The 71026-nt window shown below is 50.4% G+C and overlaps 1 protein-coding gene across 4 annotated transcripts; it reads right to left on the bottom strand.

The window, feature by feature from the left end:
• Positions 1 to 30561: 30561 nt before the first annotated feature.
• THBS2 (thrombospondin 2) lies at positions 30562 to 59078 on the bottom strand. 4 transcript variants are annotated; one of them, XM_061207648.1, is made up of 22 exons: positions 58878 to 59073; positions 56131 to 56199; positions 54174 to 54730; positions 52914 to 52998; positions 50146 to 50342; positions 48398 to 48538; positions 47709 to 47805; positions 46154 to 46321; positions 45731 to 45907; positions 44798 to 44971; positions 44185 to 44312; positions 43950 to 44102; positions 43312 to 43530; positions 40799 to 40906; positions 39863 to 40022; positions 38290 to 38408; positions 37430 to 37664; positions 35891 to 36118; positions 35142 to 35413; positions 34502 to 34599; positions 33233 to 33372; positions 30562 to 32323 (listed from the first exon to the last, which is right to left on the bottom strand). In XM_061207648.1, the coding sequence occupies exons 2-22, from the start codon at positions 56174 to 56176 to the stop codon at positions 32316 to 32318; spliced, it is 3510 nt and encodes a 1169-aa protein (XP_061063631.1). In that variant the 5' UTR covers positions 56177 to 56199; positions 58878 to 59073; the 3' UTR covers positions 30562 to 32315. The 4 variants fall into 4 exon arrangements, with proteins under 4 accessions (XP_061063631.1, XP_061063632.1, XP_061063633.1 ...); XM_061207649.1 differs by having other exon boundaries at positions 46154 to 46318; XM_061207650.1 differs by lacking the exon at positions 45731 to 45907.
• Between the last annotated feature and the right edge of the window lie 11948 nt (positions 59079 to 71026).

Raw genomic sequence — 71026 nt, 5'->3', positions numbered from 1 at the left:
TCTATCTATCTCTCATCTATCTATCATCTATCATCTATCTATCTATCTATCATCTATCTATCTATCATCTATTATCTATCTATCTATCAATCTATCATCTATCTATCTATCATCTATCTATCATCTATCTATCTATCTATCATCTATTATCTATCTATCTATCTATCTATCTATCTATCTATCATCTATCTACGTATCTGAAATAACTTCAGGAGCACGCACAGGAGGCAGCCTCAGCAGGAAGCAGCGTAGTCAGGAAGGTTTAGGAAGGCAGTGGGACAGGATAGGCCTTGAGTCACATGTACACGTAGACCATGCAAAGCAACCCCGTGCATCTGAACGAGGTGCAGTGCCCCCACCACGGATGATGCATCCAGTTGGCTTCTTGGTGGCCTGGCAGGTCGCCTGGCTGGTTAAAGACAACACAGCCCTACTTCCTCCCTGTGGTCTGATCCCTCCCCCATGAAAGAGGGTCTATATTCTAAAATGGACTAAGGAAGGGGCGTGGATTTGCTAGAGTGATTGACTGAAGCAGCTGTGCTTTTGGAGGCCAGGAACTAACGCTGCACGGAGACAAGGCCTAGGACACAAGAGGAGACTCAAGCTGGGTCATCAGGGCCCCAACCCCTTTCCTGCCTCGAGGCCCTGTGCTCTGAGGCAGAGCTGCAGGCCCTGACGCCCCTGGGCCACCCGGAGGAGATGGGAGACCTGCCCGCCCCACCCACCCCCTCCTGCAAATGCACCTGCCAATCACTGTCCGGTCCCAAAGGGCAGCTCTAGGGAAAGGACGTGTAGGGCAGGTGGGATGCGAGGCCCAGTGAGGCCCTCCGCCAGCACCTCGCCTGGCACTGCCTCAGCCAAAGCCCATCAGGACAGCACTGAGCCCCACACCACGCCCACTGGGTACCCAGTGAAAAGCCAAGCCGATGTGGCTACTGGAAATGCACCCACACCCGCTGATCTTCCCTGCTGGTCCCGTCTGTGTGGTCTAAAGAGCGCTGTGTGCCGAAACGCCCCACCTGGACTCCTGACACCATTTACCTGACTTCTCATGGGTCTCCCAGCTGTAACTACTCCACATCACATCACATGGGTCACATCGACTATCTCTGTAGCTCTGCAGAAATTGTATGAATCTAGGCCACGAGGAAAGTTTTAAAGGTTAACTCGTGCAGGATATGTTCATAAAATAAAGCTGAAGTCCACCTTCCACTTGTGGGGCTCCCATGGGTCCTCCAAAGCTGCTGCTGGTCTCCCCCACTCTCCCCACGGGAGCAGGAAACGTCTGCTGTGATGGGGCTGTGACTGGCTGAACCAGGCTTGACTCTGGACAGTTCAGGAGCCTGGGCAAGACGGCGGAGTCCTGGGGGTATGAGGAAAAGGGGAAGATGTCGGGATAGTGACGAAATCCACCCACAGGTCAGGAGGCGTTTTATAGACAGCACAGCGGTGAAGCGTGTTTCCTGAGGGTTCACCACTTGCAGGCTTCATGTGAACCTGTTCACACAGGTTTTCTCGGGTCCCACAGTCACTCTGCCTTGCTCAGTGATGAACTGAACTCAGGAGGTGGGGAACTTACCCAAGACCCCACATTCGGCCGGAGCTCGAGTCCCCCCAGGAGGCCCTCTCTGGGGCCAAAGGGGAGTCACCGGGCTTTGTCTCTGCACCTGACGGGGTCCCGTGAGGATCCAGCGCAGACAGGACTCGACTTCTCGGCGCCTTGGCTCCTGGGACTTAGTGAAAGTCAGGGCCAAGTGCGCAGAGCATCTGTGAGGACAAGACCAAGTGCTATGTGAAGTAGCCGGTATGGAGCAGAGCGGAGAAGGCCCGGCAGGCCTGGTGGTGCAGGGGATGCGCACACAGGCAAGCTCGGGGAACAGGAGACCCCAGCACTGGGGAGCCGGGCCCTCTGAAATGAGTTCGTCACTGGGCAGCAGTCCAGGCCCCAAATTAAACCCAGGAATAGCTTCACATGCCAGGAAAGGATGTGCTCTTGGGGATGTCGAGATGGATCCCTGAGTCTGTGTGAATTAGGCTTCAGCGTCAGCGAGTAGGACAGATGTTCCAACAGGGCCACGCCCGGGGAGCCAGAGAGAAAGGGCCCCATCCAGGGAGCCAGGCCCAGCCTGAGGGTCCAGCCTCCACACCCAGAACCGGCCAGTGGACTCCATGGGGGCCAGGCTGCGACTGCCAGCAGCTTGAGAGTGTGGCCCACTTACCAGTGGGGTCAGGCTCACGTCTCTCCCACTAAAGTGGCTTCCTTGGTGCTCATAAAATCCAATCTTGGCGCCAGCATCCAGCTGGCCTGCCGTACCCTCCCGGAGCAGGGCCTCCAGCCCTCCAATTTGGTCCCCAGAAACCGTTTCTCTATTTTTAGGTCATGGCAAACCTGATGGCTTTTACTGTTCTCTTTCTCAGCTGTCTTCTTTGTCTTTCCAAGCACAGGGAATACGGGCTCATTTTTATTACTTTCCAGTCACAACACAAGCATTTCCTCCTCTGGTTCAAAAGCTGATAAAATGCTCTTTCATCATGGATGGTTTTATCTCGGTCCCAGCAGAGTGTGGCTGGACACCCAGCCCCACGGAGACCTGGGAGGGCCTGAGGGTGGAGCCACTGTTCCCGGACGTCCCTAAATACACCCTTAAGTCACTCTCACTACCTCCACAAAAATTTGAACAAACTAGAAATCATAAGGTGGTAAATAATGATATGGTATCACAGGCAAATGGGAAATTGAAAGTTTAAGCAAAAAACAAGTCCAGAGGAACAGCCCACACCGAGACGGAGAGCCCGCAGGGAAATTGCTGTGTGCATGGCGGGGGCGGTCAGGGCGCGGCTGGCGGACTCGGGCAGGAGGAAACTCTGCTTATCTGAGGAATATTTTAAAGCAGTGTATTAATAGGAATTTTTAAATGATTTATCAAAGTCTGAGAAAGAAAACGTGGGAACCGGGAAGACTAATTTGTATTAAAGTGATTATGATTAGCCAGAGGAGAGTCTGACATCCGTGGAAAGTAAAGGACACGTGAGCACATTTCTGTGCACTGTTTGCAGTGTCTTCAATCCGCCAGGACGTGGTTGCAATCAGTCTTCCATAGTTTGAGTGAGTAAAGAATTCTGAAGAACAAAGGAGAGAGGGGTGTGTGCCGTGCTCCCAGGAAGTCCCTCTGGAGCCCTTTCCCAGGACGTTGGCCCAGAAAAGCGCACTTTTACTTTGCATGGTATCCTGTCTCCACCACGTGCTTGACAATCTCTACTACATGTGTAGAGGGGGCTTGGAGAAGAAGAGGTAACTGTGTCCTTGAACAATACTTTCCAAATTTAACGTCCTGAATCAGGCTGCCGCAGTGGGCGGGGCCCTGCTGAGGTTCATCCCGCCTGAGGGGCCTCGAAATGCTCCTGGTTGGTGGCTCAGGCCTGGAGGGGCTAGGCTGCAGGTTCAGCATCGAGGGAAGAACGTGGTGGGCGCTGGTCTCCCCAAGAGGTGAGGAGTGGGTGGCAGCAGGGAGCAGGGCCCAAGCCGTCACCTGCCCGCTGGGGCTGGGAGTGAGGTCGGGAGAGCGGCTGTGTAAGGGTGCCGTAAGGTTCAAGGGACTAGTTTTCCTTTAAGTTTTGCTCCGTGTGGACTATGGATGGAAGAATTCTGGAAACGTCTACTGCCAAGAGCCATTTGGAAAAGGAGGACCATGACGCTGATTATGTGACTGAACATCAGATTGTGAGCCTTTCGAGCTGTCTGCTGGGGTTCCGGGCACCCGCTGGGGTTCCGGGCACCCACCGGGGCCGCCGGAGAGCGCCGAGGGCGTGTCCCCCATCCTGAAGTCAGCGCAGGGCCAGGGGGACGTGGCAGCCTTGCCACCAGTCCAGCCACACCAAAGTGGAGAGAGAGGTCGGTTTTATGTTGCAAAATGAGTTAAGAATAGGCAAATCCCCAGCAATTTTGTCTGGCCAAATTATACTTTTAGACGCATGCCTATAACTTTATATTTTAAACGCTCAAATTATTTTGTAATCTCCCGAAAATACATCATGTTGTTGTTTGTTTTCAAAACCTCACTGTAACCTTCATAATATTTAAAAACCTTTTCCTCCCTTTGGATAAAGAAATATTATCCGGGTAAGATCAGCACTGAATCATTTTCATGTACCTCCTCGGGAAGCGGTTTTGAGGGGAGGGTTTAACCGTCGTCGCCCTCAGGAGCGGGGCCCGGCTGCCACGGCACACAGGGCTGCAGGCCTCGGAGGCACGCGGCCTATTCCTTTCTTCTGAATGCGCTGGTGTCGTTGATGCTGTGAGAAGGGAAAATGGCTTTGGTGCTTCTCCCCAGGGCGTGCGGGCACATCATGCAGAGAGCTCCCAGCAGCCCGTGTCCCCGTCCTAGGTCGTCTCATGGTCACCGTGGCTGGTCTGTCCCGCATTCTCTGGCAGGTGCCCTGGGCTGTGCCCGAGGGGTGGGACCCAGCGCTGCCTCCCCTCCCACCCCCCCCGGTGGTCCTGGCCGTCCCCTCTCCTCCCCGTTGTCCCTCGACGATGCCAAACACCGGCAGGACCTCAGCCCCAGCCACTCCCAGACCGCTGTCCTCATCGCGGGCATATCTACTGAAAGCCCTAGACTCTCTCTCACCTCCGGATCAGCACGACGTTTCCATTCTTCCCCGGAAGGTGTGTTTCCACTGTGTTTCCTCATCGCCGTTGTCGGAGAGAGAAGGGATAAGAGATACGTACGTTTTATAAACAATATTTAAAAATGCTCTGGGGCGGGAGGGCTCTAAACTGAGTGTTTGACATGGATAACCCCACTTCATCCTCCCAACCGGCCCACCGAGCCGACATGTTTGAAGATCTTTTTTTTTTTTCTTTTAACATCTTTATTGGAGTATAATTGCTTTACAATGGTGTGTTAGTTTCTGCTTTATAACAAAGTGAATCAGTTATACATATACATATGTTCCCATATCTCTTCCCTCTTGCATCTCCCTCCCACCCTCCCTATCCCACCCCTCTAGGTGGTCACAGAGCACCGAGCTGATCTCCCTGTGCTATGCGGCTGCTTCCCACTAGCTAGCTATTTTACATTTGGTGGTGTATATATGTCCATGCCACTCTCTCACTTTGTCACAGCTTACCCTTCCCACTCCCCACATCCTCAAGTCCATTCTCTAGTAGGTCTGTGTCTTTATTCCCATCTTGCCACTAGGTTCTTCATGACTTTTTTTTTTCTCCTTAGATTCCATATATATGTGTTAGCATACGGTATTTGTTTTTCTCTTTCTGACTTACTTCATTCTGTATGACAGACTGAAGATCTTTTAAAGAAGAGCAAAGCGTGGGCCGCCTAGAGCCTCGGTGAAGGTTAAAGCGTCTAGCCCGTGGGACTGTGCCGGCTTGGTCAGTGCCCTGGATGTTGGCCCACTGTCACTTGTATTTCTTCAGGGTCAGGACGCTCCCTAAGGCTACACGGTGGTCAGTGGCCCAGTCAGGCCAGGAGGCTCAGCCCCACCTCATGCTGGAGCCCAGAGCAGAAAGCTCTAGATTTCTGTCTCTGAGTTCCTTGTTCTTTTTTTTGTTTGTTTTCCTCAAAACTTTGGGATTTGTTAACAATGGATAATAAAAATAGCTCATTTGTTTCCTTTTTGTGGGAATATCTAGATCCTCCCGTCTTTGGAATTGGTGTCGTGCAGTGGTTAGGACCACCCGTCCTGAGGTCAGGAGACCCGAGGTCAGGAGACCCGAGGTCAGATTCAGTCTCTGCTGGTTCATCTCATCACCTGCTTCGGACACAGTTTATTCATCTGTAAAACTGATGTAACGGCAGCTCTGGGCAGTTTGAATAATATAACTGTTGCAGAGCACTTACACAGAGCCGGGTACCCAGGAGGCTCTGCATAAAGGTTGCCTACACGTATTTGTTTTAAATTCTGAACTTTGTAAGCGATCACCGTCTGTGTACTGTTTCAGACGCCCTATGAGACACTGCTTTGACCAGTATTTAGTGATGCTGCCCTAACAATTCTCTTTTTCTCCATCAGTTAAGAATGACTATGTAAATTATCCAAGCTTCTGCTGCGCCATCCCCGACCACTCTTTCCAGTGATGAAAGTGCCCGGGGTCTGGCTTCCTCCCCCGCCTGCGCAGCCCCCAACTCCACAGCCCACGCCTTCCCCACCATCAACTGCTGCTCTGCTGCGGGGGACTTCCCTTGGGGGGGTGGCTGCCCAAACTCTCCCTGTTTATCATCCCAACAGAGGTTCCAGCTAAGAGAAGAAGTGGGAAGCAAACAAATACTCTGAGCTCAGAAAATGTTTCCGAAGTAAGGAATCGAGACTACTGAGCAAAATTCACTCTGTGTTACAGAAAACAAAATTTGGTCTCTATCAAGACGTGTACTGATGAGGCTATTGAATTTCAAGGAGTAAGAAAGGACATTTCAGGTATCCGTCCATGTCCTTAGAAGAAATCGATAACCAGGCTGGCCTCTGGGGTCTGTGTAGCAACTCTAATGCCAGAAGAGCAATGCTGGCAAAATTTTGAAGAAGAAAAGGTATGAATCTGAAGTTTTGTTCCAACCGGGTTTTTCCTCCAGCACAAAGGCAGGTGCAGTTTCCTACACTCACCATCAGCGGATGACAGTACCCACGTCTAAGCTGGATTCAGAGCGGCCAGACGCATGCAGCCCTCCTCCTGCCTGCACACACCCCTGCCCGCCCTCCTGGCCACCCCAGGGCCGGGGCTCTTCCCGCTCCGCTGCACCCCTGCCAGGACCCCAACCCCTCCCCCCTCCTCGGGGCTGCCCCAGTTTTCCTCTTCCTTGTCCCACATTCCTAAGATGGCTATTGATGGGGCAGTGAGTGGATGGTGAGAATTTGGAAAAGCTTCTAAATTTAGGTAGAAGAGAAAAAGAATTGAAGTAAAAAAACAAGCCACTTTGAAAGCCCACGGCAGATGGTCAGTCACTGTTACAGAAATGAATGAACAAACAAATGGATGAATAAAGAATGGAAAGTGTAAGTAAGTCTCCTCATTCGTGGACACACAATATGCATTTTTTAAATATCATCTTTTCTGCTTCTAATTAGTTTTGCATAGTTTAATGACTATCACATTGCATTACATACGATAGATACTTTCTGGGCGTGGTCTTCATAAAGAGCAAAAGAGAACGCTAAGGCCAATAAATCAGCGTATGTTTGAGAGAAAGTTCAGAACTGAAACCTCAGCCTTTGGAGTCCTCGTCAGCCAGTGGGAAGGGTCAGAACTCTTACCGTAAGAGCCTTGGAGAGCGTGGCCCGGCTTCACGGCTGGCTCCCTGCCTACAGGCTTTCGTTCCGGGCCTGAGACTGAAGGGCTCTTCCCTTACTTATCGGACCCTCCTCCTCCCTGCCCACGAGGAAGATGAGCCATGAGCATAGACAGAATGACGTAACAAGAGCGGCCTCAGGAGTTAAGATCATGTGAGCAGCGTTCGGAGACATGGGCTCCATGTAATTTAGTTAATGCGGGAAGGAAGACCTAAGCATCTGAGAATCTTTAAAAATAATATTTTCGCCAAAAGATTTATCTCACAGAAGATAATTTACAACCCAGCCCAAAGCAGCAAATGCTTGCTCATTCTAGAAAGAATGTGTCCTGTGGAGACGGGTTAGCAGCATAGTTTTAATGCATGTTCATCTCACAGACCCTCTGTGTCCTCTGTTCAGAGCTGAGCTCAGGACGACATGCAGCCTCGTGGGAGAAACACTCAGGCCTGGTGAACAAAGGACGTTTTGCATCACATTCTAGGCGTTTTCTGAGCAATTCCATGTACAGATGGAGATTCTCTCTAATTGACAGTGTTCTTGACAATTCACGGACTGCTCCTGATGAATTACACCAGGAAACCTCCACCAAGAGGGAGGGGGAGCTATGAACAAACAACAGGACGGCGACACAGGACAAGTCAAGTGTACCTGCCAGTGTGAACGTGAAACGCCTTATCCTGAATCGTTGGCATCATTGCGACTGACACAGTAATGCTGCTGACGGTAAATGCCACACTCATTCACCAATCCGCTCGGGTTGCAAACATCTCTGCATCACCGACCGTACGGCGGGCTCTTTGCTGGATGTGACAGAGCACAGGTGTGCCCTGGCCCACTCCCCGAGCATCTCTGCAGGGTGACTGTTTGAAGTTCTCTTCAGTTAAGCCAGGGCCCTGACATAATCTGGGAATCAGTGATTATGGTAGACTTTTGGCTCCTAAACTAGAATAAATCCATACAATCTTCCCTACATTGGCAGTTAAAGTTTAGTCTTAAAATAGAGCTCTTTCAGTAACTGACAGGAAATATAGACTCTGGGTTCCTGCCTCACAAATGGGAAGATGTGAATGAAGTCTCCTTACTTTTGAGAGAAACTGGGTCACCTTGTAACCTCGAGCTGTCACAGGACTGGGCTGCACACCTACCGCTGTGATGTCAGGAGAGCCGGATGCCCACCTGCCAGGTGGGACGCCTGGGGGGGTGTGGTCCCTGCAAAGTGAAAGAGGACGTGGCTTCCCCTTGTTTTGCTTCCTGTCACAGTGAGAGGCTCCAAGCCGTGCATGTGCACGTCTGATCTGACCTCATGGGAACCTGGAGTCCAGACACCACATCTCTTGTTCTCTAGAAGCCGTGGAGCTGAGACCTGCCCACTACAGGCTCCGGGGAGCCAGGGGTCTGAGGGCTTAGCTCCCGACCCCGTCACCACCAGGGAGGAGGCCTGTGTGGGCCGGGTGTGGGGAAAGGGGAGTCCTTTGCCGGGTGTCGGTCATCAGGGCTCTCAGGGCAAACAAACAAAACCTGGGTTCTAATACTTCAGACCCCTGAGTGCTCTTGGAGCCCCTTGATCACCAGTCAGACAAAACCAGGGCCGTCTATCTGTTGGGGCCAAAAACATTTTAAATCTAGTGTTTGCTGTGATCTTAGTGGCTGTTTTTTCTCTGTGGAAACAGTGCGACAGTATTTTGAATTTATTTGAAAGGGGATGGTAGTGATTAGTAGTGATTTTTAACACGTTTGCAAAATAGGAAATGTTGCACCTATTTGCAGCAAGTCAGGAGAAATGAGAGCAGTGCAGTGCGTGTCCTGGGGTCTCCCCACCTGGCCTTTCAGGGTTTGGGAGTTTTCATTCGGGATTGTTCCACCAGGTATAAATAGCCTGGTGCTGACTGATCCCTCATCCAAAATGTGGATATTTCAGAGAGACGCTGTTGGTGATGACGTACAGAAAGATTTCTTCTTGCATGTGGTCGTGAACACGATGCCAAAGGCATTTTTATTAGATTAATCTCAGAGTCTGCAAGCCTGTGGGCTGACGTCTCATGCTGCGTGGCTTCAGTTAGATATTGGGTGGAAAAGGCTGAGAAGGAGGAAACAGATTAGAAGCAGGAGCCCCAAGGGTCCTGGGTCCGCCGCTCATGTAGGCAGGGAGCGGGTGAGCCCTGAACCATCTCAAGCATCCCTGTGGGATCATGAAATAGACTTACTTGATAAAATTAACAAAGCTGCATCACAGAGTTTTGATGAGGTGAAGTAACATACGTGAGAGTAGTTAAATTTATTCCCATGTGGCTCATGACTAGGGATCTTGTCAACACTCCTGATACTGGTCCCTGGTACCGACATCGAGGACACGATACTCCCGCCCATGGCACATACACATAGGAACTGCTTCCTGCTGGCACCGAAACCAAACTGGGCAGGATAAAGACATCGCTTGGGAAGCAGACATTTTAGCGAGAGCTGATCTTTCTTCCCCTTTTCACAAGGAAATTCAGTGTGATGACAACTGCCCTCACGGTCGTGAGCAGATAAGGAAGGAGAGAACATCTTCACAGACGTGGCAGCATTGACCTTACTTGTCATCCCGTGAGAATAAAATTCACAAGTAGTAAATGTAATGTGAAGCTGCAGCCACACACGTCCCACAGAAAAAGCACATCATAGACCTGAGAGAATCCCTCTTGGGAAATGCTGTTGATGACATTTTCCTTCACTTAAACCAAACTTTCAGTTTCTTCTAATGCTGAACCACTTAAATGGAGCTGGCAATGAGTAAAGTCTAGAATTTGTGACCCCCTATGTTTATTATCTTTCACCTTACCCTCCGCACTCCTGCCAGGCACATGCATGTATATTCCGGAAGCTCTTCCTTGGTTGGAGTGAAGGCAATTTGTTAAAAGTGAAGCCTGCCTTTGATCCCACTGTGATGCCTTCACCACGTTTCTGGAGCACTGCCTGGGCAGCAAGCTTCTTGCTGGCCTTCATGAATATCATCTTATGCATCCATCTATGGATTAATTTTATGCATATATCTCATGTATTAATTTTATTTTCCCAGGAAAATTTACAGAGACTCACAGCAAACTTTTGAAAGAAAGATTCATAGTGAATCACAGAAAAGTTGAAATGTCACATGGATTCTGTTTTCCATTCTTCCTTCTTGCAAGCTGTAAAATGTGATTCCTCCTTGGGAAATACCACCTAAAATGCAAATATTCCTTGGTAACCGGGTGGGATCATCTGTCAGTGTGGCCCAGATTCTTCCTGTGGATACAAGCTCTTAATGTTATTCTGAAGACTTTCCCTAAGTGGTTTTCAAGCTCCCAGAATTAATCGTTCGGGGATATCATTCAACAGAAACAGCTTCTAACGAAGGATCAGGGTAGCGAGCGTGTGCCAACAACAGCAGCTTGCAAATTAGATCTTTCCAACTGTCTTCAGGGACACGAGAGATGGAAAACCCGGCCCTAACAGACTGCTCCTCAATCACCTGGCCAGCTCGTCTTCTTTCCCTCTCTCCCTTTGTCAAGTGTAAGGGTGAAATGCAGCATTAGCAAAGGCCACCAGTTCTGCGTGAGGACCAGCCCCAGCTCACGTCCCCCCGCTGCCCCGATGTCCCACCGCGGAGTTTCTATGACACCTCTCGAGAGCTGCTCAGACAGACGTCCCAGCCCTTTGTCTTTCCGGTAACTTAGAGAAACTCAGCCCTCTCCTCGCTATTATTTTTCCTTCTCCCAAACTTGCTGACTAGCCCATCTCTGACGGCCTGCCCTGCTGGGTGGTGGCGGTACGCCATGGGGGGCCCGTCCCCCCTGTGGGAGGAGCACAGTCCCGTGGGTACCCAGGGAGCCCCGGGAGGCCCCGGTGCAGACCCAGGCAGACAGGACTCCACCTCCGGCCCCATGGTCGTCCCGGTGCAGCTCCCGTTCACCCCGCCGTGGACCTGGAGATGGTCCCCCACACTGGGAGGACGAGGTGCAGGGGGGCAGGAGGGCGTAGGCTCAGGGTTGGGGTGATCAGACCGGCTTCCAGAGTCAGTGACCAGGCCTCAGGCCCTGGGTCCCATGTGGGTCAGGCCAGTTCTTCCCTGGGTGGAGGTGGTGATGTTGCACTCGGGATCTAAGTACCAGGTTCTGCCTCCCTAGCTGGGCCCCCATCGGGGCGTCCTGGGGGCCCCTGGAGGGAGACAGGGCGGGATGGGGAAGGGGCCCCCTTCCTCCCCGGTTGTTCCTGGCATCTGCCCTCCCCTGAGCAGGTCCCCCCGAGTTCTGCACCCCGACCGTGGTGGTTTCTTCTGTAGAGCTGCTCTCATCACACCTTCTGGGGTGGGGGGCACCAAGCCAAGCCCCCAGCCCAGAGGAAGGCGCCCCGGGCCCGTCCTTCCTCTGCACGGACTGCACTCCAGCTCCTCGGCTTCCTCGTCCGGCTCTGGAGCCCTTCCTCCTGCCCTAGTGACCACAAGCTCCCCTTCTCCTCTTTCTGTCACCACTTAAATCTTGACCCTACCTGGTCACTCAGTGCTGAGTTCCCGCTGTTCCATAACCGCAGCCCTTTCTGTCCCTCCGCTGGACCCTCACTGCCTCGCAGCTGACGATCGGGTTTCCTCTGGGCTTCAGATACCTCACTTTGTTTCTGGATGTGGGTATGTGAGCGGGAGCCCTCGGTGCTGCGGCCACTTTGCAATAATAGTGGAAATCAACTCAAAGTGAGGGGATGCCCTGCTGCCACACAGGGACCAATCGGGACATCGATGAGCTGGAAGCCCTCCTCCCTTCAAGGACCAGATTGATACCTCCCCAGCGTCATGGGGCCTGTGTGAGTCAGATGCTCTTTGACCTGCACTGGAAAATGTCCCCAGCGCTGTCATCTGGCATCTGTGCTGTGTCCTCCATGCGCCGCGGCCCTTGCCTTCCTCCCTCTGAGCTCTGACACCACCCACAGCCTGGACCATATGACAGCACTGCTTCGTGGCCGGGGTGTGCTGCTTCCTGTGTTTATCTTTGGCTGCCCAGCTGGGCGCTAAGCTCATTAGAATAAGGACTGGGCTTTCTCTTCTCGTGAGCCAGTAAAATCTGCCATAAAACTAAAATTATGTTTGGTACCTGCCAAATGATGACAGATCAAATGAGCATCTTCCATTTGCTATGGGTGCAGTGAGTGATTTTTTTGTTTTTTGGCATTTTTATATATCGTTGTATAATCAGAAGAGGTATTTGATAGCTGCTACCAGAAAGCCTCTCAGGGAGAAAGCTGTGCTTAGGAAGACAGATTCCTTTACAAGCAGCTCCAGGACGAAGGTGATTCCAGGGCAGGAGCTGGTGGAACAAGGAGGAAGGGAGGTGAGCTGCTCAGAACTGAAGTAAAGGACCAGGATGCAGATCAAAGGAGAAGGGGGGCCTGAGGACCACGGCAGAGGCCGCATGACTCTGGGGAACGAGCGCCTCGGCGTTGACCGAGAGCTGCCTGATGTACCACAGTAACGCCCTCTCGTCCCCAGATCTCCTGTGTGCTCCGCTACTCACACAGGTCTCTGTGTGGTTTGCTTGTTTGCTTGTTTCTGTGTGTCTGTATGACCACTGACTCTTATGCAGGGGGTCGGGAGCTGGGTTGGGGAGGATGTGGAAATTGTGGAAACAGCACAATTCCTTATCTGTATCATCATTCATAGAACACGGCAAGGTGGGGAGCTTCACCTGAGACAAACGCTATGTCAGACCAGGAGGGACGGCGGGGAGGCTGGGTGGTGAGAAGCTGCACGTACAGGGCCAGCCAGTGGGGCGGAATGACAGCCCCTGCCATAGACAAACGATATATCGTCTACATACCTATGTATGCATCCATCTACCCATCATCTACCTATGAGAGAGGATGCCATCTTCTGAAGGTAAACAAAGGCGTTTGCCTCAGTCCACTCAGGCTGTGTAACAGAACACCCCACACTGGGCGGCTTATAAACAACAGACACTTATTTCTCCCAGTTCTGGAGGCTGGACCTCCAAGATCGAGGTGCCGGCAGATTCAGTGTCTGGTCAGGACCCCATTCCTGGCATCTTCTTGCTGGGTCCTCACATAGAGGAAAGAGCGAAGGGGCCTCTGGGGCTCTTTTATAAGGACACTAATCCCATTCACTAGGGCTGCACCTCATCACCCCAGTGACCCCACCTACAAATACCCTTACGTTGGGGGGTACGGCTTCAACATGTGAATTGGGGGGGGACACAGACATTTAGTCTGTCACAGAATTGACAACAAAGATGCCAGAGCTCCAGAGCCATCGGTCATAAAAAGGACACTCAGCACCCTGGAAATGGTCTCCTTCTTACACCCACATGCTTGCACATGAAGAGCTACTGTTCGTTACAGCAACGGGTATTTAGCAACTGCTCATTTTGCTCCAGACGCTGCATCAGGCACTACATATGCAGGCAGACTCCCCTCGGCTGAGCTTCCCAGATCTCGCAATATTTACAAATTGGAGTTTTGTGACAACCCTGCATCGAGCAAGTCTGTCGGAGCCATTTCTCCCAACAGCATTTGCTCACTTCGTGTCTCTGTCTTACATTCTGGGAATTCTCACAATATTTCGAACTTGTTCATTATTATCATATTTCTTATGGTCATCTGTGATCAGTGATCTTTGATGTTACTATTGCAAAAAGATTACCACTCGCTGTTGACTCATGACGGTTAGATTGTTTTTGGCAATAAAGTATTTTTTAATGAAGATATGTCCATTGTTTTATAGACATAGTGTTATTGCACACTTAATAACCACAATATAGTGTACACATAACTTTTATATGTGACGTTCGCCTTGTTGCCATGGTCTGGAACTAAATCCTTCAGTATCTGCAAGGTCTGTCTGTATAACAGGGAAAAAATAAGTAATTTCTTAAAGAATTATTGAACTGAAATATTAACTCAACGTTGTGAGGGCAAATAAAATATGGACGACCTTGAGAACACGTAGCAGGAGCTAACCTTGTACAGGGAGCAAGGCCTCTGTGCTGGTTGGGTGTGGAGGACGGCAGGGGAGACTGTCCCAGCAACGCCAACAGGAGGAAGGCCCAGCCTGGGCCTCGGCTTCCCGACATCCTCACAGACCCGAGGGCAAGAGCTGCCCAGCAGAGGGAGCTCAGGGAGCAGGGCTCCAGGAGGAGGTGTCTGGACCTGCTTGGGATGAGGGGCCCGCGTGGTCAGTCGGCCGGGAGCAAGGCGAGGGGCAGGTGGGGGGCACAGCTGGAAGGGGCAGAAGGGGCACCGGAGGTCCCGTGAAGGCTTGGACTGAGCTGAGACAGTAGAAGTCACACCAGGGTCTTAGGCAAGTAAGAAACCTAGAGTTCTGTCTGCTTTCAGGTAGAGAAGGAGGGAAGACAGGAGACCAGGGCAGGGCTGCGGACGTGGGCAGGGAATCTGGCGTGTTTGCTGGGAAGCAGAGTGGACCAGAGCTGGAGGTGGGCGGGTGGCGCTGGCCGGGCCTCGGTCCCCCAGGCTGGGAACGGCCGCCGGTGAGGAGGTCTGCAGGCCAGGCCAGCTCCACCTGCGGTGTCCTTGATCCCCAAGGAAAAGCACCTTTTGAGCATTTTCCTTAGAAAAGTGATGTCACACGGAGTCCGGAAGTGGCACATTTCATAATAAACCTTGACTTATAAGCGAGAGGGTTGGATGATTAGATGTAAGTCATTCCCTCACACTCAATGCTTTTATGTTAAAACTATTTACAGGCGGAGAAGGAAAGAACCTGACCTTCACTGAGCACCTGCTCATGGGGTCCTTCACTGAGGTTGTAACACGTGTCGTTCAGCTGCACTGAAGGAAGGCCGACGGTGCCCAGTGTTTCTGGCCCTTGGAAATGTTGCATAAACACACACCCCCACAGTTAAAGTGATGGAAAATCCTGCCACCTCCTGGCACGATGATCCTTCTTCCATTCTAGATGATCAGAAACAGATATCGATGGCATTTTGCACATTTAGCCTCCCAGGAAGTCTCATATGTGTGCTTTAGCACAGTTCATACAGAAAGGCAGACACTGTCTTCAGCGCTGAGGACAACGACACGTTAACAGTGAGACATGAGCAGCCAGGCCTGGCGTGCGGAGCGGAAGCGGGCCGCCCTGAGCTGCGTGCCGGTGCCGCCCCCGAGGTGCAGCAGGAACACCGTGGCAGTGGCTGAGAGTGAGGGACCGCCATCTCTGTGGCTTGTCGGCTCCCTCTGTTTTATTGCTCTGGGTTCAGAGCTGTCTCACTCAGCGGAGTGCCCGTTACACGACCCACCGCGGTGGGGTCGGCCGTGCTGGCGTCCCGGAGCTGGGGTTCACGGCAGGGTGTCTGTGCTAATTAGACAGCGCCTGGCCTTCCATGAGTAGGGCTGCTCTGTGTTCAACCCACCTTTGTGCCTCCCAAATGTGGGACTCGAATACGGTGACAGCCTCTTCAGACCCTTTCAAGTCCCGGCTTTAAACTCAGACATCTTTGCTATTGGATATAAACTATATGGAATTTGACAATCTGTCACTTCCTTTATCCGACACGTGTCTGCGTCATAACGTTATTGATGGCGTAGCTCTAAGCATAGTTGACTCAAAGATTTGACTCAAAGATTTCACTCTGCGTAACCAGATTTCGCCCAGGCACTTGCTGGAGAAAATCCAGCTCAAGAGTCCAAGGCAGAGACAGGCTGAGCATGGCTGGGCACTGGGCATTGCCCCAAAATTGCCCGGGCCTACTCCAGTCCATGGCAGGTTCTTAGAGAAGCTTCCCGCACAAGCACAGAAGGACGGGCCTCTGCACCCCAGGCCCTGAGCTTCGGCCACAGCTCGGTGGGCCAGGAGGCCCGGAGCCTCGGTCCCCAGCAGACACAGGAGGTGAGCTCACGTGCTCCCCTGGCCCCTCCTCCCCCTGCTGGGCTCTCGGGGAAGTATCTGACTTCTTAACCAAAAGGCAAGTGTTCATTATATGCAAGTTTGCGTTTCAACATCAACAATTTCCGTCATGCACCTAATAATCTGAATCAAAAACCAAGAGAAGTTTGATCTTTCCTCTTGCTTTATGGGAAACAGCACGTGTGTATGGTGCCAGCCTGCTAGAGCCTCTCCTAAGAAGGATGCGTCTGTGTTGGGAATTGGAAGTTAAGCTGCTCACTGCATTCTGTTCATGGCAGGTGGGGCCCCCGAGGACCTGACTGCCCCCAGGTCCCCCTCCCAGGACTCTTGCGGTCCAACAGGTCCTGGAATCCAATGGCACATGTATCTTTACAACCAAATCTGTCTTCTTATGGTGGCTGGAGCGGTTTCACTCCTGACATCTGTACCTGCATAAATGTGTGAGGTATGGTCCCTGTTCCTGATGAATTTCTGTCTTGTGAAGGACAGAATCGCAGACAGATACTTTCAGTGCAACACAGTAAATATTTCATTGCATTTGTTGAGGAAAAAGCCTTGAAATTATAAGACAAGTTTTGCCCAATACTGTTATAATCTGTTTTAGTAATAGACTTTTTTTCAGTCTGTCAGTAAAGAAGTAAGTGATATGGATGGACAAATTATATACATAATTTTTCTACCAATAATATCTGGGATTCTTAGTGCTTTATCATTATAGCAATAAGAAAATATGACACAAATGGAAATATATAGCAATATGCATATTATTTTTGCACAAATATTGCAATTCACCAAGTCTTTCCTACATTCCTTTATCTGTGTCTGTCATGTTGTATAATTTAGCTGTATAAGAAACTGCAGAGGACGTGGGAAAGGGATGCTTTAATTTACCAAAATCCCATACTGATTTTACACAGCAAGTCCACGCAAAAATCATCCAGCCCCCAGGTGAGTTCTGCTTTGGGGTGTGCCATGGGTTCTTGCTCAGGTTAGAAAAGCATTAGAGTGGGGGCAGTGAGATGAATTGGGAGATTGGGACTGACATATATACACTAATACATATAAAACAGATAACTAATGAGAAAAAAAATAAAAAGGTACGCCTCAAAAAAAAAAAAGAAAAACATTAGGAACAAAAGAAGCTGTTAGGCTTATGGGTTCTCACTTTCTACAGCTAGAATATATAAATCCCTTTCCACATATTAGCTAACAATTCTGCCTCTCTCAGAAATGCAAGATTTATTTCTTATTTCTCATGTGGTTTGTGCCTTTTAAAATGTGAAGTCACCTCAGTCTATTTTGAGATGGTCACCTGTCTGAAAGGGGCACACCGTAACTTCAATGATGGTTCTGTGATTTCCGCGTTGGGAGGGCGTCTCCAAGGTGCCTGTGAAGGCGTGTGTGCATGTGTGTGTGTGTGTGTGTGTGTGCACGTGTGTGCGTGTGTGTGTGTGTATGTGTGTTTGCAGGGGTGAGGAGACGATTCACATGGGTAAACGTTGCTCTCATATCCATAAGGTATGTTACCTACAGATATTTCATAAAGACACTGTCCTTTATTCCAAAGCATATATTCGAAGGAAAAACAAAATGTAATTGTCTCAAATGACTTGTAAAAACGTCTATAAATAGTATTAAACCTGTAGTTCTCTGAAAGAAAGCACAGCATGTTTGGAATTAAAGTAGACAAAACTTTTGCTTCCATAAGTTTAGTTTATTTTCAGGAAAACAGTGATGATTACAGTTTAATATAATATAAAGAGAATATGAGCATATTTAGGCAATGTAATGTTTATGAAAAATAGACAATATGTTTGAGGAGAAGTGTTGACAGTTAAAACATGAAGAAATAAGGACTCAAGATTTGGGGGTTTTGCTTAATACTTGGCTTATTTTATGTCATGTACTTAGGTTTGTCTATTTTTCATGGAAAGGCTTTCCTCTGGTGTTTCTGCTGTGGCAGGAGGATTTTCGGGCTTGGGGCTCTGGTGCAGCGGGAAAGTCACCCGGTCCTTCTTCAACCCATCTTCCCTCAGCTGTAAGAGGAGGGGAATCACCCCACCCCCCATCACCCAGGTGCACAGCTTACACACAAAGCCCCAATGCAGCTGGGGTCCTGGCAGGGGTCTCCAGGTGCCATGCACAGCCCTGGGCTCCTGGGGGGTTGTTGAAGAGAAGGGTCCCCAGGCCTGGGAGCACAGAGGCCACCCCAAATCATAGGCCAGGTCTTCAGACAATGGAAGGCCACTCAGGGCAGGGCTCAGGTCTCCACCAGAAACTGGAAGGGAGATAGTAACCTATGCGTCCGCCACTGGGGAAACCCTGTGGTTACCTCGACTGGACACAGGGCTGGGCTCAGTGGGAGACCCTGCCTCCCCAGGACCAGGGGTACTGACTAGACACAGGCTGTGCAATGAACACCCAGTGAGCCAGTTTGGGGAGGTCAGGCCCTGCATCTGGGTAGGATGGACCTGCAGGCTTGTTGTGGGGATGGAGTCATCTAATGTGAAATGCCTGGTGAACTACAAAGCGTGTCTATTTCTAAGGCGAAATCGATTGACTCCTTTACTTTCTGTGCATGAGTGTCCAAATTATTACCGAAGAGGGTGAAAATGTGCTCTGGTTCTCACGGACCCACACAGGTGCCCGACGTGACTGCCGTTAACAACACCTGCAGGACGCGTCCGTGTGCCCGAGCCCTCCCAGGCGACGGCTCCTGCCCTGTCCTGATAGCTGTCAGTCACGAATCCTGAAGTTACCTCTGCTCTACCTGTGCCCTCCTCTCTCCCCTGGTCCTAAGAGTGTGAGATCCGTGAGGGCCGGGCCTCTGCCAGCATCATCACGACCACATCCCACACACCTAAGTGGGTCTGAAACATACAGGATTCCAGAAAACATTGCTGAATGGTGAGTGAATGAATCTTTCCAAGACCGCAAGTGATCATTCCTCCTCTCGGATTCCCTAGTTCCTAATGCTGGAACCACTCCCCACCCCTGTGCTCCCACACACAGGGAGCGTCCCCTCCGACAAGCTGAGCATCTGCGCCCCCTGGAGTGCAGAGGGGCACAGCTCTGGGGGGTTCAGCAATCCTCGGCCCGCCGGGTCTCATCACGCCCTGGATTTGCGCAGCCCTGGCCGCAGGCATGAATGTCTCCCCAGCCCGTCCTGCCGGGCCAGCGCTCCCTGCCACATCATTAGCCTCACAAAAGGCCCCTGACTGGGGTGCTTGTGGGGACTGTGGCGGCCGGAGGCCATCAGCCCCAGGATCCGGGTTCTTCTTACTTGAATCATCATAATTGCACTTTTCTGGGAAGCTTGGAATCTTGATGTCTGACAAAATTCATGTTATTTATTGAAGGTGAATGTTGCAACTCGCCATTTCATAATAAAGTAAAAGCTGGATATATTCTCACTAGCCATTAAGGGAACCACAAATTATTTGCTGATTTGTTTTCATAGAAATATTTTTTAAGTCATGTTTTGGCAAGCAGTGTAGTAGCTCTTTCTGGGTTTTGAGCTTTTCTTGAACAAGAATTCTGGACTTTTGGTAGTGCATATATGTCCATACCACTCTCTCACTTTGTCACAGCTTACCCTTCCCCCTCCCCATATCCTCAAGTCTATTCTCTAGTAGGTCTGTGTCTTTATTCCCGTCTTACCACTAGGTTCTTCATGACCTTTTTTTTTTCCCCCTTAGATTCCATATATATGTGTTAGCATACTGCATTTGTTTTTCTTTTTCTGACTTACTTCACTCTGTATGACAGACACTAACTCCATCCACCTCACTACAAATAACTCCATTTCGTTTCTTTTTATGGCTGAGTAATATTCCATTGTATATATGTGCCACATCTTCTTTATCCATTCATCCGATGATGGGCACTTAGGTTGCTTCCATGTCCTACCAAACGTAAAATAGATAGCTAGTGGGAAGCAGCCGCATAGCACAGGGAGATCAGCTCGGTGCTCTGTGACCACCTAGAGGGGTGGGATAGGGAGGGTGGGAGGGAGGGAGATGCAAGAGGGAAGAGATATCGGAACATATGTATATGTATAACTGATTCACTTTGTTATAAAGCAGAAATTAACACACCATTGTAAAGCAATTATACTCCAATAAAGATGTAAAAAAATAATAATAATAATTCTGGACTTAAAATGTTGAAGACTACTTCCATTTAAAAACTAAGATAACCTACAAAACACTGTGAGAAGATGAACACTGTATAACTTAGTGTCATTAAAAGATGCAGATTCTCAGTTTATTAAGGTGCAAGGGAAACACAAACAAAATAAGCTCAAAATAATGGTTGCAAGAACGGAAGTGGGTCTTGAAAACAAAACACAGACAAGACTGAGAACCGTCCAATCCCGGCAGCAGGTGGGGTCCTGGGAACCCTGATGTGGCCCCGACAACGGTCCCTGAGTGTGGAGTTTGGGGCTCAGGGAAGGGAGACAGGAAGCAATGGGCCACCAGCACGGCTCAGGGCCCATCAGACACTCAGAGGGTCTCTGCAAGCCCACAGGGGTCTTCCCGTTTCTCAGACGAGAAACTGAATGGTTTAGTCAGAGCCACATGGCTCGGAGATGACACACCTAGAATTTGTGCCTGAAACCTCTGCTTCTTATTACAAAACAATGTCTGCCTTTTACAAACGTTAACTTCTGTTCATGCATGCAAGTTATTTTTTAAGTAAAAGATTATAAAATAATAGCCCAAGAGTCACAGGGTCAAAGTCAGAGACCCTGGGTCCCTCACATACTTGCTTTGTGATCTTACACAGCTACTTACCACCCCCTTTTAGGGTTTTCGTTTGCAGAAAAGGGCAATTCCACCCTCCTGGACCAGCTCATTCGTTATCAGAACTAAGTGAGAAAATAAGGTATCAAAATGTCTACTTTTTCTTTTTACAAATGAATCATGTTTCAAATGTTATTTTTCTCCATCTGGAATGTATTTTGACGGCACTTTCTGTTTCATCATTTTACTGCTGAGCAGGATGAGCAGCATGGAGCGGGGTTGGGGGACGAGAAGCACAGAAGCTACAGAGACCCCAACCCACTTGACCCCTGACCCTCTGCCTGACGACCCTGATCCACGCCTGACGATCCCAGATGATCCCTGGGGTCTGACTCCTTATCCATTTGAAAACACACTGGAACCTCCCTCCGCCCTCTGATTAAACTCAAGGTTAGATTCACCCTGCCCTCCATCCCTCTTACTTGATGCAAAGATCGGATCATGAAGACACTTCCAGCTGGAAGGTGCCACAGGGTGGCCCGCGCCCATCTGCTTGGTGATGCCCGAGTCTGGGAAGGCCCTTGCATCTCCTTCCGCAGCTTTAACAAGTTTTCGTGGCCCCAGGCTCTCTCATCCTCCCGCTCAGAAGAACAGCCCCATTTCCCCATCGTAACAGAGGGCTGAGCCCTCGGTCGCACCTCCTGAATCAGAGGACAGCATCTCTGCTCTTCTGGTTTCCTGCTGCATTGGACCCTTCTGTACCCAGGCCCTTCACAGGGCCCGTTTTCATTTGTTCCACGGATGCTTTTGCTTCTTGTGAACAGGTGGCCTACGCTGACACCCCACTTCTCTCCTCTCCCCTCGGCTCCAGGTCGCGGGTCCCCCTTGGGCTCTTTCCCACGGAGCCCGCGTGCCCATCTCCAGATGTGAGGGCTGCTCCGCTAACTTCTTTTCCTGGGCCTCCCTGCAGGGAAGCCCGGGTCAGCTGACCTTCTCTGCTCCTCCCCCTCCTCCCCCTCCTCCCCTTGTGGGCCTGCCTGATGGGTGCCCAGATGCTGCAGAGGAGGAAATGGGCTACTGGGGGTGGGGGGGGGATGGTGGAGACCACGGGAGCTGATTTCAAATTGTGTCCAGTTTCACTCCATTTTGCCAAAGGTCTTGAACTCTTTTAAATAAAATCCCTGGTATCCTTATGCTGCAAAGACAGTCATGCCCCACCAGAGGCTGGCATGAGGAAAGAAGAGAGAAAAATAACACACCTCTGATGCGGACACGTGGACATTTGTGGCGTCTGTTTTGCGCCTGAAGTCAACTCCTATTCTCTCCATCTGGCCGTCAAACTTCCTCAACAAACGATGCAGGGTCTCTTCCAGGAATTGGGGAATCCTTTCCAGAAGCAGATTCTGTGTGCTCCAGGAAATCCCAATGCATCACATGAAATGCTGTTTCAAACTCAGAATGGTGAGCCTCTCAGAAGACTCTTCTAAGCTGGGAAGGTTAGACTCCAGCCCTTCGAGGAAAGTGGCAGAAACACAGCTTGGACACCATCAGCCCTGGTCACATCACTGTGGTTCTGTGTCCACTCCATCTCTTTGGTGGCGAATCAGCTGCTTTTGGAGAAGAACAATGGAAATGCATGGCTTTGCACTGTCCTGCGGGCAGGACGGGGCATCCTGGGTGGTGCTGTCCCCTTTTGCAGGAACATCTACACACGGCCCCAAGGTAGATGTCCCGTGTTCCTGAGCTATTACCATCCCCTCAGACCAGCCCCAGCCTGAGCTGCAGCCGGGTGGACACGGCCATCCCTGTCTGACCCTCCCCACCTCAAGCACCGATGGTCTCCCATTTTCATCCTCACGGGCTCCTTCTTCCTGCTTAGCCCACAGGTGGGTGCAGCCCCAGTCATGGGACGATTAAAAGCACTAGGGGTTTGGGGTTGGGGGGAAAACGGCCTGGACTCCTTCCTTTCAGAGGGACCTTCTGTTTCCTCAAATGGGCCCGAGGACTATTGAGGTTGAATTGCCCACAGCAGTGACCCCTTGGTGACGGACACGTTAATCCCCTCTGTCACTTTCCGGATCCCACTCCAGCGCCAGGAATCACCTCCAAGATAAGTGACCTGATCCCAAGCCCATGGCCACGCTCCCCTTTGGGGCAACCAAGCTGAGACAAAGCCCAGTTATGAAGTCTCCTTGGTTACTGGAGAATCGACAGAGAAACTAATCATATCATCATAAAAGCCGTAACCTTCAGACTCTGTTAGCGTCACATCATGACCGTCTGGCCCTCCAGGAATGAAGCCGTCTGGCTGTCCACACGCTTCACAGGAAGCCCTCGTCCTGCACAGGCTCCCGGGTCTCCCTCTCTGCTGCCCCTTTGTCTGTGCCCCGGGGCTGACTGTCCTTGCTCTGATAGCACAGTCTGCTTTTAGCAAATCAAACTGCAGGGAACACATTCAAGCTTTTAAAAATGCATTCCTCTGGAAAGTTACACCCAGGACATTTTGATTAGGATTTGGGTGTTTCTCCTTCAAGGTTAAGGCTTGGGGAGGTTCCCCTCCATGAGGACGACCTCACCTGAACCAGGCCGGCTCATCAGGACCGAATTTTCCGAGGGTCCCACCTTCTATTCAGGCTCAGAGGCTCCTCGCAGGGGGACTGCATTTCTCACGCCTCCCCCACGTCTGGCCAGAAGCAGGGCGGCCGTGGGAAAGTGACTTGAGCCCTGCTGAATCTCCTCCAGGCCTCCGTGGCCTGGTTTGATTCCTGCTGAAGATTTAAGGGGAGTCCCCGCTGTAAGAGTTCACATTAGCAAAGGTTGTTTGCCAAGTCCCTTTGTCAGCATGCTGTCCCCCGGGAGGACCTGCCCACGTGCATCCACAGAACGGTACGCGTCGTAGGTGCTGTAGTCTGAGCTCGGGCTGTAAGAAGAACTTCCAGACACCAAGTATTTTAGGAAAGAGTGAGTTTCTTGAGAACAAGGAGCAGAGTTAGTGAGGGCACTGCGAATCCAGCGGGCGACTTCCTGATGGACCAGGGAGAGCCGGCTTCCTGATGGACCAGGGAGAGCCGGCTTCCTGATGGACCAGGGAGAGCCGGCTTCCTGATGGACCAGGGAGAGCCGGCTTCCTGATGGACCAGGGAGAGCCGGCTTCCTGATGGACCAGGGAGAGCCGGCCCTCTTTGCGGGCTGGTAGCCAACTTTTATAGCCTCAAGACAAAGAAGATTCCTGCTGGCAGGATGGCATTAGGTGATTGGTCAGGACGCTACAAGGTAACTACATGGTGATTATTTTGCCTAATACGGAGTGCCACCTTGCGGAGCACGAGTGAGACTCTGTGAGCACGTCCCACCTGCACGGCTGGCAGCCTCAGAGCTCACGTCAGAACATGGGTGCCCTGGCTCCAGAGTCTGTTTCCAGCTCCGAAGTCACCGGGGATTAGCAGGAGGGGGACACAGGCGGGCCTGGGAGGGAGAGGGACCAGAGGTAAAGAGCAAGACACCCAGAGAGGGCGGAGGGTGGAGGGCGGCTCGCAGACATCGTCCCAGCTTCGCCCTGTCCTGTCCTATGTGTTTACTTTAAACCTTTGCTTATGCAGAACAAAGCATCAATCTAAGTTCTCACCTGACCAGTTCATTTACTATGTACTATAGTTATGATCATGTAGTTCCCATTTTTACATTAAGGTGAAATTCATGTCACCTAAAATTAATCATGTTCAAGTGTACAATTCAGGGGCATTTAGAGCACTCACAATGTTGTAAGACTATCACCTCTGTTTAGTTCCGGAACATTTTTATCCCCATGAAAGAAACTCTTGTACCCATTAAACAGTCACCCCCATTCCCTCCTGCCCCAGGCTCCCGTCACCACGAATCTGCTTTATGTCTCTATAGATTTACCTATTCTGAATATTTCAAATAAATGGAATAATACAATATGTACCCTTTTGTGCCTGGCTTCCTCAATATTCAGCATAATATTACTTAGGTCCAACTGTGTCATAGCAGGTGTCAGAGCTTCAAACCTTTAAGGCTGAATAATATTCCTTTGTCTGGAATCCATTCATCTGTGATGGGCATTTGGGCGGCTTCCAGGTTTTGACTGTTATGAGTAGTGATGCTAAGAACACGCATGACATGTCCTTGTGTGAGCTCTTGTTTTCAGTCCTCTTGGGTTTATACCCAGGAGAGGACTTGCTGGGTCACATGATGTCCCTGTGCTTCACTTCTGGAGGAGCCACCAGCTGTCTCCCACAGTGGCTGACCAGCTTTACAGCCGCAGCAGCAATACGCTCGGGCTCCAGCTTCTCCGCATCCTCACCAGCACTTGTCCTTTTTATTATTATAGTGGGTGTGAGGTGGTACCTCGTGGTGGTTTCTCTAGTGACTGATATTGAACAACTTTTCACGTACTCGATGGCCATTTGTATGTCTTTAGAGGAATATCTCTTCAAAGTCATTGCCCATTTTTAATTGTTTTCTTTTCTTTTTTTTTTTTTTTTTTTGCCTTTTGTTTTGGGGTTAGAAGAATTCTTTATATATTCTGGACACCAGACCCTTATCAGATCTATGATTTCTAAATATTTTCTCCCATTCAGTAGATTGTCTTTTTACTTTCCTCATAAGGTTTTTTGATACAGAAACTTTTTTTTTATTTGATAGAGTCCAGTTTATCTACTATTTTTTTTTCTTGTGGCTCATGCTTTTCATGTCATATTTAAGAATCCGTTCCCAAATCCAAGGTCATGATGATTTATCCAAGTTTTTGTCTGAGAGTTTGGTAGTTTTACCTCTGATATTTAGGTCGCTGATCCATTTTAAGTTAAGTTTTGTATATGGAGTGAACTAGGAGTCAACTTTATTCTTCTGCACGTGGAGATACATTTGTTGAAGAGACTGTTCCTTCCTCACTGACGATCTCAGGACCCTTGTTGAAAACTAATTGGCCGTGAATGTCTGGGTTTATTTCTGGACTCAGTTCCAATCTATTGGTCTATGTGTCCGGCCCAGTGCAACACCACACTGTTTTGAACACTGTACCTTTGTAGTACGACTGGAAATCAGGAAGTGTGAGTCCTCCGACTTTGTTCTTATTTTTCAGTTTTGTGTTGGCAATTCAGAGCCCTTGCAATCCCATAATGAATTTGAGGATCATCTTTTCCACTTCTGCAAAAAAAAAGTTGTTGGAATTTTGATAGGGATTGAACTGAATCTGTAGTTTGCATTGCATAGTATCACTGTCCTAACAATGTTAAATCTTGCAGTCTATAAACGTGAGATGTCTTGCTATTAATTTAGGTTTTTGTTAATTTTTTCATGTTTTGCACTTTTTATTATACAAGTCTTTCACCTTTTGGTTGAATTTAGTTCTAGGTATTTTATTGTTTCAAATGCTATTGCAAATGAAATAGTTTTCTTAATTTTATTTTCATATTACTTCTTGCTGGTGTAAAGAAACACAACTGATTTTGTGTGTTGATCTTGTACTCTTCAACTTTGCTGAATTCCCCTTTTTTCTCCAACTTTATTGAGATATAATTGATACCTTTAAATTGATACCATTGTTTTAAGTTTAAGTTGTACCCCCATACCCATTAGGGTTTTGTACACCCATATCCATTTTTTAAATCCCCCAGTCCATTAAGAAAGAAAGAGCTTGGGAGTTAAAAAGAGAAATTACCTATGAATGAGATATCATGGCATTCCAGTAATGGATTTTAGAATAGTCTGATATTGTATTCTTTATCAAACAACATGCAACAGCCCAAAAGGATAATCAGCTACATGAATAGGTTTTAAGAAACTGCCAGGATGGACCATGTTAACAAGTCTCCTTGTCCAATTATTTAGGACCCTAGCTTTGATCAATCTGGGGTTGCATGTCCTATTCCGGAACTGGCTCGACTCACCACAGCATGGTGAAGGTCTCTCCTCCCCAACATAGCAAGAAACTCCAAAGTCTGGTAGAATTCTCCTGATGCTAGTCTCCTAATTCTTCCTTCCACAGGAGCTGAAATCTTTAGCTGAAGTGCCAATGATTCTTTTGTGCAAGATGGTAGTTTCTAAAGAAATGGCTCCTTATAGAGAGGCTGTATCTTCATGAGGCATGTGTATGTGTGTGTGTATAATATTAAATATATGTCATTAAATATTTTTAATATATTCATGCATTCTATATTAAGTGTATATGAATATGTTTTGTATATACAGATATATATCTTGTTTAATAATTGTAATTTATTCCTGAAACCATATTAAAGAAAAATAACTCAAAAATTTTTAATTGAACTATAGTTGATTTACAATGTTGTGTTAGTTTCAGGTGTACAGCAAAGTGTTTCAGACCTTTTCAGATTCTTTTCCATTATAAGTTATTATAAGGTATTGAATGTAGCTCCCTGTGTTAATCCTTGTGGTTTATCTGTTTTATACATAGTGGTGTGTATCTGTTAATCCCATACTCCTAATTTGTCCTCCCTCCCCCTTTCCCTTTTGGTAACCATAATTTTGTTTTCTATGTCTGTGAGTCTGTTTCAGTTTTGTAAATAAGTTCATTTGTATTATTTTTTAGGTTCCACATATAACGGATATCATATGATATTTGTCTTTCTCTGCGTGACTTACTTCACTTTTAGTATGATTATCTCTAGGTCCATCCATGTTGCTGATCATTTGAAAGTTTAAATGGGAAAAATTACATGCATTCTATCCCAACCCAGGATAACTAAACAATTTTCACAGGTAGAAAAATAAATCCACTGAACAACAAAACACATTTATATAAATAATAAACAACAATTTGAAAGTAAATTAATAGTACACAAAATGAAGTGCAGTCAGGTATTGTGGACTACACTTTTTTCCTCTCCCTACACTACGTTTTTCAAAAATCAGCCCTCTGGGTGCAGACAGCTGTCCTGCAGTCAGACTGTCTTCTTACCATGAGGCTATAGCCCAGAAGAGGCCCCTCTGGCCAAAAAAGGCTGACCTCCCAAGAGCCTGGGGTCTGGGAACTGAGCCGGTGGCCAGGGTCTGAGGTGCTGTGGGTGGCTGTTCCCCAGGCTGACCATCGGGTCCCGTCCACACTCAGGCACTTATATCCAGCGTGTTCGCTGGGATGGCCTCTGACTGAAGCTGTTGTGTCAATGGCGTGGAGAATGTGTCTTTGCTGGAAATGTCAAAATCTCACTTCTCATGTGTATTTGGTGTGTTTCATGTGTTTCGTAGCCACTCTACGAAAAAGAGACGGCTGAAAGTGGTCCAAGTTTCCAGGCCTCCTTACAGCTGAGGGACCTAAACTGAAAGGCAGTCGGGGAGGCCAGCCTGTAATCTCAGGCCCCCTGCCCTGGCGACCGGGGACCCGCGTGGCCTCCACGGGGCTCAGGGCCTCCTCCATGTCCACCACTCAGGCGGCCACACACAGGGGACCCTGGACGGGGAGGACCCGCGTGGGACGAGCTCAGCCAGGGTCAGACGTGGAGGCGAGGCCCAGACGTCTTGGCAGGAATTCTGGGGCTTCCCCAAAGCTGAGGTCCCTGTCTGCCCAGCCCGGAGTCTCTGTCATCTCTGGACCCCTGCCCTCTGCCAAGTCACTCCCCTGGGAGCAGGGGCCCGGGCTTGGCCAGGCCCAGACAGCCCTGCTGTTCCCTCCTCTTGCCCTGGGATTCCGGGGCGTGGTCTGTGGGGTCCCGATGGGGATCCTTTAGTCCTTAGCAGAGCCGTGCAGGCATCCGTGATTGCATGACCGGGGCTATGGAGCTGTCGGGTGGCAGCTCCTACGTGTCCCCTAAGCCCACGCACCACTCCGCTCCCGTGGCCAAAACGCCACTTTGTGAAGCTCAGACTAAGTGAGCAAAACCTGCCTGAGACGTTTAGACCCACAGCGACCCCCGGGCAGTGCGAGAGGTTGGCAGCCGGGGGTGGCGGAGGGCTGTGCCTCCACTCTGGACCCTCAGCCGCTGCAGACTCCACACTCCCTGGCTGCGGTGCCGTGGGAGGGCGAGCTGGCCTCTGGACCCCTAGGACCCCTGCACCTCGGGCTGGATCCCCCCGTTCAGAGTCACCCGCAGCTCCCCTAGATAAGGGCTCAGGAAGCGCGGCCTGAAGGTGCACAGCTGGGGCAGGGCGGGGCTTTTCGTCTCTTCTTTCAGGGAAAATGACCATGCACAGTTTTACCTCGTGTGTTAGAAGCTCACACAAAAGGAAAAGACTCTCCACAGAGCTGCCCCGCATGTGGGCCACCTAGCCCCCCGTCAGGCCACAAAGACACTACAAATTAGTTCTGGGACTACCAGGGCGCTGACAGGGAGTCTGTCAGAAACTTGTATTTTCAATAAACTTCCCCCCAAACCTGAATGTGTGAAAACTGTATCTCGTTTTAATGTCTTGACTTCTCAGCATCGTTACTAAACACATGATATACTTGCTGGTTCACCAGTGAAGTGCACGTGAGGGTCTCCCAGTGGTTACGTTACCCACAGTCAACCCTCATCCTTCTCCTTATCTCCTCGTTTCTAAACTTCTCAAAGGCCTCTTGGGTCACTTCTGCAGGTCTAGTCTCTTCCTCCATCTCCATGTCTCCAAATCCACCCGTTCTCAACCCCAGTCAAGGCCGGGGCCTTCGGCTCCATCCCGTCCCCTCGGGAGGCCTTCCCTACATCTTGTCGCTTCCCTGGCCGACTCCTTCCAGCCTATTTCAGCCAAACACGCTTGTCTTCCCCTCCGTCTCCCCGCTCCCCCTGCATCTCTCGCTCTCACGTTTCCCCTACAATTGACGCCACCGTAATGCTCAGAAGTCCCAAGAGCAGGGGGGCAGCCAGAGACACCCCAGGCCGCCCTGTGGCTCTCCTCCCACCACTGAGCAGCTGGTTTGTTGCCCACGTGACGTCATGATCTGACGCGTGTCCCACCGAGTCTCCTGCTGCTTCTCGCTCCGGCTTGGAACGAGACTGGGTCATGGAAGCACCGCTTGTCTTGATGGGGGGCCCCTCGTGTTGCCCCCTTTTTCTGAGTCATCTCAGTGGTGCTGACACTCACTGCACTGCTCTGTCCCCTGTCGCACAGCAAGAAGCAGCGGAGGATGGCTTCCCTAAGGTCGTGTCATAGCGCGTGACCCGGGCGGCTCCACAAACCATGACGAGACCTGCCTTAAACAGCTTCTTTCCGTGAAGACCCCAAACGGCATCTCAGCCTGAGAAGCGCACGAGGAAGGACTGTCACGGAGGAGGCTGTGTCCCTGGCCCAGGAGACAAGGCATCAGCCGGGGTCCCTCTCCTTCCCCCCGGCAGGAGCCCTGCTAGCTCTTTAAAAAAGGGAGAGAGATTCATTTATAGAAAACCTTTTTACAATTTATTTCCTGTTATGAATCTTTAAAGTATAAAAATGAGGCTCTAGCTAAATGCAGGGTTTCAGTGGTGAAATTTTGACCATGTGAACAAATAAATAAATATTTACAGTCTGTCAAAACAAAAGAAGTTTCATCCATCTGTACGAGAAGTTTGTTTTTTAAAAAAAAAACATAAATAATTTACAAAAAAATATGGTACATTCTAAATATTCACATCATCATCACCCCACGCCACCGTATTGTTCGGCCAAACGCCACCGACACAGAAAACCTACACACTCTTCACAATTGTTACATTTAATGAAGTCTCCCAACACTTCCTTGTCTTGGGAATACAGTTCCACCAAAAAAAGTAAAAAGTGCAGCAAAATGAAAAGAAAAATCAACCTCAAAGGAAGCAACAAATGTAACTTTATCAGACAGCACGAGCAAATGAAGACAAAGTCATGGACCCTCTCCCTACTTGACAGAGGAGTGAAATCGCTATTAACAGGAAGAGGAGAACAGTTTGTCCGCATCAGATCAACAAGACAAAGTCTTCTTCCTAAACCCCTATGTGGAGTGAGATTAACTAATATTTCCTGCAGAAAGGTCATGCAACTTAAAGCAAAAAATAAATCAAACTTGTGTATATGACAATATGACTGATTAAGGGGTATGTCTGCCGAGACAACACTGGTTTATCCTCAGCATTCCAAGTCTTTAAAATCCTATGTACAGCAGATAGATAGCACTAAAAAATATTGAATTAAAGTCACCGGCAACAGTATATATTAAGGTTCCATTATAAACTCTTCATTATTATTTATTTATTCTATCACATTTTGCAGCATGTTTTATGATGACAACATAATACTATAAAGTCTTGTATTTTGAAGATATTTTGCGGTAACTGTATCTTTATATTATTATATGCTAGTTATATGTTTACTTTTAGATATTATACTTACATAAGTGCTACTTGTCATATTTAAAATAAGTTATTGGTGAATGGAACTGCAGTCTATATTCACTTAATAAATATTAGCACAACATTTATAACTGGAACCTTAATGGAATGTGTTACCAAGTTAGGTAAAAGCAATCCGTCCATAGTTTCAAAGCCTAGAATAGGGATTAGATGCCAAAATGCATTTGCTGATTTGTTTGTCTGCTGACTCTTCCCCAGCAGCTGGGAAAGGAGCTCCAGCGAGGATTCTAGGGATCAGACTGCGGAATCAAGTGACAACTGGCCACGAGTTCTCTCAGGTCCACAATGGCTGGAGGGGCCAACCACGGTGACAGCACTTCGCTCGGTTAAACCCTCACATAGACGAGGCTTTGCCAGGCCCACGTCTGGACCCACATTAGAGCCATTTTGCAAGGATATTCCTTCTTTGATGAGACAGCATCAGTGAGGGCTTCCATTGTAGGACAAGAGAGTGGGGGAGGGGTATTCATTTGTTCCCATAATTATTTTTGATGTTCCAATTAGTTACTTGACATCCCACATATGTGACTGGTATCTCCTGACCTCTTTCTGATAATGGCATTACTTCAGACTTGAGTTGACCCTTCTTTATAATTGACCTAACAGGATTTGGGTGCTCTCGCACCAAACTTAAAGCACTGGAAGTAGTGTAGCAATATTAAGCATAAATGCTTAATTTATGATAATTGCTTATACACAATATTCCCTTCAACTCCATATACACATAAATAAAATAAGTACTTACATTTCATATGTAAACGTCATTCTTTTTAAGCACACAAGAGAAAACAATGTAATATCATGCTCGATTTTCACTCCACATAAAGTCTCATGGATCATCAAACTGTTTTTCCTGTAGTGGGTTGGATGTTCATTTTTCGTTTCCATTAATATTCATCCTCTGAAGGCACGTGGGCTTGGGTTGATGACAGAAGGTGAAGAACCACTCAAGGTTGGGGTCAAGGACAGGAGGTCTGCTAGAGAGAAGCTGGGAGAACTGGGATGGACTGAGGTGTCTGGGTAACAGCGTCTACAGTACTTTGCTGGAAATACAGCAAATCTTGTTCAGACATCTGCAAAACACAGTGAACAGAATTTGGGAGATTGGACCATGCCTTTTATTTTGCTTTATTTTGTTTAACTATAACCTAAATATCACTATTTCTATTTTTTAAAAAAAGGTTTCCACGATATGGATGGATGTGTGAATGGTTGAATGAATGGATGGATGGTGGATGGATGGATGGATGGATAAATGGAAGGATGGAAGGATGGATGGGTGGGTGGATGGATGGATAGATGGATAAATGGATGGATGGATGGATGGATGGGTGGGTGGATGGATGGAATGAAGGATAGGGAAAATAACACTTCACCAGAATCAAGAAGACAAATCAACACTCTTGTTGTGTGATTTTTGAGAAGCATCTCTGAGCCTTACTTACCTTATCTGTAGAATAGGGATATTTTCATATCTACATGAAGACACAGGCTTAGACCACATAGAAGCCAAGTTCCCTTCCAGATTTATAATATTTTGATTCAAATATGCTCCTAGAGTGATAACTAAAGAGAACCTTTCCCCCCATCCTTCCTTCCTTTTTTCCTTCTTTCCTTCCTTCCTTCCTTCCTTCTTTCCTTCCTTCCTTTCTTTCTTTCTAGCAAAGATAGCAATCTAAAATGTCATTAAGGGCCTAGAAGGTTTAGAAAATATAAAAAGCTATGGGATAGTAGAGTGGGACAAGTAGAGCCTGTGAATAACTTAAAAGTGTTTGTCCTACCAAAGACATTCACATTGAATTTAAAACAAACAAACTGACAGACAAAACCAACTCAAGCTGACTAAAACAAAACATCTGCCTGACAGGCCACCAGCTTATTTCCCTGATGTGTAGCTTTTGTAAAAGGAAAAGTAAAATATGTGTTCCTTCCCCATCCTCTGTGCCACTCACGGCCCCAATGAATAATGTTCTCACACCCACCTCTGCATTCATATTTCAGGTCCGAGAAGTAGACCATTTCTTGAGAGAAGACAAACAGACCCAGCCGCCCACCAGCGTAGGTTTGGTCATAGATGGGTCCTGAGTCCGCCATGACCTGTTTTCCTTCATGCACTAAGACTCTGAAAACAGGGAAAAAGGAGAAAGAAAGAGAATGTCAGCTCTTTGAAGCACATTCACCAGAGGGCAGGAGGTCAGTCTTCTCCTCACGAGGCTGGCCAAGAGCACCACCCCAGAGCCCTCCTTCTTCCCCATGACTCACTGACAATCACCCACCCAAGCATCCAAGTCGTCTCCACCTTCAGGAGCCAGGAACAGTTTAGTGGAGTCAGGAGGCCCCTCCCTCTGCCTAACCCTAACTAACTCTAAGCCTCCCCCGTGTCAGCAAGCTCCTGGCCTTCACACTGCACTAAAACCACGAGCTCACCTGCTTCCTCCCCACAAATTGTGAGCTGTGTGATAGCAAGGACCAGGTTCCACCCTACACGTACAGATGCACTAAAGCTTCCCTGGTAGGAGAGGAGTGAATAAACAGGGACGCTCCACAGAAACATCACACCCCTGGCACCAGCCTGCACCTCCCCTTCTAAGACGTGCTTGTTGTCACCGAGGACACGCACACACTCCTGGTGAAGAATCAGACTGGCTCATGCTCTTAGTGACTAAGTTTAACTTTGCAAAAAATTTAAATTTAAATCATCCGTATTTCGTTTTATAAAATTAGAAATTGTCCCAGCTTAAAAAAAAAAGTTGATTACAAATGCTGTCATGCCAAGAGAACAAAATTCTGTTGGACTGATTTGTCAAAGTTTTGTTCAAGATGTGTTTTAAATTCAGCCATTCACAATATCAGAAATAAATAGGAACCTGTGCACCAAAGAAATCACATGCTAATTCACAAAGATGAAGTTATTTTAACTGCATTTTCCCTCCCATGCCCATAACGTTCATTAGGAGGAGAGATGCTTATCACCTTCTGGGTTACTTTAACAAGTTTGATTTTTCTTCTCTTCAACAGTTTTGTTTTTGCTTTTTGCTTTTTTAAAAAATGTGATGTGCAGAAGAAGAGGCTGGACAGAAAAGAGAAGGCACTTAAAGTGGAAGAATCCAGGGGACAGCATACAAGTTAGAATCCACTTCGGCTTGTTTATCTGTTAGTGTCCTAACTTGCCATCCAGTGGAAAGATGTTCTTGGAATGTGAAAATTACTTGGTAGAAATACAGCTGCTACTGAGCTACCCTCTCACCTACCTTATGTAACCTGTCTTAGGTCTGTGGGTCAGATGCCACCTGTAGGCAGTGTAGTCCTTCCAGCCAATATTTTTGGGGTCATGCCATAACGTGCGAACCTGAGGAAAAACATCACTTGTGAGTATAATTGGCACCCTGAGTCTTAACCACAGTTTTACGGCACAAAGGGAGGGAGACGGAAACATTACTCTGCTAAGTAATCCTTATGGCCCCTGCTGCCACATCTACCTCCGATGTATTTCATGTTATAAATCTCTAGCATGAGCAAAATCCACTGATAGGCAACAATGGAGTTCAGCGCAAAGAGCACAGGCACTTGGGCCGAGTCACAGATTCTCTGCTTCCTCAACGTGGGACCTTGGGCGAAACACTTAAACTTTTGAAACCCTGTTCTCCCTATTTCTATGAGGGAGTACACCTACGTTTCATGTGCAAGAGGATTACCAATTGTGTTTATAAAATCACCAGGCCTGGCATCTTTAATAAGCGAGGTACCCAATAAAAGATGATTAAAAGCACCGTGACTTGAGGTAAAATGAACAAAAACCGAGGTGGGGGTACTTTTGCAACGGGCAGGTACTGCTCTCCTGAAAGCCCACAGCAGCTGCCGGCCTCGGTCAGAAGAGACCGTCCTCCTCACCTGTCCCTCTGTGTTCCCCGTGTGCCACAGGGCGTTCCTCAGGTGCTCGCCTGTCCCCGTGGTGGAGTTCACCACCTTGAGGGACACCCCTGAGTAGCCGTACGCCCGGGTGGGCTGGTCTTCCCAGTAGGTCTGAGTGACCTGCTTCCACATCACCACGTAGAAGCGGCTGCTGGACTGGTAGCCAAAGACGAAGCCCGCGTAATCGTCATCCCGGTCCGTGTTGACGTAGAATGTGCCGCTGAAGTCCACTGACCCGAACTCATCGAAGCCTGGGGGCCAAAGGGAACATCTGGTCACAAAACCAAATCAGAAACAGCCCTTTAGGAAATTCCTGGATGAGCCCTGGGACCACTGGATGCAGGCGGAAAGAGGCTCTCCTCTTCCATCTAACTCAAGGTTTGTTCCTGTGGGATTAACAACACTTGTGGAATTTCATCTCTTTAGATCCCACTTACAGAGTTATGGCAGAGCTTCACCACCCTAGGTAATAATTTACAGACCAAGTCCATAAAACGAAATGGCTTGCTGAATATTAAATCGCGGAGAATTTGGAGAGGCAAATAAGTGCTTCCCCAGGTTCTCCCGTTAAAAATATTTAGGCAGATGGTTTTACAAACCAAGGGAGGATGGGGACTACCAGAAAGACCCACTGCTCCTGACCACTCGGTTTTAAAGGGCAGCCCACGTACTCCGTGGGCACCTTGCAGGCAGGAACCGCAAGGGGCGGTGCGTATTCTAAGGCTCACCAACAGCGATGCCAGGGTCGGAGTTGGCCGTCTGCACCAGCTCTTTGCCTTGATGGCGAATGACCCAGTTGGGATCGATCTGAGTGGTGCCCTTGGGGTCCAGGTGGACCATCTGGAAGTTCCGGAAGTCCGTCTCACTGATGGCGTGGTTCTCAGGACACACGTCGTCAATATCGGGGATGTTGTCGTTGTCAAAGTCGTCTTTGCAAGCATCACCACGCCCATCACCTGCCACCAAGGACAAGCAGAGAAACACGCAAAGTAAGGGTTTGCTGTCCGCCTCTCTGTGTCTGAGAAAACTTAGCATGTGATTCTCTGAAAATTCAAGGTTAGGTGCTTGGCAGCATTTCCTGGACCAGTGCCTGTAATCTCTGACATTTCACCCCAACGCTGTGAGGAGTCTGGATGCTCTTTTCAAAACGTTGCTGTGATAAGCCCTGCAGCAAAGCACGCCATAATCCAGTTCCTGTAGAGTCATTTCTCACTTCCTTCTGAACTTGAAACTGGGGGTACAAAACCTGAATGCTGCCAAGTGAAATCAAGCTGAATTTCCAGCTTTTTTCTCTGATAGTCTTCAGAACCTCTACTATTACCTAAATCACCCTTGCCTGTAATCTGTTTGGCACTGAAAGCAGAACTCTTTCATGAAAAATGATTTCCCTAGGGAGATGTGGACTTCTGTTTTTTGGAAGCATCTTGTCAAATTTTCTAATGAGGTGGGGATGCGGCCATGGGGCTGTGGACCAGCCTGGCACACAGAGAGATGCCTGCTGAGACCTTCACGGCCATGCAGTTCATGGTAATAGTGACGATCCAGATGACCACTTACCACTGCAATTAGGCCATTGCAGTGCCTACTGCTTTAGAAGGAGAAAAAGACACCAAGGTCAACCGAATTTCCATCACATCCTTCAAACTATCCTTCAGTTCTGTTCAGTAACACACATCCACACACTGGGTGACAGGCACACACGCACGCAAAAAGGAGCTTCCAAAACCACTAAGACATCCCTGAGCACGCCAGCCTTGCCTCCATCCCAGCCTCCCTCCTGGTAAAAGGCTGCTCGGTAGCCAGCACGCGCCCCCATGCCCCGCTGTGGGGACTGAAGCCATCTGTCCTCCTGTCAAGAATGAGTTCTGCGCTGCTCTCGGGGTGCGGGGGGTGGTCCTTGGAGCTGCCCTTCAGTCAGTGAGTCTCCACGTGCCTCTGGGTCGTGTGGGCTCAAATACCCCACACCCCGTCTCATCCACGGTGGATGTGTATCCTCCAGGCAGCACCTGGGTCAGCCGGGACTGCACCCACAGGCTCCAGCAGACGCCAGAGGACAGCCAAGCCACCACTGAGCCCAGCTGCGCACCTGCCGCGTTACCTGCCGTGCTACCTGAGACTCTGACCTGTCTTGTGCCCCTGCTCCCTCCAGATCCTGTTCTCATGGACCACTTACTCACGTCAGCAGTCGGGCTACATACTTCTTTTTCCCAGCATTTCGCGCTCCTGCCACCTCTCTGCCTCTGCGGGGCGGCTGTCACAGGACCTACCGTCTGAGTCCTCCTGGTTGGGGTTGGCCACCAGCCGGCAGTTGTCCCTGTCATCGGGGACCCCGTCGTTGTCATCGTCCGAGTCGCAGGCGTCCCCCTTGCCGTCGTGGTCGTGGTCAGCCTGGTTGGCATTGGAGATGTAGGGGCAGTTGTCCTGGTTGTTTTGGTGGCCGTCCTCGTCGATGTCTTCGTTGTTGTCACACTGGTCTCCCACGAGGTCATTGTCCACGTCGGTCTGGGAGACAGAGTTCGGGGAGAGCAGCATTGGGCATCCATCCCGTGAAACAGATGCCAGGTTGAAAGTTGCCGAGGACGCGTGGCCTGTACCCCCTCACTCCCAATGTGAGCCGTGACCGCAGAGAGGAAACGGCCTCCAGAACCGGGACTGAAGTCCAGGGATCTCTCCATCCTAACCCACCTCCCTATGTGGATTCACTTTCTTTAAGGAAGACTGGAAAGAATTAGCTGCAACAGAATCAAGTCCTTTCTGACAACATCTGCTGCAACACGTTCTAGGAACTACATCAGTATGTTATGTTCTCACCGTGTCTTCCAAAGGCAAATCTGGAAAAGCAGCCAATTCCTATGTTTGCATCAGGGAAATACAGAGATAATTAGATGAAGACTCTCTCCTTTCAGACAGTGGGACAAAGGCCCCCACTCATCTGGCCAGTGGCCATGGAGATACGAGTCATGCTCAGACCTGAGTTCAGTGTTTTCAATTACAATGATTGAAAAGCCTGTGTTGTCGCGTCCTGGCAGATGGATGGAAAGCTGCAAAGCCATGCATGTTCTGTGACTGAGAAGCTCCTCCACCCCCGCTGCTCTTAGCCACACCCGATCAATCACCGGTCAATTACCTGGTCTGGGTTGTGCACCAGGGGGCAGTTGTCGCAGTGATCGCCCACGCCGTCCCCGTCGGTGTCCCTCTGGTCAGTGTTGTAGACGTAGGGACAGTTGTCTCGCTCATTGAAGACATCTGTAGGATTCAGGGGAAAAACGGAAGTATACGGAGTTTAGAAAAGGCACGTTGCTTTTCCTATGGTAGTAAGCAACTTACGGCCAAACTTTTGTTTAATGAAAAATGATCTAAGAAATCATAAAATGTAAAGATTATTAGATTCATGGCAGATTTCCCATTAAACTTAAAATTCCCTCAGTTTGAAGCAGAACCAACTCTCGGAGGTCTCTGGAGGACAATACACATGGGGCTGACGAGTGAGTCATCACAGTGTAAACACGCTGACTATCTTCCTTAACATCCATTCAGAAAATTTGCCTCGCGCTCCTAGGACCTGATCAGCTTCCGGGGCTCCACTGCCTCATCTCTTCCCTACGTTAGCAGGAAAATAACAATGGCAGAGACTGACAGGGGGTTTAGCTATAGTGCCTTATATCCAGAAATCTGAAAATAGATAATGAATTTCATCAACTTTGGGGTTATGAAAACTGAGTTAACAGTAATCAGGCTCAAAGGGCAAAGCAAAACCTCACAAATCAGTGAGTCAGCAGGAAAGCTTGAGCCAGGCTAGGCAGCTGTCTTATCCTGGCAGATGGGGAGGTCCTGGCAGGTGGGGGGAGCCAGGGGGCGAGGCAGTGAGAAAGGACCCCTGAGATATGCAGGGGGTCAGACCTCATAGACGGAGGATTGGAGGAGATGCCCGGCTGCTGGAAAGCCCTAGAGAGCAGCACGGCCGGACGCTGTCTTGGCGCCGGTGGAAGCTGGTCAGTGTGATGCCAAGTTACACCAAGAAAATAGCCAGGAGACAAATGCAGGTGGGGGTGGGTGGGCGGAGTCAGAGGGAGTGGGTGTGAGTCTGTCCGAGCTGCTTCCTGAGCGTCAGACACCCAGGGCGAGGCTGTGCCGTGAGGTGTAGAGCTGGTGCCCGCGGCACTGGCATTTAGGGTTAAATAACCTGGTGGTGTCGCAGGTTTCTGAAGTCCGGGGATACCTGGAACCCCTCGGGGAGGCTTTGCAATGAATGATTCAATGAATGGCTAGAAATACAGCGTGGAGGGAAATGGGAAGGAACACAGGAGAGACAAAGCTGTCCTCAGGCCTTTCTCAGAAGCACAGTTGGGTCAGGACAGGGAACTGGGTTCCTGGGGCTGTGAATGGAGGTGGACCTGAGAGAAGACACCAGGACTGGGCACAAGGACACAGGACAAGAGCTCGGGGTCAGGAAAGGAAGATGACAAACGCGTAGTTTTCCAAAGGGGGGTCCTGAGGCCAGCGACCCCTTCCAGGAACCCACGGGGACAAGGGGCCGAATGAGGCTGGGCCCCTGTGAGCAAAGCGTCATGAATCACGTTGTTTCACGTTAGCGCACGAGTGAAGCTGGGCTTATGCAGTAACACAGAATAAAGCACGGAGTCTGGGAGCAGCGCCGACCGCGAGCCCTGAAGCGCGTCAGGAGGACGCGCGGGACTGACCGTCCCCATCGATGTCCACGGAGCAGGCGTCGCCCTCCCCGTTGCCGTCCGTGTCGATCTGAGCTAGGTTGTGCACATAGGGGCAGTTGTCACAGCGGTCCCCAACCTCGTCTTTGTCGTAGTCAAACTGACGTGGGTTGAAGACAAGCTGGCAGTTGTCCTAGAGAGAAAGTGAGGGAAGCATTTAAGAAATAGGGTAGGGATGTTTGTTGAATTGCTTATGAAATGGCTTAGCCCTTACAGGCTATGTGTTCAAAGTAGATCAAGATAATCAAGGTAGCGATAAAGTGTTGGTAAAGGTAGCCCCTGCTGACACTTTCTTGATATCAAATCATTTTATAATTATTTATGCATCTGTCCCTATGAAAAATTTTGATATTTTCTATAGCAAAGGTGATCTGGGACATATTTCATGGTGAGGATAGAAACATAAATGTCAAGGGAATGAACGAATGAATGAGTTAATGGATCAATGGAAGCCAGATGCAGTAAACCTGTGAATAAGAAGTTAGCCTCTCTATCTCTGTTAGTGCTGAATTACGGACTAACATGTCAGATCACTTATGTCTGCAACACTTCTCCCGGGAAATGGTAACATCTAAATTCTGCCCTAAAGGCAGGGAGTGGCAATATCACTCATGCCACGCAGCCCCCATCGCTGGCGCCCGCCCCAGAAGCAGGGGGGATGAGTCCCTTTTATGCAACTAAAGGTAAACGAAACCACTGAAAGCGCTTCTGCCAGAGCACGCCAGGCGGCGCCATGCTCTGGCTGCCTCGTCTGCTTGTGCGAAGGACAGACGTTCCCTGTCGGTGACTTTCCGTTACTCGCGCAGGAGCGCTAAACCCGGCGGCGGTTCACGGGGACCCTGGGTGCAGGGCACCGCGCTCCCCCTGCTCCTGAACCCGAGGGCACGTGCTCAGGCCGGGTGGCCCCACCTTCTCGTCGCTGACGCCGTCGTTGTCATCGTCATCATCACAGGCGTCCCCGATGCCGTCCTTGTCAAAGTCTTCTTGCCCAGAGTTAGGCAGGAGGGGGCAGTTGTCCTGCGAGCAGAGGAAGCAGGCCAGTTACAGAAACATTCCCAAGAGCCCCCTTCTTTCAGATGCGATAATGAGGGCGGAGCCGGCGACGTCAACGCCAGGCCCCTGTCCTCGCGGGAGCAGGAGAACGGAGACCTCGCGGCGGGGCCAGGGGCCCCGCGTTTCCCCGCAGATGCTGCTCTAGCACCGACATCGCCACCGCCAGTGAGTTGAGGCAAAAGAAGCCTGTGTCCTGAGCTCGGGATCCCTGTATGCAGCTGAACAACTGCGGGAACCAGGAGAGAATGAAAATACAGGACAGGGCAGAGCCCCCCGTCCCATCGCTTCCCACAGACTCCAAGCATCCACCCAAGAGCCAAGGTCATAAACCTTCAGCCCTCACTAGGCAACAGGTGGCCTAGAGTCTCTGTTCAGGAACCGAGGCCCAGCGCCCCAAACCATCTCCCTGTTCCAGCTCTGCCCAAGAAGTGGAGAATTCCCATAACAGGGGAAATAAAGTCTTTTTGTTTCAGTCCAATGATATAAGGACTCAAACCCGAGCTGTACAGACACTGCAGCCTGAGGGAGCTGGAAACACCAGGAGAGGGTCCAAGTGAAGGTGTTTCGATGCCATTAACACAGGTGTCCCAGAAGCCCCAGGGGTTCAAGGGGGTCAGGGGCCTGATCAGAAGCACAGCCCAGGGCCATGTCTGGAGCCAAGTTTCAACTCCAGCCCGTGAAGGAGGAGAGCATATTCCTGTGGTGTGGACACAGGTCCTGAGGGAGGGATTCAGCACCTTTGCAGGGATGAGTGAGGGAACCTCTCAGACGGGGTGAGGGGGCTTCTCATGAACTGTCTTACTTTTGCATCTGTTTGTTCCCATAAGTTATATTTAATGCAAATATAATGTGCAAATTTTGCAAATTTTGATGTGCCACCTTTTTAGTTATTAAATTCCTGTCTGAAGTTCCACAAAAATGAAAAAAAAAAAAGGGTGTCCTTAGCCTCGTGGACACCTTCCATTGTTCCTGCTACGGTACCAGGGCATCCTGCGTCCCTAGTGGAAATCATCATCAATAATCGCATCCAATAAGCCCCCACTTCCTGCGGGGATTTCCAAGCTTGACACCTGACCTTGTTAGGTCAGGGAAGGTGGTCAGGGAGATACAATGAAGGTGGCAAACTTTGCCTCTATTATTTCAAAGTAGATTCACTTTTTGTTTCAGTCAACATCTGCCATCTTTAATCAAGAGGGCGAAAGAAAAAATTTAAAACTCTCTTACTCAAAATTCACAAGAATAAATAAATATTAAATAGATTAATATATTTACATTTGCAAGTAATGTCTTTCGTGAGTTTGTAGTATTTATATTTCTGAAGCTTCTAAGGTATAAAACTTCACTACAACGTTCTGGTACACCTTGTTTAGTGGTCTGAATGGTGATCCCCTAAATATATGCCATGTCTTAACCTCTAGAACCTGTCAATGTTACCTTAAATAGCAAAAGAGTGACTATCACCTTACATGGTAAAGTTAATATCACCTTATATGCAAAAGATGCGATTGATATAAGGGTCTTGAAAGGACGAGTTTACCCTGGAGTATCCAGGTGGGCCCTAAATACAGCCACGCGTGTCCTTATAAGGGCGTCAGGGGGAGTTTGAGACAGATGCACAGAGGAGCAGGCAGAAGCAGAGGTTGGGGTGATGTGTCCACAAGCCACGGACACCTGGAGGGCCCAGAAGCTGGGAGAGGCTGGAAGGACCCTCCCCTGGCGGCTCCAGGGGAGCTCAACCCTGCCACACCTTGACCTCAGACTCCTGGCTCCGGACCGTGAGAGGATGAAGTCCTGCCGTTTAAAGGCACCAGGTTTGTGGTCATTGATTGGCTGCAGTGGCCCCAGGAAAGGACCCCACCCTGTTACAGGCCCTAAGGAAGCCCCACTCACCCGGGGGCCCTAACCGCTTCCTGTGTGCAGCACATGGGGCTCCTTGCAAAGAAAAATGTTTGCTAGACTCTGCGTGACCATAGCCCAGCCCACCTGCAGACCTCAGGCCCCCATAGCCTTGGAGGAGGGTGGGGCCTGTTTACATCACCCCGCCCCCAATGATTTCAAGCCTCTCTTTGTGTTCAGTTAACAAACATGTATTAGGCACCGCGTCCTCTCCCAGCTCCCAACAATCAGCTGCTTTTCCAGAGTGATCCTGGAATTTGCAGAAACCCACGAGGCAGACGCCTTGGAGGGGCTAGTGGGTGGGCAGTGACACCCGCGGCTCCCGTCAGCTTCTGGGGGGGGACCACGCGGAGTGCAGGGCCCACAGGGAGCCTCCGACTGTTTGGACCCGTAGTGGCGCCTCCAGGGGCACAGCTGCCCCGAGCTGGAACCACTGGGGCCTGAGGAAGGGGGAGGCCCCGCCCCACCCTCACCTTGATGCAGTGGTAGGTGGCGTTGGTGGCGCAGACCAGGTTCTTGTTGGGCCAGCCATCCAGGTCCGAGTCCTCCCCGCAGATGAGCCCATCGCCCGCATAGCCCGTCTGGCACTCGCACTTGTACATGGGGTCGCTGAAGTGGCCCAGGTAGATGCACTCCGCATGCCTGTGGCAGCTGTGGCTCTTGTCCTTGCAGGGGTCCTCGGGCTCACACAGCTGCGGGAGGGCCGAGCGGGTTAGGACGCGTGCTGACCCTGACCCTGACCCTGACGGGAGGGCCGCGTGCAGGGCGCAGGGCTCCCGCCCGCCCACGGGACGCTGAGGAGGGGGCAGTGTCCAGAGACCAGGGGCTCTGCTCCCCTGGAAGGGCCCGAGCAACAGCAAGGTCACGTCAGGCCTCCGGTGGTGCCTGGGGTCACGGGGAGACCACGAGTCCCCACCCTGGCCCTCTGGGATGTTGTGAGTGAAAACTCAGCCCTGTGGCCCCTGCAGGTGGGGTTGCGCTGGCCGGCAGAGTGAGACCATCTCTCCCGCCGGCCACCGTCCCCGCTCCCGTCCCGTCCACGCTCCAGTTCCAGCTCCCGCCTGACTGCCCTGCTGTCTCTCACAGGAGCTCGGAAGGCAGAGCCGCTCACCTGCTTCTCCATCCTGGCCGCCTCCAGGCCAACGCCGAAGGGCTGGCTCCCCTTGTAGCGCGGGGGGCAGGGCAGGCAGTGGAAGCCGGGGTTGGTGTTGATGCAACGGTGCGCCTTGCTGGTCGTGAAGCACACGTCGGTGACCAAGGCACACTGCAGGGACCAGCAGGCCAGACGTAAGCCCGCGCTCCCCACCTCCGAGGGACGCCCCGCCGCCGGGGGAGGGGGCACCCACCTCGTCCAGGTCCTCGCAGTGGGTGCCGTTGCCCAGAAAGCCCAGCGGGCAAGAGCCGCAGGACCAGGACCCGTCAGGGAAGCTGCGGCACTCGGCTCCGGGGAAGCAGGGGTTGGACAAGCAGCCGTCTGCGCGGAGGAAGCAGGGCAGAGTCGGCAGCTGCCATCAGGCAGCGCCGTAATGAACCCACACGCGAGGCCCGGGTGATGCCCCTCACACACTCTGGGGCTCAGCTATGGCGAAACTGAGTGAGTTAGGCAGATGCTGGGGACAGCCACCCAAAGTCACTACCCCCAAGGATAAAGCGTCGGAGATGCAGGGGGTTACGGGGCACACGTCCACTATGACCGCGCTACCTACGATGTTCCACTCTGCACGGCATGCTTTCTGCTTTTATGTAAAAATGCCAGAGGGACATAGAGCAGAGGGTAAAACTTCATGTGTGTAGAACTGATTTTTCTTCTCTGTATTTTCCAAGCATTTTTATATATTTAATCAGAATTAAAGCCCAGTGGTGTCTTCAAAGACGCCTGCGGCTGGAGTGTCCAGACCCCATGACAGACGCACGTCGGCCGAAAGGCTGGAGGCTGTGGGCCCGTCCGTGCACACCCACCTACGGGGCAGCTCCTCCTGTTACACATCTGATGCTCCTTGACGTCGCCGACGCAGTCCTTCCCTCCGTGCTGGGGCTCCGGGCTGTTACAGATGCGCGTCCGCTCCCGGATCCCTCCGGCACAGGTGACCGTGCAGGCCGACCATGGGGACCAGGGGCTCCACCGGCCGTCGACTGGGGGAGAGAGGACAGAGGGGTCACTCGGGGGGCGCGGCCTGTGCTGGGGGCTCAGGACAAAGAGCCTGGGATAAGGCCATGTCTCCACACGTGGAGGAAACCTGGTAGGAAAGTCCTCTCGGGACCGTATGGTCAGGGAGGGATGCAGATGATGACAGTTCAGTTGTTTTTGTTTTGTCTCCGGGAAGGGAAATCACACAATCTTTTGTGCCCAGAACCTGGGACCACTGACCGGGGGCCACTGGCTACGGGTCCACCCCTGCCACGGACAAGAAGTGCTCACGTCTGAAAAGCTGTGTGGAGCTGAGTTTCATTTTAAATGGCTGTCACTCATCATCAGTATGGATAACTCAGTAGGGAGAAGAATCACAGCACAGCCTTTTCCGGGTGAAGACCCTGCCCAAGTCCCAGAGCAGGCCTGGTGTGGGGAGCACGTGTCCTCCCAAACCCAGGCCCCAGATGCCCCAGATGCCCCAGATGCCCCAGTTGCAGGGGAGGCCGCCTCCTGAGACCCCCTCCTATGCCTGCTGTCGCTTCCCCCTCGGTCCTGGCCTATTTCTGCTCCATCGTGGATTAATTGGAGCTTGTTCAGGGGAGGTCAGAGCTGAGCACCGCGATTGGCATCCACCCCAAGGCCCAGCTTCCAGAAACCAGCCGACCAAGGGGATCCCAGTGCCTTGATCTCGCGGGGCCGCGCCGCGCCTGTGTCCTGCTGAAGACTGGCCCCGAGCCCGGTCCCCGCCGTGGTCCACTCACCCGGGCAGGGCGGGCCCTGGCAGGCCTTGGTCTCGCGGCCGCTCCCCTTGCAGCTCCGCCCGCCCATCTGCGGCACTGGTGAGTTGCAGAGCCGGATGCGGGTGACATTGCCGACCCCACAGGTCACAGAGCAGGAGGACCAAGGCGACCAGTGGCTCCAGCCACCATCCTGCCGGACTAGCGCGTGGAGGGAACAAGGACATCAGAGGCTCAGGGCGCTGAGTGAAAGGCCGGGGCTGACCCGTCCGGGAGTTTGCTCATCAACCGGGCAGGAGCGGGGAGCCCAGGTAGGGAAGAGCAGGATGCCTGGGCCGGGTGGAGCACCTCCCAGAAAGGGCAGCAGCAGGGGTTCTCAGGACCCCCAAGACCCCAGGGGCTGGGCGCTGTCCCCCACCCCGGGCCGGCCCGGCCTCTGACACTCACTGCGGTGGTCACACTTGCCCAGGCTGCACGACCGTGTCTGGATGGATGGCCCCAGGCAGGTGTTACTGGTGACGTCGCAGGACCGCCCCCTCTGCTGGGTGCCAGGCCCGCAGGTGGCAGAGCACTCAGTCCACTCCGCCCATGGGGACCAGCCTTCCTCGCCGTCTGCTGGGGGAACACCACTGCCCATCAGACCTCCCCAGGGACTGCCCGACACAGCAGAGCCCAGCCCTGGGGTCCGAGCTGGATGCCCCAGGTGGGTGCTGGCAGTGGGCAGACACCAGGGCCGCCCCACATCTGTCCCAGCGTCAGAGCTCAGGGGCTGCCCTCCCAGGAAAGGGGAAGCAGGGGGATGCACGAGGAGCTGGGCCAGAAACCCAGTGTCTACAGGCAGGAAAGGGGTCTTTCTAAGGTGGATGTTTCTAACGGCTTCACAAAGGAGAGCGCTGAACCCTGCCTGCACAAGGTTTCGCTGGAGTTGCTAAGATGTGAGTTGTTTCCGCTTGAACCTCCACGTGCTGATTTATATGTGGTGATGAAACGTCAATTTTTGGTTGAAATTACAGGACACTAAATTTCATTCCAAATACTTTAAATCGGAACAAGTTAAATACAAAGGCAATTTCTTGCCAAGAAATTCTTCACAGGAAAGTATCAATCTCTAAATAACAGAAAAGATGTACCTTAATGCAAGAGATCTTTCTGGTAAATAGTAAAGATACCATCACCTTGCTGTCACATTCAGGGAGGAAAGAACCCTGTGAACATGCTACGATTCAATGTCTCAGAAGCAGGAAGAGAAGAACTTGAGGAGACCTTTCCTGGGCTTTTACTCAACAACGTGAAACGGCTCCCTCTGGGCAAACGTGGACCCTCAGGCTCCCGCAATTACACTGTTACTCTCTGTAGCATGTCCGATTTGGTCTCTGTTTAACACCTAATATACGTCAGGCACTTTTGTACATATCGTGCTGTTTATTTTCATCCTAAAACTAACCCTGTGTCATGGGGACACTCATTCTCTATTTTACAGATTAAGAATCTGAAACCTGGAAAAGCCACATTTTGCTCAGGTTCATGCAGGGGCAGAGCCTGTGCTCATGTCAGTGGGCTCCTCGAACAGGGAAGCTGCCCAGCCCTTCCCCGGGTCACCAGACTCAAGGCCCCCAGACCAGGATGAGGACCAGACAGTGAAAGACAAACAGGACACGCAGAGCAGGTCTCAGAGAAACCAACCAATTCAGTCAACGCTGCTGATGACACCACGAGGAAGGGGGCGGGGAGCCGGGTGTGAAGGAGGCTCAGATGCTCCAGGGTCAGCTAGGGGAGGGGGATGGGGGACTCAAAACAGAGGCGGGGGCTGTGGCTTTGGACCAGCACAGGAGGGAAGGCTGAGGAGGAGCAGGGGCGCCGCGACCCCGGAGCCACGAACATCTGGGCGCTTCAGGAGGACCTCGGAGCCCCGGTCCCTGCGGGACCATCCGACACAGACACGCACGGTCACACAGCCGGGGCCGCTGGAGCCGAGGCCGCCGCACGCCCGCCGGGCACTCACCGTGGAAGCAGGAGGGGCAGCACTCGCCGTCCACAAACGACGGGTCGGCGCACGTGGCGGGAGGGCATCTGATCTGGTGGCAAACGGTTTTAAATTTCTACAAGGAAAAGAGGCGTTTATGTCACTCATTTAGGAACATGAACACTGACCCAGGGCTGGATTGGAAGGTCGGCAGGAAGACTGGAGGTCTCTGCCCGCAGACCCCGCCGGGTACAGGGACGCGGGCGCATCTCTCGCCGGGCCCGCGCGGGCTCGCCGCGCCGCACGCTCCTTTCTCCGTCCGCAGAGCCACGGGCACTGGGCCTTCCGCGCGCTGCGGGCGGGAGGACGCGCAAGGTCGCAGCGGCGTCCGGTGTCCAGGCCCCCAGCAGTGGAGACCAGGTGGCAGGACATAAGGAAACCAAGTGGCATGTCGTGTCGTGGGCAGTGACCCCATCCCCAGCGGCTTGTGCCGAACCCGAGGCCCTCGCAGGACCGAGTGGCATCAAACACAAACAAGCGGGGGACCGGCCAGCCACCGGGTGACACTGGCTGCACCCTCCCCGGCTCTCTGGGCGCACAAGCACGGGGCCGACTCGGGCCTCCTTGGAGGTGGCCCCCTTCCCCACGCCCCACGCGCGGCACGGGGAGCAGCGAGCGGGAGGCCCCCAGCCCGGGGCTGCCGCCAGGAGACCGTGTGCCCGTCTCACCTTGCAGGTGCACTTGGTGCAGCTGTCCACCACCCAGGTTTCATTCTCTGCAAAGAACCTGCCGTCCTGCCAGCAGGCGGACATGTTCCTGGTCTTGGGGGGTCCTCCAATGAGCTCCCAGAGAAACTGGTTGTCATTTGACTGCAAAGTGGAGGGAAAGGGGTCAGCATAGCCGCAGCATGGCTATGCAGCCATCGTACACGGGCGGATGGAGGGCGTCCAGTCGTGAAGGAGCCTCATGCTGGACCACGGGGGATGGGGTCCCTCCCGCCACCCACAGCTGAAAACTAAGGTTCAATTCTTGAATTCATCCATTCTTCCAAGTGTGACAGACACGGCTCTGATAGCACAACGGCAAAGGCAAACAGACATAAGCCCTGCTGTCATGGGCATTACAGACTGCAGGAAACAATGCAAAGTTTAAAAAAAAATCAACTAAGTGAAAGTTACACCATTTGTCCCCTGAGCACGTGTGTTGTCACCTCCCTCTTTCTAGGCACCCTGCTCCCGCTAACATTTCTGATTTGGGGATGATGGGCGCTTTGAGAGTCACCCAAAAGATATGGACGCCCCCCTCTGGCGCAAAATGGACAGAAGCACACCGCCCTGATGTTTTTGTGTGATTCAGGGAGCTCGCGAATTTCCTTAATCCCCGACTCCAATGTAGGTAAACTTCTCCCGAAGCTCTTTTCAGTAGAAAGAGAGAAGCGTCAGGGGCAAAGGCTCCCCCGCTCCTGTCTCAGCCTCCCTTCTGCAGCCCCTCCCCCGCCGGGACCACCCGGACGCCACCGGCACCAGCAGGGCTGAGGCGCTGTGTCCTGAAGCAGCCGGAGAGTTAGAGGTCACACGCCACGTGCAGCTCGTGGGAAGGTCCTCCACGTTTATGAAGATTCCCGCCCAGCAGGACCCCCGCCTGCAGGTGTCCCTGGTCTCAGCACCCCCAGCCCTGGAGGCTCCATGAAGTGGTGAGCGCTGGGAGGGGAGGGTGCTCTTACTCCCCCTCCCGCTCCTGCCCCCGCCCAGCACGTGGTAGAACATTCCAGAAGCCACACTCGACGTGGGTAGTGCCCAGCCAGCGCCCTAGCTGGAGCGGAAGTGCCCCATCCAGGACTCGAGTCAGAACCCGCTCAGGGCCCTTGGGTGGAGCAGAGCCTCAGGGGCCTGGGGACCCCTCCCCTCTGTTATTCTTTCCTCGGCCTTGCCCCCCGCCCCGGGGCACAAGCTTCCTTGGGGTGGAGCTCAGCCTGAGGACGACATGGCAGGAGGATGGGCCAGCGGAGGCTGCTTACTGCCAGCAACCTGCTCTGAGCCCTAAAGCACGCTTCATAAGACTTGAGACACGTGTTCTCCCCCTTGATGTGCTGTGGAGAGGAAAACCAATTTGCCTGTTATGACCTCGTGCCTTTGGGGACAGGCTCCGCTCTGAACGCCATTCTTTAAATGAACGTGCCTCCCTCCGTGTGCAGGCTTTCTGTTTCCTGGGAGACGAATCCCCAGGGCTGAAGGACTGAGAGGAAGGCTCGTGGCCCGTGAGCACATTCTCCAGAAGCATCCCTCTCCCGCCCTCTAGCCACACGGCATTTAACCACACATCCGGGACCGCCAGCCTGTTCGTCCAGGGAGCCGGCTGGTTACTCCTGGTTAGCAGTGGCTAGTCGGGGGTCGTGCTGGATAGTGCTGGATAGTGCTGGTTAATGGTGGACAGTCGAGGTTACTCGTGGTTAGAGGGAGGGTCCCCGGGCACCCACCACTTTGCGCAGGTTCTCGTGGAGCTGATTCACGATGACGTGCAGCCCTGACAGCTCCCTGATCATGCTGCCCAGCTCCTCGCAGGAGTGCTCGCACACCTCCGGGCCCTTGTCCTCGCCCCGGCCCACGTGCTCCATGGAGACTGGGGGGCTCAGGTGCAGCGTCTCCGTGTTCTCGCTGATGGCGTTGGCTTCGGCTGCGGGGAAGACACGGAAGAGTGAGCCCGCCGGCCTCTGGCCACAGCCTGGCCGGGCCCGCGGGGCGCTATCCAGAGCACTTGAGCTACGTGGCGCCCAAGAACCCGAGAGCTGGTGGGGGTGTTTCCCATTATGGCCCTGCTTGTACCAAAGGGCGCTGCCCACTGCACAGCACCGTGGGGACTGAGCCTCAGACACCACCCATCAGCAGAGCGAAAGTTCAGCTCAGGGATGGAAAAATGCAAAAAGCCTCGGAGACGTACATCTGCATCATGCATCGTGTTCAAACTCATTAGAGGCAACAATTTCCTGTTTCTCTTGTTTTTATATAAATATTTATATAATTTATTATCTAAGATAAGTTCCTTCTTTTTGTCCCCCACCCTAAACCTGTTTCCAGCCCCATATTCTCCATAAATTCCGACCACTCCTTTCACCCCTCATTTATCCCATTTTTCCATCCCAAACACCTTTTCTTTTGGCTACTGCATTAAGACAAATTCAGTTCTTTTCTTGCTAAATGAGTAATTTCGTCATTTCTCTGCTGGCCTCACGAGACCCCCGAAAGGCAGAATCCCAACCGTGGGGTCAGAGCTCACGACCCCAGAAACAGTACAAGCCCCTGGAAGTCCCTGAACATGGGACACACGCGGCTATGCCACTAGTTACAAGAGTGATCTAGGCAAGTGCCGAGACGGGTGTCGCCCTCGGGGGAGCCTGGCCAGCTGGGATGCGGCCGGCAAGCCAGCCCCAGCGTCCTCTCCGCAGTGATGCTCAGCTGTCTTGTCTGATACGTTCCGTTACTGAGTTACGACTTGTCAATGTTATAATTCTGTCAGACAGTCTATGATCGAGTTTTGTTACTTGGTTGTAAATCCTTGTTGCAACTCACCTTGATACCTCACACTCACCAGACCTAAAACCATATATAACCGTACAGACATAAGCATATTAATCACTACATGTATGTAGAAGAATAAAAATACAGCAACAACAAAAGTGCCTGGAAGTCCCGCGACTGCCTCATGGAAGACGGGCAGAGCCCTTCCTCAGGAGAGGACACCCCCCGTTCGTGGCATGCAGGGCAGGGACCGGGGTGAGGGCCACGTCCACTCTCTGCCCCCCATCGAGGGTCAAGTGGCCCCTTTCCTTTTCTCTGTCACAGAGACGCGCCCACCCCGCCGGGTGACCGCTTCCAAGGATGCTAAGCTCTTATCTAGAGACAAGCAAGTCTCCCTCCATCAGGGCCCCCGGGACCACCTTCTCTTTCTCTGTGTCCTGTGGGATGTCACTTAGTACTGTCTTAGCCTTTTTAGAACTTTTGCTTTTTTATGACCTCACCTCCCCGCTAAAAAAGACTATGACCTAATCCGAAGGGGCTGATATTGGCATTTCAGCCGGAGCTGGCGGTTTGGGATGGGATGTGGTCCAGAGCTTCAGAGGCTGTGGTGCTCAGGGAGTTTGGAGCTGAGGGTGTGTGACAGGAGGCCTTATAAGGTCCTCTCACTGCACAGGCCACCAAAAGTCACAATTTAATTTCTTTCCTTCCCTGAACTCAACTGGCCAACTGTTGAAAGACGCACAGATTGAAAGGTGGACGGCGTTGGATGGAAAGACTCGGATGTTGCCTGCGATGCCAGCGCTCGGGGCTCTGGGCTCTGAACCGTCAAGCCAGCACTCCCGCTCCGGGGTCAAGGGCTGGGTCACAAAGCCACAACTGTGCATTACAGACATCAAATCCTACGTGTCCTTACGCAAGGATCCATACAAGAACAATGTATATTTGCTTACAGTTGACATGAAGAAGGCTTTTAATGGAAGTAAATCGGAAAATGGGATCACGTGGCAGATAAGAGCCTCTTGTGTGGGACTCAGCCTGGGGGCGGGAGGTGCGCTGCTCCGATGTTCACAGGCCACTCCCCTGACAATTAGCAGGCCCTCCTGGCACCTCGCTTCTTTATTTGTAAAGTGAGGAAAGTGGATGAGCCCAACTCAAGGGGTTTTGAAGATGAAATGACACATTGCATTCAAAAAGCCCGGCATAGTGACCTTCAAATATCAAATGCTCAAGACAATGTTGACAAATTATGGTTGAATGTAAATTCAAAATGCAATCAACAGACAGCGTGGGATTATCTGTCAATGATTCAAGTGGCGTCCATTTTCATAATAAGGCTGTATCAACAGTTGTGAATAGTATAAAAAACTTCCATAAACCAGGTTGGACAAACATCTGTGGTGTTGTCTTATTAAGATGATCTTCACACATCAGTAGACTGGAATAGTTGCATGTATTTAAAATCATGTTAAAATGCCAGGGATTTATTTTTTGGCATGTAAAATGGATTATATTGGATAATTAAAATATATTCATAATTAATCCTTCAAGCAATGTATTGTTTCAGAGGCCAACACATCCAAGCTGACCCGCGAACTCATTCAAGGCCATGGCGGCACTTGAAACATATTCCAACATGTTTACTTATGTGCCACCGGCCCCCCCACACACACCAAAGGAGGAACCCATCAGAGGTGGGACATGGGGCACCACACGCAGCTCAGACACCTACCTCCCTGGCTTTGCTGACAACCTTTCTTGCTCAGAAGATCTTCCACAGAGTTTTCAAACACCAAGTAGACGTTCTGCAGCAAACCCTGAAATGTACAAGGAAAGAAACAGAGTTGGATAAACAGCAAATGTTCGACGCCACATTAAACGATATTTCAAAAATACAAGATGTAACCTTATAGCAGTGAGAACATTTTCTTCTGTGCTTTTACCCTCAGCAGGTCTGAAATCTCATCAATGGGTTATCTGTATATGTTACTTTGAAGCTTCGTTTGAGGCAAGAGGCAGACAGTGGGGTTGGCCCAAGGAGAAGGAAAAGTGTCTTAGAGAAGGGGCGGTGGCCCCCAGAGGGATGGCAAGGGTTGTCTTCTGAACATGCTCAGGGGACAGCGGGGGCCACACTCCCTCCGCAGGGGACTCTGAGGGTGCCTGGTGTTCCCGCACGCGGCCGTCGGTCTCGGGAACGTGCACTGCTCCAACCACAGAACAGACGGTACAGCTATGAGACCAGGCCGCCCGCCCTGTGACAGTGAGGGGCTCGTCCCAGCCGGGCCAGTCGGCCACGTGGGCCTGGGGGGCTTCCTGACAATGGTCAGAGACCACGACCAGCATCTCTAGGCCTTTACTGAAGTAACTGAGTCTAACCATACATTTATTTCCAAAGAATACACACACACCTGGAGGAGAATAGTTACTCACCCTCCACTGCAGGTTCTAAACACTTGCATTTAGAAAGATCCTCTTGTAAAAAATATTTTAACTGAGGTGAACATGGAACTATTCCCTCATAAATCAATAGCCCCTTCCTTAGAAAATATAGTTTTCTCTCCTGTCATCCTGTCATGTCAGTACTGAACTGGAATCTGGGGGTCTGGGATTATAGAGACATTTGAATGGGGTTGATTCCTCAATCATCAAATCAATCTTCAATCAGGAAATCGGTGACCGTTTGTGCAGCTAAGAAAAGGCATCTGTGACAGCTTGCTCTGCTCATCCCTGGTTCAGAAAGCCGCATGTGCTGTGGATGCACGTGAGAGTGTCTATGAGTGTGTGTGCATGCGTGTGCATACGTGTATAGTGTGTGCACGTGTACACGATTGCATGTGCCGGTGGGTGTGCGTTGTGCACGGGGAGCTTGTTGTAGGTAGGTGCACGTGTGTCTGCTTCTCCAAGGCCACACCCGACCCCTCAACAAGGCAGCACACTAAGCGGGGCCCTCACTGGGGTCCCCAGGCCCTAGGCTGCGTCCCGCAGAACCTACCCTGAAGTGACTCTCTCGGGCGGGGCCCTTGGCCACGTACATCCTGCTCTTCTCTGTCTTCAGCTGCTCGTAAAAGGGCTCGTCCAGCGTGAAGCTGTCCATCAGGTCGCAGCCCACGTAGAGGCTGTAGGTCTCTCCGGTCACCTGCACGGTGATGTTCTTCCACTGGGAATCAGCCAGGCCCACGTCCTCCAGGGAGATGACGTGCTGGGTGCCGTCCACCCAGTACGTGAGGTCCAGGGTGTCGGCGGGGCCATTGGACACGATCTCGAACTGCCTGTGTGCGGCGCCTGGGCCCTCCAGTGCCAGCAGGGTGCCCCTGGACTTGCGGTCCTGCTTCAGGCTGGCCGTCAGGAAAAAGCCCTCCTTCCGCCGCATGGCCTCGGCGATCCGGTCCAGGTGCTCCGCGCTCACCGGAGGGATGTAGTCAAAGCGCACGAAGCGGTAGGCGGGCACGCTGGGGTCCGGGCCCCGGAACTGCTTGGCCCCGATGGTCTTGCGGTTGATGTTGCTGACGCTGAAGAGGTCGAAGGCGGTGTCCTCGTCCTGGTCACCGGCTGCCCGGGGAGCAGAGCAAGGAGGTCACGGAGAGCAGGAGGCGCAGGCGCCCTCATCTCGGGGCCCCAAGTCCCCCCCTTCCTCACCTGGGTGCTAGGGCTTTATTCCTCGAAAACCCCCGCTATCCTCCCTCCCCAGACATCTGCTTCCACAGGACCAGCTCCGCCCTTGACCAGTCAGGGGCCCTCTCTTCAGACCAGCTGACGCTTTGCCCAGCCAGCCTTCCTCTAGGAAGGATGCAGCGTCCGGGTCATGCCCGGTCCCCCCTGCTCCCGGACCAGGACCCTGGCCACCTGCTCTTCCCTGCTCTTCCACCCAGAGCTGAAGCTCGAAGGCGACCTTCTTTCTAGCATCTGATTGCCCAGAAAGGCATCCTGCAGGGACGTGCACCTCCAGTCTTGCCACTGGCGCATTATTAGAAAGCAATTACAGTTCATGTCGCTTTCTTAGACAGATCAGCTGACTTGAGCTCGTCACGTGGGAATCCCTTATTTTGTAGAAAGACGTGCTCCCACTCAGGGCTCACCCTGCAGGGGAGCATCTGAGAGATGATGAGCCATAAGGCCACAAATGAATGGTTTTAAGTCACCATCTAAACTACTGGAAAGAGATGCTGTCAGACGTCACCAAATCCTAACACTTTAAGTCATTCACAATAATTTTCTGAACAGAAAGTTTAAACAGAGAATAACTTTTCATCTAATACTTGGCAAATTAAAGCATTATAATACATAGTGTTGTTGATAGAAGTGTCATTTTACTACCTGCAATAGAGTTACTTGCCCATATTTCAAAAATCCTTAAAATAATTAAAACCTTTGACTCAGCAATTTTACTTTGGGAAGCTATCCTAAATATATAATCACAAACTCTAGGATATATGTATTCACAGCAGTATTCCATGAGGCATCATTTATACTAGTGTAGATGGGATGTGTAAAGTAAACGGGAATTGACCTAAAAATACTGGGGGTTACCTTCTAATGGAATATTATACAGTCATTAAAAATCACGTTGTAAGAAAAGAAACACACGGAAAAATATTTTTGATACATTTTTAAGAGCAAAAAAAAAAAGTGGGAAGGAAAGAAGTTATAAAACACCAAAAAGTTTAGTATGTTGTAAATATCACATACGAAAAAAGGTGAAAAGCGCCCAGCAAAAGACTGCATCTCCAGGTCGGAGGGTATCTTTCTCTACCACCTGGATTTTCCAAAAATAAATGATTTCCTGGTGTATGGACTCAAAAGTAATTGAGGATTTATCTTAAACTAAGTTAAGAAGGTTCCAAGAGGTGAGGTGCTCCATCTAGGCCTCCACTTTGTCCATCCTCCTCCCGCAGGTGAGGCTTGCTCCGGGAGCCCAGGTCACCGGGGAGGGGGGGGCAGTCCACACTCACCCCGAGAGCAGGGCCATAAGGCCAGCACCAGCAGCGGCCACAGCATCCTGCCTCTGCCCAGCTGGACCCCTGCAGATAAATCAGACCTGTTACTTCTGAATACATAACCTCAACGTCTAGTGTACATTGGAATTTTTACTCATACGACCATTTTAAAAGAATTTGTATAGGAAAATCAGAAACACATGGATTTGTGGGCAGTTAAAGCTAGATAGGAAATGTGCTTTTCCAATGGATTCTTCTAACTGTAGCTGGTATTCACTGGTCTAGCATTTGCTGACAAGCACTGTGCTAATGACGTCCTAAATATTCATATTATTTAACCCTCATAATGACCTAGGAGGCAACAACTATTATTATCATCTCCATTTTACTGACGGGTAAGTGGAGTTCAGAGAAGTTAAGTGCTTGCCCAGAGCAATGATGCTACTGAAAGGTGTAGCCAGGATGTAAACCCAGGAAGTTTGAATTCAGAAAAATGTCAGCTTGGGGAAAATAACCTATGAAGACATTTTGTGTAAATAGCCAAGAAAAAAGTTGCACATGACTTAATTAAATAGAATAAATATTAACTGTATATGAGTCAGAAGTAAACTTAGTTTGGTGGATCATAATTACAAAAAAAAAAAAAAATAGCCTTCTACTTAGTAATCATTTTTACTTTGCTTTGCTATTTTCCTGAGGCCTGTTTTTCCATTCTTGAGGATTCTCAGTTGGCAGGCTCAGCAGACACTGGCCCAGAAGTCAGAGACTGGCCAGGAGCCCGTTCCACCGTTAACCCCTGCTCGGCCTTCTGGTCTCCCCGCTGAGCACGTGGTCCCAACGCCCCTCCAGTGATACACTGCGTCCCGCTGAGGCGAAGCCAAGCTGAGACCCTCACCCCTCCCTGTTTAGGGCTTCAAAGATCCTGAGCTTCTCAGTGACGAAGAAATCCAAGGAGTCCCCTCTCCAAAAGGATTTGGGAACCTGGAACTACCCATACCCCCCAAGATGGGGACCATCCCCTGGGGAAGCGGGGTCCACGCAGGACCCTCAGGTTTCCCCCTGGGATCCAGACACTTTCTTTCAGTCTTTCCACAGCAAGTCCAGAATTTCGCTGAGTTCCACCTGCACATCGAGGAGCCAGCTGTGTACCCATGCAAGCCCCCGCCGGGCCGGGCTCAGAGCTGCCTTGTCAGGCACCCTCTGTGCAACCTGGGGAAACTTACTTACCCTCTCTGGTCTCAGTCTCCTCCTCTGTAGAATGAAGAATAGGCATTTAAATTTTCTACTCATGGGGTTATTGTGAGAAATAAATCAAGCAAGTTAGTGTCTGTAAAGGCTTATGAAGCCCAGCAAGCACAGGGCGCATGGCTGTTCATTGGAATGCGCTGCCCCATGACCACCCAGCACAGTACAGTGACAGTAAGGATGTTAATAGGACTCAAGAGGGCTGAGTTACACGAGTGAACCCTCGTAAGGGACTTAGACTAGCACTTGGCACTCAGTGAACACTACACAAGTGTTTCAGAGTAAACGGTGGGCAGGCACGTCTGCAAAGCTCGGATCTTTTCCCCCTTCAGCCACACGTGCACCTCTGTCCCCTGCAGACAGCAGTGACCACTGCCTCTGGCAAAGACAAGCTCCATCCAAAATGTAAATTTCCAAATTCTGGAGGCTCAGGTTCCTATCAGCCTCAAGGGAGTACACTGAACTCTGTTGCTAACAAAATCAAATCCCCTGATTCTAAGCAGAAGTAACGGCACTCTGCCATCTGTCCCATCTTATCTCAGGGGGTCGTGACAGCAAAAAAGAACACAGCAGGGTCAGAGTCGCGGGTATGGCTGGTACAGCCTTATCAAGTCCTGTGTTCTTAGAAGGCAACACGTATGATATCCTATGACACACGCCATAGGGACAGGGACACACGCTCCCATATCCTACGCCTCACTTCACACATTTAGTGCTTGTTTAAGGTCATATTTTTTCCAAAGGAAAGGTTTCCAAAGCCTTCTGCAACAGAATATCATTAGAACTTGTAAAGATCTTTTAAAATTCTTTTTATATCAACAATCAAAGCAAACATAACTTCACTGAGAAATACCTCCTTCCCTTGGTCAAGAGGGCCGTGATTTCCCCAAAGGAACCCAACTCGGATTTACAGAAGTCACGCTAATTCCCCGCTGCCTTTTCATCTGCAAATTATTCCCCAAACTTTCAAGAACAGCTGGAGTCCACGGACAGTCAGAACACTCTTCACAGACTTACTAAATATTATTCATTAAGAACGTTCAAAAACACTTGTCAGCTGTGAAAAATGTTTAGAATTTGTCTCTATAACCTCTCTGCTTATTTTCCACGTTCTGAGGAACAATTTTTTCTAGTTTCTTTCTCATGGCCGCACCTCAATAACAAACTTTATGTGGAAACGTCTTATTTTGTAGCTGAAAACAGAAGCATCTGCCCAAGTTTCCAGGCAGGTACATTCACGAAAGTAACAAGAATCCTCAGGTGATGCGAAAGCCCAGGAAGGTCACAGCATCATCCCTGCAAATAAAGCGCTGAAAATGAGTTTCCTTGCCTCAGTTTTCCAACTGAGCAGCACACAGTGAAGACATGTTTGCTGTTTAGGTGCTAATAGGCACGCCCCCTCCTTACTTCAAACCTATTCTGCACTTTCTCCTTCTCCCCTCTTAGAATCAAAAAGAGCCTTTTCTGAAAATTAAACTACAATGAAATGTTTTGGTAAATTTAAAAAAAGCTCTTACCTCTTATGTGGAAAACCTGCAGGGATGACTTCTCTCAGAGTTGGGAATGGGGTCCAGGAGGTATGCGGGTCCGGGAGGAGACCCAGCCCCACTCAGCAGAGGAGCTGGGCTCGGAGCTCGGCACCCGCCGGGAAGCAGGCGCTCCTTATATGCGCTGGGTCCTGTGTGGGGCTGTCAGTCAGACACACGCGGAAGCACGCTGAACTCACTCCTTCGGAGAAATGACATAATTCCTCCTCTGATCTCGCATTTGCTGGAGCACCGGGCACCGGTCCGGTCCAGCCTCCCCGCACACCCGTAGCCCCGCCCCTGCTCCGACCCGCAGCTGGGGGACCACAGAGGAGAAGCCAGATGAGTGAGGGGAAGACTGACTTTTCCTGTCTTCTCTCAGGAAATAAAATGCTATAAATAAAACCAGCAAGATTGGCTGGAACTCCCCTTTTTGCTTAGGAGAAAGAATGCAAGTTGTAGGCTTCAGATCTGGTTCACATTACCCAAAGTGAGAATGGTCTTTCTAAACCAAATAAGTAACAATCAATAAAACGCAAAAGAGTAAGTGGGTGGAAATGATCAGTCCACCTACGGATGAAGTTATACGGATGAATTCATTTATCATGTGCGGAAAGTACGATATTTAATCTAAAAGGAAGTCAACACATCACCTAGATGACAGAGAAACAGGATGGGGAATTATTTTCATCCAAATTCTACTTCATGAGCTCAGCCTGGACCCCATAGGATGGCCTCTCCCTGGGGATGCCCAGTGTGCGGCCAAGAACCTCTGGCACAGACTTTCCCAGCGGCATGAACAAGCCGCAGTCAGCTTCCACAGGCTCGCTTACCAGGACAGCCCGATGAGCGGGTCGTGCAGGAGGAAGCCTCGAGAAGGAAGAATAGCAACAGCCAGACTCCCTGCCACTTCCCAGAGCTCACACATCCCCTGAGGCCAGGCTGGGCCCTGGACGGAGGGAGGAGATGGATGGGAGATGGGGTGGATGAGGAGGGGGTCGGGGGTGGAGTGGGCAGAAAGAGGGCTGGATGGTGGAGGTATGGGCGGAGGAGGGGTTGGATAAGGAGCAGGTGGATGGAGGGAGGAGGTGAGGCATCCCCAAGGCCAGGCTGGACCGCAGACAGAAGAGGAGGTGTGGTCGGCTGCATGGGCTGACGACCTCTGAGGTACCGGGCAGCGGTGTGGTCAGCAGTCAACAGGTCAAGTCTCAGCTAAAGGGTGTTAGAGGGAGTTTGCTCTAAGCCACCTTGGAATCTGATGGGGTAACGTTGCTGAGGGACCTGCCTCCTCTACACCTGGGTCCTTGCCAGGTGGGGGCCACAGAGGGACAGCAGGTGCGCACAGAGCCAGCCACACTGCAGTCTAGCCAGGGCGTCATTGGGGGTTTGGAGGATGGAGTGGTGCAGGGAGAGGGCTTGTAACCGAGCAGGACCATGACCTTTGCCTACTGTTTGCGTTTTCTGAAAGCCTTTGTTTATGGTGACTGTACATTTATTACCGGGTAAACAATATCAATTTCTGATGTACAGAGAAAGAAGAAACTTGACTCAAAGAATATATAGTATATGTCTTGTTCAAGGTAAGATATCTTGCTTTTGGTCAACGAATTGGTGACACAGTCATCATTTAAATTAAAAAACCTGGACTCTATGTAACTAAGTTGATGTTATCTCAGACTCCAAAGAAGAATGTATAACCCAGTTTCCCTTAAAGCCTTTTTAGTGGAGAATTGTTGATTTGCTAGTTGACCTGACTTTGCTGACAGGTTGGCTGTTCCTTGTCCAGAAAGCGGTGGTTAAACCCTCACGCCCCATCTGCCAGCGGACGGAGCCGTCAATGCCTTTCTTTATCTACCCACCCGTCTGACAGCCACTCACCCAATGAGCTTTAAGACAGGAAGTCCTGCTGTGCTGAGCATCTCAGGAGCACACGGGGTGAGGAAGAGTCTCACCACCTTCGTGGTTGATCAGGAGAACAGACCACAAGCAGCGCCAGGTCAGAGGAGCGCTTGGCCAGAGGGACCACCTTGCTGGGGCTCCAGAGAAGAGGTTTCTTCCAAAGGGGAAGCTGGACTCGGCAGTTCCGCTGCACAGGGGGCATTGGAGGGTGGGGCAGGCACAGAAGGTCCTGGGCGGCCACCACGGGACAGAGGGATGTGTGACCACGAACCACAAAGCAAAGTCGGTCACAGCCAGCAAACAGGAATTCTGAAGAGTTAACAGACACTTGAGCAGAATATCAGTGTTCGGGGATGAGGAAAGTGTGCCTCTAACAGAAGAGGGGAAAGAAGGGCCAAAGCAGGCTGGTTCACATCCCCCAGCGCGTGCCCACCTGGACCCTGTGACCGGACACTGTTTGGAGACACGGTCTCTGCAGATGAGGTTGTACTGGAGGAGGGTGACCTACGTCCAGTGACTGGTGTCCTTATAACAAGAAGGACATTGGGACACAGGAGACCATGTGAGGACAGAAGCAGAGATGGGAGGGATGCGGCCACAAGCCAAGGAACCTGAGGATCATGCAGCCCCAGAAGCAGGAGGACCTCCCCAGAGCCTCCGGGGGGGGCACAGGCCTGCCTGCACCTGGACCTCAGATGTCCAGCCTCCAGATGCTGAGAGAATTCACCGGTGTTGTTTCAAGCCACCCAGTTTGTGGCACTTTGTTACAGCAGCCCCAGGAGACCAACGCAGATACACTGCCAGGTTCCAGAATCTTTCATTTTCACAGTCATTGTGGGAGGCCCGGGGGGAGTGGAGTGAGGCAAGCTACGTCAGGACAGCAGGACCAGCTACTGACTGGGCCAGTGACCATCCCCGGCTGGGGACGGGGTCAGCCTGGCGATGACTCTGAGTCTGATTGGGAATCAGGGGCTCTGGGATGAGGAGGACAGATGGGGGTCCAGGCAGGTTCCTGCAACGGGATCAAACATCACCCTGTTTAGGGCATCCTACACAGAGGGTGGCGTACGGGGTGCAGCTCTCACCCCAGGTGCCTAGGCCGGGCTGTGTTCCCACAGAAGTGCCCAGTGCAGGTATAATCCCCCCCGTCCAGCCCCACCGGGCAGGTGCCCGGTTCCAGACACTGGACTTTAGATGGACGTGGTCCCTGGGGCAGGAGGGGGAAGGACGGGCGGGATGGAGAGGAGACCAGAGCAAACGCCTAGGGGGCCACGCCGCTGACTCCAGATGCCTGGAGAAGCCTCTGGAAAAGGTGTCTTCGTGTCTCTGGAGCAAAACTAGAATTTACGTACCAAGGAAACAGGGTGAGATCCCCGCTCATTCCTGGCAGCTCCCTGTTTGTCAGCGACTTCCAGTCACAATGAACACCTGAGCGTCACCTGATGGCCATGGACCCTGAAGGAGACGCGGCAGGGGATTCACCAGAAATGCAGGACGGTCCTGGCACACGCAGGCCCGTTGGCCAGAGGACGGGGTCTGCTCTGTACCAAGTGCTGCAGATGCTCCATAAATACCTTTTGAGTTAGAGAAGGAGCCAGTGGGTTCACAAACAAACCAACAAAATGACCTCTGAGCTCTTCTGACGTGAAAACTCTGAGCAGGTGAGGTTTGGGTGGAATCGAAGGAGGGTCAGCCCAGCGCGGCCCCCTGGGGCATTCCGAGCACCCCTCACTCCGGGATCTTGGTCTCTGCGGGAACCGAGGGGGTCTGGAGGTGAGGGCGGGGGGCCGGGACCACCTGACCCTCACAGTGCTGAGCCATCCGGGGCACAGGACCGGAGCCGGGAGCAGGGAGCTGGGAGCCCTGGATGGAGACACCGCAGCTGCAGGCATCTGTTTCCTCTTAGGCTCTCCTGGCCCTGAGTCAGCAAAGGGCTTTCTCACCCTCCTGTGGGCGGAGGGTTCCTGGAACTCGCTCTGCCCTGCCCGACAGCAGAGGAGAAACAACCGCGTGTGATTCTGACATGAGGGTGCGGGGGGCCGGGAGCAGGAGAGGATTCCTGAACAAAGGGTCCTGTGAATGGAGGCCAGACAGGACGAGGTCGCGGGTTATTTCCAGTCCCGGTGGGAAGGGAGCAGCCGCCCAGAAATGCTAGGGGTTGAGGAGGTGGCCAGAGGCCTCGGCCCACGTGAGGCCGGGCAGAAGCTGGGGAGGCCGTGAAGCGAGGCAGCAAGAGCGGAAAGCCTGGATCCAGCCCCAAGCCGTCCGTGACACTGCGCCAAAACCCCGCCCTGGGCCTCGGCTTCCGCGCCGTGAGACAGGCACACTGCAAAACGCACCGAGTCGGAGCCGGTTCTGAGCCAGCCCAGGGCTCTGTGCTCTTCTGGCAACGTCAGCAGGTGGAACGAGGTCCCCCTCCAGGGTCCCCAGCACGCGGTGGGGATGCTTACCAAGCAGGGGACACCACTTTATGGCTCCAGGCCAGAGGGCAGAGAGGCCACAGTGACCCCCGAAGCTCTAGTCCCACAGCACAGCCGGGAGGGAGCCGGGGCTGCTCTCAGGCCCAGGGCTCTGCTCTATCCTCCCATCAGCGCTTCTGAGCTACGAAACGCCGAATCTCTGCACTTTCCCCGTGTTTGCTGCTTTATAAACCCTCCGAGACACTGTGAAAAGACAAATGTTGCAGGTTCTTGATCCAGTGGGGGACCCCGGGGATCACGGGGACCTGGCTGCAGCAGCGCGGGGCCCGGGTGAGGCCAGGCGGCGCTTTCCAAGTGCGCTGGACTGCTTCCCTCGGCTGTGTCCTGCACTCCCACACCTGACGCTCAGCTCCCGGTGTCAGGTCTCCTCCTGGCTGGCCCCCTGGCCTCCGGGCTCACTCATCCGGTCATCCTGTCGGGTTTCAGGCCTCACCCCAGCCAAGCCCAGCCCCGTCTGGCTGTAGACTCACCTGTCCTACTTCTGTTCCAACGCGCCATCGGATGTAAACCCACGTCCACAGAAGCCTTCCTCATCCACCCTCCACGGAGGACGTGGCTCCTCAAGCCCAGGCTGGTGAGTTATCCTGATCTTACCTCTCCCTGGAACTCCGGATCCCACATCTGCAAGGCTGGGAGCAGCCCACCCCCAGCCTGGACCGAGACGTCACTCTCCCCGTCTGTCCCTCCCACTCCAGAAACCCCAGACTCCGCTGGCGCCGAGGGCCAGGCCGGCCAGCCGCTGGGATGCGGACTCCGGGGCCCCATACCTCGCTCAGTTCCCGGGAGTCAGCCCTTCTGCACTGACTAAATGACAGAGAAATGGGAGCCCCAATACCTCTCCAGGGACCTGTGAGCCCACAGAGGGCTGGGGAAGTGCCTGGTGCCCCGCAAACCCTCAGCCGCCTGCAGGGGCAAGAGAGCCTCAACCGCTGTCCCTGCCCCCCTGCAGTCATCCCCCAGAGTGACTGCAGGGACACTGCAGGAATGACACCCGGAGTGCCCTGCTGACACCCCCCCAGTGACCTCCCTCCCCAACTTCCGTCGCCGCCCCTCCCCCTCCCCCTTTCTGTCTCCTTTGGGCTCCCCTCCCCCGCCCCGTCACCTTTCTGTGCCTCAAATGCTATTCTCAGGGACCTTGAACTTGCTACCCCTTCTGCCCGAAACACTTACCCGACAGCTGTCAGACGGCTGGTTCTTTCTGCTAAAGTAGCTCAGGTCTCAGCTTCGAAGTCTCCTCCAGGCCCAGCCAACCAAGACCCCTCTCTGCACCCGCCACTTCCCACTGTCCTCTTATCTCTCAGGACCCCATTTACGCTGAGCTTATCTGCGGATTCCTGGAAGGGGTGCCTCCTTCTCACTGGCCTGTGACCTCCAGGAGAACAGAGGGTCCAGGACAGCAGGGGCTCACCCACCCCCTCTCCAGGGCTATGGCCCGAGCCTGGGGGACGTGCCCCAGGGGTGTGGGCACAGACGCCCACTCTCGGCGTCACTGAGGGAGGGATGGGGGCTCCCCTGGTGACTCCATCCTGAATCCCGTCTATCCTTGCCTTGTGCATCAGAGCAGAAGTTCATTGATTAACATCTTTTTTCTTTTGCTAAGTCAATCAGTATAAAGTCAATATACACCATGTGCCTGGACCAGGCTGGTCTCTGGGAATGTTGCAGGTGTGAGGCTGAGGCTTGAAGAGGCTGACAGGCTCCAAAGGGCTACTTGCTACGGAATGCCTCGCTGCGCCGGGTGGAGAGGTGGGTCTGCAGGCCTGAAAGCCAAGTCTCAGCCGCCGCTACTGCTGATCAGGAAGAATCTAAAGCGATGTGAGGACTGCTTCTGCCTCAGAACTACGCCGTCAACGCCGTTTTCTCAGCCCAGGCTCCACATCAGCCCGCAGTCAGCACCAGGAAGCTGCTTAACGAGGAACCAATGGTCAAGCGAGATCCTGGGGGACAGTCAGCAGGTGCATAACTGGCTTGTGATGAAGCAGGGAATGCAGAGAGGGAGGAAGAAAAGGGAGCGGAAGACAGTCTGGGGGCGTTTCCTTGGCTGGACCGGGAGGAAACCCGGCATCGGTAAGGAGGATCCTCCCCCTCAGGGAGGCAGAAGCTGGTCCACCCAAGGCCCCGTGGGAGCATTGTCACTGGTCCTACGCGGGACACCGAGGCGTCTGCCAAGGAACCCTCCAGAAGGTGGCTGCAGCTGTCTCTGTTCCGCCCAGAACCTCCGATAAAAGCTGCCCCCGATCCACCTGTCAGGTCCCCCGTTCTTGATGCCGAAGAATAACCCCCGCCCTCAGCAGAGCGGCAAGGACAAAGTATCCGCTTAGTTTCTTTTGATGAGGATCTTATCACACACATTGATGTCAAGTAACTCCATACAGACAACCGGTGCTTTTCTTTTTCTCAAACCCTAAAGATGGCCAAACTCTGATACACGATACACAGGAAACCAGGGTCTCCCAGCCGCACCAGGGCCCCAAATGGACATGACCACCACAGACACCCTGGGCCGTCAACACAAAGGGTCAGTGAAGGGCGTTGTGTCGACATGGGGTTTCTGCAGAGTTTTCCCTGAATTTGCTTCACTTCTTCAGGGTTTTGCTCAATGTCTTTCAGGGGAAAGGACTTGTGCCGAATCAGTCTGCGCTGTGTCCTTGGAGAATGCACACATGACGATGGGTCTCCACAAACAGATTCATGTGACTGACATTTGTACAATGTTTTTGTAATTAGGGAGCAGGAATCTGAGCAAAGAGACGAAATGGAAAGATTTTCAGGCCAACCGGCGTTGTGTTCGCCGCTTGCTTGGTGTGTGCACATGTGCATGCATTGTTACTGTGGAATTCAGTCAGGAAGGGCAGAAGAATCCCAGTGATTATAAAATATCCCAGTTAGCATGACAGATGTAAATATGGCTCCCAGCATTGAGCAAGATTAACCTTTTGCAAAGTGCAATCACAGAAAAGAGTTTAGAAGCATCTCCTTTCTTTTCAATGCCCTTGCAAGTTAGTGATAAGGCCAAATTTTGCAAGATGCCCTAAGCTGCATGACCTCATAAGAAGGGTCAGGGTCTTCATTTTCTACTCGGTTTTGGATCGTTTCAAAAAGTATTTGGCAAACCTTATGTGTTAGTCAGGGCTCTCCAGAGAAACAGAACAAATAGGAGGTACCTATACACAGAAAGATTGATTATAAGGAATTGACTCACACCATTATGGAGGCTGACAAGTTTCAGATCTGCGGTCATCAGGCTTGAGGCCCAGGAGAGCTGATCGTTTAAGTCCAGTCCTTGTCCAGAGTCCTGGCCCCAGGAGAACTGAGGGTGCATTTCCACTCAGGGCACCCAGGAGGAGCTGATGTTTCAGTCACGTCCAAAAGGGGGAAAAAGCCGATGTCCCACTTCAAAGACAGTCAGGCGAGGAGAGTACCCTCATGTTCTATTCAGGCCTTCAACTGATTGGTTAAGACCTACCCACGTTAGAGAGGGCAATCTGCTTTACTTAGTCTACAGATTCAAATGTTAATCACATCCAAAAATACCTTCACAGAATAAAGCTTGGCCAAATGTCTGGGCTCCCCATGGCCCAGTCAAGATGGCACAAAAAATTAACTATCACAACTTATATGGAAAAAAATTAAAGACTGAAAGAAGAGAAAGCCAAAGGATTCCTCTGATGAATGGAATTTCTCATTGGGTATGGGTTAGTAATGAGCTGTCTAACAATACTCACACCGAGAATGAATTTATTCCTCAATGACTATCTTGACCCTTCAGTGAATAGGATGAATCAAAAGTGAGCTGATATTATTAAGGCAGTACAAAAGGAAACTCTTTTAATTCAAACATTTGATCCTGAAAGTGTTTCTTATCCTATGAATTTCATTCTTTCAATTTTTGAAGCTATTGAAAAATGGAAAAAAATAGAAATTTTCTTTGCTTCTAAATTTGTATAAAATATTTTATTTTCCCCATTCAGAAGAGCAGTAAAAAAAAGTCCACATAAGAAGTTCTTAATTAATTGATTTAACTTAAATTTCTGTTAATTTGATAAAGCACCTAGCATGGTGAAAAGAATCTAGAAGTACAGTAATGTACATATTTTAAACTGAAATTGTCAATTCAAAAGTAAAGCTGGTGATCCAAAACCTAAGTAAAATTGGGTAAAACAAAATAAGTTTTGGACTATCCAACACCCAAAGCAAGCCTATGGTATAAGAGCATCATATGACAATAATAAAATTTAACTCAAATTTCAATGTTTTCTTTGTATTTCTCCTAATACCTAGTACACACATCTACAGCTATCTCTAGGAATCTTTAAAATATGCTCATATTCCTATCTACACAATTTCATTTTTATTATTTTTATTTTTGAGTCTATTATATGTGGGACTGTTTTCTTAATTTCTTTTTCAAATAATTTATTTGGTGTATAAAAACACAACTGATTTTTGTATGTTGATTTTGTATCCTGCAACTGAATTTGTTTATTAGTTTCAACAGTTGTGTGTGTGTGTGGAGTCTTTAGGGTTTTTTACATATAAGATCATGTCATCTCCAGAGATAATTTTACTTCTTCCTCTAGGATTTGGATGACTTGTATTTCTTTTTCTTGCCTAATCTCTCTGGCTAGGACTTAAAAGAACCATACTGAGTCGAATTGCTGGATCACATGGTAATTCTGTTTTTAATTTCAAGGAATTGTCATCCTGGTTTTATATAGTGGCTGTACCATTGCACATTCCCACCACGAGTGCACAGGGTGACAATTTCTCCACATCCTCACCAACACTTGTTACTTTCTATTTGTTTGTTTATAATAGTCACTCTATAGTGACTATGTATGTGTGTGTATATATACATACATATATATACATATATATGCATATATATACTATGAGCATGAGGTGATATATCATTATAGTTTTATTTGTGTTTCATGGTGTATTGAGTACAATGATCAGAAAGCTCTGGCCTTAAGTAGCCTTAAACTAAGTGCTGCTGTCGTCCCACCTCATGAATCTTAAAAGCAGGGCCTGAGAAGATTAAACTGTCCTCAAGCAACTTAACTGAATCCCAAACTAGAATAGAATATAAGAGTATATATAGGGATATCCAGCATGCCACAAAGTAAAAATCACATCTGGTATATAATCAAAGAGTACTGTATACGCAATAATGAAAAAAAATAGAACCTACAATAAGAAGAAAATTCGACTCAGTAAAACTGCCCCAGGACTGATACAGATGTTAGAAAATAGCAGAAAATGGCAGTAAAACTGTTTTTATAACTGTATTCCACATGTTCAAAAAGTTAAGTAGATACGTTGAAGGTATAAAATGCATCCAAATAGAACTTTTAGACATGAAAACTATGTGTGAGATGAAAATACATGTGTGCTTATTTTGGGGGAAAAAACAAGAGATTAGTGAACTTGAAGTCCTAGCAAAGCTACTATCTATAAGAAAACACACAAAGAACAAAGGATTTAGAAAAATTAACAGAGCACAGTGAATTATAAGGCACCTGAAGTGACTCACATACTTGCAATTGGAGTCCCCGAAGGAAGAGAGCAAAACAATTATAATGCCCCAAACTTCCCAGTGTGTTGAGTAAGAAGCCACATATTGATGAAGCCCAATGAACCCTAATCATAAGTAAAATGAAAAAAAAATCTATACCAATGCACATAGAAGTCAAATTGTCTAAATCAGTGATAGAGAGAAAAATGTAAATAGAGCCAAAGAAAAACAACGCATTACATACCGAGGAACAAAACCAATAATGACAGGAGATTTCTCATAAGAAACAATCAATGTAATTGAGAAGAAAATGGAGTCCAATATTTAAAGTACTGAAATTAAATATATATATTTAATTTATATTATATATATCAGCCTAGACTTCTATACCCAGACAAAATATCTTTCAGAAACAGAAGTAAAACAAAAACTTTTTCAGGCATACAAAATTGGGAAGAATTAATCACCAATGGACCTGCAATATACAAAATGTTAAAGGAAGTCTATCAGGCAGAAAGAAAATAGAAATACAAGAGGGAAATAAGAATATAAGGACACTTCCTCAACCTGATAAAGGGCATCTATAAAAATCTATAGCTAACAACATACTTGATGATAAAAGACTGAATAGTTCCCCCTAAGTATGTTTGAAAAGATGCCCAGCTCTGTCAGTCACCAGGTCAATGGAAATTAAAATCTCAATAAGATTCTACTATGTACCTATAAGAATAGTTAAAAAGCTTGACCCTACCAAGTATTGGCAAGGTGTGGAAGAAATGAACTGGAACTTTCATACACTGCTGTTGGGAAGATAAAGTCCCACTTTGGAAAACAATTTGGAATACAGTTTGTCTATTTCTTCAAATGTTAAACATACACCTGTCACACTATCTGACCATTTCATGCCTGGGTATTTACTCAAGATAAATGAAAGCAAATTTCCACTTGGCTTGTACAAGAATGTTCATAACAGCTCTAGGTAATAGCACCAAACTGAAAACAACCCAAAGTCTATCAACAGATGAGTGGTTAAATAAAGAGGTGGTATATCCATTTAGTGGAATTCTACTCATTCATAAAAATAAATGAATTAATAATATATTGCAACAACATGGATGAATCTCAGTATAGTCATGCTGAGTGAAAAAAATCCACACAAAAAAGTTCATAATCTATTTACATAAACTCTAGAAGTGCAAACTAATCAATAGTGACAGAACAAAGGTCCACAGTGGCCTTGGGAGGGGAAAGTGGATGGAGGGGTAGAGAAGGTTGGGTTTACAAAGAGGCAGGAGGAGGAGTCTGGGGAGAAGGATATGTCAGGGATATTGTGTGCGTGTGATGATGGCTTCATGGCTGTACAAATGTCACAGATGATCAGATCTTACAGTTTAGATACGTGAAATTTATTACATGTAATTATAACTCACTAAAGTCTAAAAAAATAGCAGAAATTGAATAACATGCTAGAATTGGCTAGTTCCACTGTGTGAAAGCCAGCTGTAAAAATTTCAGAATATCACGAACCAGTTAGTGCCAAACTGGCAGACTGTAGTTCTCCACCCTGGGAGCGGCTACGTCATGGAAATCAGCGTGTTTGTTTGTGTCTATTTCTCTTGAAAGCTGGTTGACAAACATTTACCAGTACATCACTGGACTGAGAGTATAAGAGTATGGTCAGAGAATGGAGTTACCTGTAGAAATATTTTCCCTATTGATGTTTAAGAACATATAGGTATTCTACTAACACATTTATTTATACATTTGAATAATATTAATTAATTAAATGGCGATAATTCACTAAATCGTCAAACATTGAACTTTAATCTTTTATCAGGTTAAATTTGGTACAATATTAATGGAAAAGGTCATGGAGCGCTTGCCTTCTTTTGCTCTCTCTTGAAAAGTGGGCCCTGAAGGCAGTGACCCTAGGCCACCTCTTATTCCTTCCAGCAGTTCAAAGTCAAGTCCTGAAGCACCCTGCGGTCATCTGGACATCTTGTCTCTCTGCCTGGAAAGTTCTCCATCCATATTCTTGTCCCTCCAGTCACCTGAACCCATGCCTGGTTGACCTGGGTCTCAGGTTAGATGAGACTTCTTTCCTACAAGCCTCTCCAGACCACTTGGACTGTGTTAGAACCACTTTCTCATGATCCCACGTCACCTTGTAGTCACCCTTTCACCCTGATTTATCCTTCTGAATCGCCCACTACACTGGTCTGTAAGTTTCTTGAGGGTAGAAG

Source organism: Eubalaena glacialis, chromosome 12 (genome assembly GCF_028564815.1).
Source record: "Eubalaena glacialis isolate mEubGla1 chromosome 12, mEubGla1.1.hap2.+ XY, whole genome shotgun sequence".
Taxonomy (NCBI): domain Eukaryota; kingdom Metazoa; phylum Chordata; class Mammalia; order Artiodactyla; family Balaenidae; genus Eubalaena; species Eubalaena glacialis.
This window is presented reverse-complemented; position numbering and strand designations above follow the sequence as displayed.

Coding starts and splice junctions, on each gene's coding strand:
- THBS2 (XM_061207648.1), bottom strand. CDS start 56,176: ATGCTGTGGCCGCTGCTGGTGCTGGCCTTATGGCCCTGCTCTCGGG. Junction 47,806..48,397: donor GCACCAAGTGCACCTGCAAG/GTGAGACGGGCA, acceptor TTTTCCTTGTAG/AAATTTAAAACCGTTTGCCA. Junction 40,023..40,798: donor ACGGCGTCAGCGACGAGAAG/GTGGGGCCACCC, acceptor CTTTCTCTCTAG/GACAACTGCCAGCTTGTCTT.